At 44.0% G+C, this 72,089-nt stretch overlaps 2 protein-coding genes across 2 annotated transcripts in view; both read left to right on the forward strand.

The window, feature by feature from the left end:
* Positions 1-17,576: 17,576 nt before the first annotated feature.
* On the forward strand, positions 17,577-49,105 carry LOC129855908 (uncharacterized). Its single transcript, XM_055924017.1, has 9 exons — positions 17,577-17,804; positions 17,995-18,114; positions 18,216-18,269; positions 18,458-18,537; positions 18,701-18,794; positions 19,271-19,342; positions 30,043-30,246; positions 31,306-31,397; positions 47,598-49,105. The coding sequence occupies exons 2-8, from the start codon at positions 18,030-18,032 to the stop codon at positions 31,356-31,358; spliced, it is 642 nt and encodes a 213-aa protein (XP_055779992.1). The 5' UTR covers positions 17,577-17,804; positions 17,995-18,029; the 3' UTR covers positions 31,359-31,397; positions 47,598-49,105.
* Positions 49,106-67,465: 18,360 nt separating this feature from the next.
* The window catches only part of LOC129855910 (FRAS1-related extracellular matrix protein 2-like), a 48,652-nt gene continuing 44,028 nt past the window's right edge, over positions 67,466-72,089 (forward strand). The window contains exon 1 of the mRNA XM_055924021.1: positions 67,466-72,089. This exon is cut by the window's right edge and continues 414 nt beyond it. Within this exon, the coding sequence (XP_055779996.1) occupies positions 67,466-72,089 (4,624 nt within the window).

Consider the following 72,089-nt stretch of genomic DNA (forward strand, 5'->3'; position numbering starts at 1 on the left):
TCCATAGATGGGGTCATAGATAGCAGTATCACCCTGACTTATCCATAGATGGGGTCATAGATAGCAGTATCACCCTGACTTCTCCATAGATGGGGTCATAGATAGCAGTATCACCCTGACTTATCCATAGATGGGGTCATAGATAGCAGTATCACCCTGACTTCTCCATAGATGGGGTCATAGATAGCAGCGTCACCCTGACTTCTCCATAGATGGGGTCATAGATAGCAGTATCACCCTGACTTCTCCATAGATGGGGTCATAGATAGCAGTATCACCCTGACTTCTCCATAGATGGGGTCATAGATAGCAGTATCACCCTGACTTATCCATAGAAGGGATCATAGATAGCAGTATCAACCTGACTTCTCCATAGATGGGGTCATAGATAGCAGTATCACCCTGACTTCTCCATAGATGGGGTCATAGATAGCAGTATCACCCTGACTTCTCCATAGATGGGGTCATAGATAGCAGTATCACCATGACTTCTCCATGGATGGGGTCATAGATATCAGTATCACCCTGACTTCTCCATAGATGGGGTCATAGATAGCAGTATCACCCTGACTTCTCCATAGATGGGGTCATAGATAGCAGTATCACCCTGACTTCTCCATAGATGGGGTCATAGATACCAGTATCACCCTGACTTCTCCATAGATGGGGTCATAGATATCAGTATCACCCTGACTTCTCCATAGATGGGGTCATAGATAGCAGTATCACCCTGACTTCTCCATAGATGGGGTCATAGATAGCAGTATCACCATGACTTCTCCATGGATGGGGTCATAGATATCAGTATCACCCTGACTTCTCCATAGATGGGGTCATAGATAGCAGTATCACCCTGACTTCTCCATAGATGGGGTCATAGATAGCAGTATCACCCTGACTTCTCCATAGATGGGGTCATAGATAGCAGTATCACCCTGACTTCTCCATAGATGGGGTCATAGATATCAGTATCACCCTGACTTCTCCATAGATGGGGTCATAGATAGCAGTATCACCCTGACTTCTCCATAGATGGGGTCATAGATAGCAGTATCACCCTGACTTCTCCATAGATGGGGTCATAGATAGCAGTATCACCCTGACTTCTCCATAGATGGGATCATAGATAGCAGTATCACCCTGACTTATCCATAGATGGGATCATAGATAGCAGCGTCAACCTGACTTCTCTATAGATGGGGTCATAGATAGCAGTATCACCCTGACTTCTCCATAGATGGGGTCATAGATAGCAGTATCACCCTGACTTCTCCATAGATGGGATCATAGATAGCAGTATCACCCTGACTTATCCATAGATGGGATCATAGATAGCAGCGTCAACCTGACTTCTCTATAGATGGGGTCATAGATAGCAGTATCACCCTGACTTCTCCATAGATGGGGTCATAGATAGCAGTATCACCCTGACTTCTCCATAGATGGGGTCATAGATAGCAGTATCACCCTGACTTCTCCATAGATGGGGTCATAGATATCAGTATCACCCTGACTTCTCCATAGATGGGGTCATAGATATCAGTATCACCCTGACTTCTCCATAGATGGGATCATAGATAGCAGTATCAACCTGACTTCTCCATAGATGGGGTCATAGATAGCAGTATCACCCTGACTTCTCCATAGATGGGGTCATAGATAGCAGCATCTCCCTGACTTCTCCATAGATGGGGTCATAGATAGCAGCATCACCCTGACTTATCCATAGATGGGGTCATAGATAGCAGCATCTCCCTGACTTATCCATAGATGGGATCATAGATAGCAGCATCTCCCTGACTTATCCATAGATGGGATCATAGATAGCAGCATCTCCCTGACTTATCCATAGATGGGATCATAGATAGCAGCGTCAACCTGACTTCTCCATAGATGGGGTCATAGATAGCAGTATCACCCTGACTTCTCCATAGATGGGGTCATAGATAGCAGTATCACCCTGACTTCTCCATAGATGGGGTCATAGATAGCAGTATCACCCTGACTTCTCCATAGATGGGGTCATAGATAGCAGTATCACCCTGACTTCTCCATAGATGGGGTCATAGATAGCAGTATCACCCTGACTTCTCCATAGATGGGATCATAGATAGCAGCGTCAACCTGACTTCTCTATAGATGGGGTCATAGATAGCAGTATCACCCTGACTTCTCCATAGATGGGGTCATAGATATCAGTATCACCCTGACTTCTCCATAGATGGGGTCATAGATAGCAGTATCACCCTGACTTCTCCATAGATGGGGTCATAGATAGCAGTATCACCCTGACTTCTCCATAGATGGGATCATAGATAGCAGCGTCACCCTGACTTCTCCATAGATGGGATCATAGATAGCAGCGTCACCCTGACTTCTCCATAGATGGGGTCATAGATATCAGTATCACCCTGACTTCTCCATAGATGGGGTCATAGATAGCAGTATCACCCTGACTTCTCCATGGATGGGGTCATAGATAGCAGTATCACCCTGACTTCTCCATAGATGGGGTCATAGATAGCAGTATCAACCTGACTTCTCCATAGATGGGGTCATAGATATCAGTATCACCCTGACTTCTCCATAGATGGGATCATAGATAGCAGTATCACCCTGACTTCTCCATAGATGGGGTCATAGATAGCAGTATCACCCTGACTTCTCCATAGATGGGGTCATAGATAGCAGTATCACCCTGACTTCTCCATAGATGGGGTCATAGATAGCAGTATCACCCTGACTTCTCCATAGATGGGATCATAGATAGCAGCGTCACCCTGACTTCTCCATAGATGGGATCATAGATAGCAGCGTCACCCTGACTTCTCCATAGATGGGGTCATAGATATCAGTATCACCCTGACTTCTCCATAGATGGGGTCATAGATAGCAGTATCACCCTGACTTCTCCATGGATGGGGTCATAGATAGCAGTATCACCCTGACTTCTCCATAGATGGGATCATAGATAGCAGTATCACCCTGACTTATCCATAGATGGGATCATAGATAGCAGCACCTCCATGACTTCTCCATAGAAGGGATCATAGATAGCAGCATCTCCCTGACTTCTCCATAGATGGGATCATAGATAGCAGCATCTCCCTGACTTCTCCATAGATGGGATCATAGATAGCAGCATCTCCCTGACTTCTCCCTAGAAGGGATCATAGATAGGCTAAATAACCGAAAGCTGTTGAAATGCATGTATTTGTTGAGTCGTGTTAATTAATTAAGGCACTTTGAGAGATTGTCTGTTTGATGATGTAAAATGTCTGGAATAATGGTATAATTGTTGAATGGGGACCAACCAATCAAGTTTGTTGTTATTATTATTGTTGTGTGGGCTCTGTAATGTATTGTGGCTTCACTTGCCCTTCACATGGGAATGGAAGTCAATCGGGATTGTAGACGTTTCATGATTTTGGATTGCGGAGAGAAAATTGCCTTTAAATCCATATTGGACCACAATAATGCTTCTGACTTACAGTACTAACATGGTCATGCCCATTTCATGACCTGTTATGGCAGGAAATCAGGGTAAAACAAGCTGCCACACACTCTACATCAGAGGTGTAAAGTACTTAAGAAAAAATACTTTAAAGTACTACTTATCTAGTTTTTTGTGGTATCTATACTTTACTTTAATATTTATATTTTTGACTACTTTTACTTCACTACATTCTTAATAAAAATTATGTACTTTTTACTCCATACATTTTCTCTGACACCCAAAAGTACTTGTTATATTTTGAATGCTTTTTACTCCATACATTTCCTTCATTTTCCTTCACTTTGAATGCTTAGCAGGACAGAAAATGGTCCAATTCGCACACTTATCAAGAGAACATCCCTGGTCATCCCTACTGCCTCTGATCTGGCGGACTCATTAAACACAAATGCTTTGTTTGTAGATGATGTCTGAGTGTGACCGTGGCTATACGTAAATTAAAAAACAAGAAAATTGTGCTGTCTGGTTTGCTTAATAAGTAATTAAGTAATTTTAAATGATTTGTACTTTTACTTGAGATATTTAAGTATTTTTTAGCATCTACATTTACTCTTGATACTTAAGTACTTTTAAAACCAAATATTTTAAGACTTTTACTCAAGTAGTATTTTACTGGGTGACTTTCACTTTTACTTGAGTCATTTTCTATAAAGGTATCTTTACTTTTACTCAAGTATGACAACTGAGTACTTTTTCCACCACTGCTCTACACACACACACACACACACACACACACACACACACACACACACACACACACACACACACACACACACACACACACACACACACACACACACACACACACACACACACACACACACACAGCAAGTGAGAACAGACAGGTCAGACCCTTTCTGTAGTGACAGCATAATGATATGTCCCATTCCTGCACTGTCTGCTCTCCCTGAGGTTGCAGTGACAGTGGGTGGTGGTAGGGGGCGCTGTGTTGTGCACTATATGGGCCCCAGTCCCAGTGGTTCTGGTTGTGGCTGTACTAGCAGGGCTCTATCTGGCACTGTGAGTGTCTGTGGCTGCAGTGGGAAGAGGCAGCTGCTGGATGGGCCCTGCCGCTGACCCCATTCATCCCAACAGCAGGTGTCATGTCGCATTTCCCTCACATGCACACAGATGCACACACAGATGAGGGTATGTGTGTGTGGGGGGGACCTGGAACTACTTACAGCATAGCTGAGAACAAAGGGGGGAAATCAGGAAGAAATGCAGCCTCTTGGAATAACTCTCACCACAATGCCCAGACAGAATCCCAAACTCACCCCCAGAAGCGCGAGAAAATCTGATTTCTCTCTTTCTAAGCAGCACAAAGAGAAAACCTTTTAGATGAAAGGTTCCAGACCCCCTTTATGAAAAGGACCTCACACTAAGTTGTGTGTAATTCCTACTAGAAACAGGTTTATTTACCAAAAAATAATAAGATTTAATGCCAAGTGTTAGACTACAAATAAAGGACAACAAGGAGTGGGAGGAGAGGAAGGAGAGAGAGAGAGAGAGAGAGAGAGAGAGAGAGAGAGAGAGAGAGAGAGAGAGAGACACACACAGAGAGAGACAGAGACAGAGACAGAGACAGAGAGAGAGAGAGAGAGAGAGAGAGAGAGAGAGAGAGAGAGAGAGAGAGAGAGAGACAGAGACAGAGAGCGAGAGAGAGAGAGAGAGAGAGACAGAGAGAGAGAGAGAGAGAGAGAGACACACACAGAGAGAGACAGAGACAGAGACAGAGAGAGACAGAGACAGAGACAGAGACAGAGACAGAGACAGAGACAGAGACAGAGACAGAGAGAGAGAGAGAGAGGGGAGGATCAGGAAGGAGTGGAAAGTTTCTCTTTGCTTGTGCTTGTTGTTCTCCGTCCTGTGTTTACGTGACACACTGTGTTTTCACATGGAGGAGTAGCTACGGGAACACAGCACTGGGACCGTCTGCGTAGAGAGAATGCCCTCCTCGGAAAAAAATAGGAAAACAATAAATATGCTAATTGAATTTGGACATCTGCGATGACAACAAGCTCTCCGGTCCTGCGGGCTGTGCTGTGTGTGTGGGGGAATTCAACAACGTCCCTCTCGGCTTTCATTATAAAACAATATTAACATTTTCCGAGCAAGTGAGCAATGGCTCTGACAAGTGCAAAGAGCCAACTACAATACTGGGGAGAGGTGGTAGTAAGAAGAAACCTTGCCACCCACGTTGCTGAAAGAGCATGCTTTCAAACACAGGCAGTGAACTGCAAAACCACTAAAACCCCTGTCTTACCCATACTGTCCTATTCACTTTAGGTGAAATAAGCCCGTCTTTTCACCCCTCGGCCTGGCCCATCGGGAAGGGATTTTCCATGTCTAATGCTGTATTATGTACCCGGTGTGGGACTTGGTTCGCGTCTCAAATGGCACCCTATTCTTTATATAGTGCACTACTTTTGACCAAAGCCCTATCAAAAGTAGTGCACTAGATACGCAACGTGGTGCCATTTGCGGACTCAGCCTGGGACTGCCACTGCTTCGACACCCAGACAGTCACTCTGAGTAATACAACACAGTCACAGTGTGCTTCCATGAATGAATAATTCAGATGATACATGCTGACCTGGCCCACTCCAGGGAGCTCCGGCACAGCTTCAGATCATGTCATAAAATGAGAAATCTTGTTCGAGAACCATTTGCTCCTGATTTTAGCTCGCCACACACACACACACACACACACACACACACACACACACACACACACACACACACACACACACACACACACACACACACGCGCGTGCGCGATCTACCGTGCTATTACCCAGCCTAGTGTGATGACACTCTTTCACAGGTTCGGAAAATATTCAGACCCCTTGACTTTGTCAACATTTTGTTACGTTAGTTAACAAACAGATTACCGACCATTTAGAATCTCACCGTACCTTCTCCGCTATGCAATCTGGTTTCAGAGCTGGTCATGGGTGCACCTCAGCCACGCTCAAGGTCCTAAACGATATCATAACCGCCATTGATAAGAGACATTACTGTGCAGCCGTATTCATTGACCTGGCCAAGGCTTTCGATTCTGTCAATCACCACATTCTTATCGGCAGACTCAACAGCCTTGGTTTCTCAAATGACTGCCTCGCCTGGTTGTACGGACCGCTGGCAGTCTCTATGGGGGTGCCCCAGGGTTCAATTCTCGGGCCGACTCTCTTCTCTGTATACATCAATGATGTCGCTCTCGCTGCCATTCTGTATACCTCTGGCCCTTCGTTGGACACTGTGTTATCTAACCTCCAGATGAGCTTCAATGCCATACAACTCTCCTTCCGTGGAGAGTTTAGTTTTACTTGCTTTTAAATGCAAGTAAAACTAAATGCATGCTCTTCAACCGATCGCTGCCCGCACCTGCCCGCCCGTCCAGTATCACTACTCTGGACGGTTCTGACTTAGAATATGTGGACAACTACAACTACTAGGTGTCTGGTAAGACTGTAAAATCTCCTTCCAGACTCACATTAAACATCTCCAATCCAAAATGAAATCTAGAATCGGCTTCCTATTTTGCAACAAAGCACCCTTCACTCATGCTGCCAAACATACCCTTGTAAAACTGACCATCCTACCGATCCTCGATTTCGGCGATGTCATTTACAAAATAACCTCCAACACTCTACTCAACAAATTGGATGCAGTCTATCACAGCGCCATCCATTTTGTCACCAAAGCCCCATATACTACCCACCACTGCAACCTGTACGCTCTCGTTGGCTGGCCCTCGCTTCATACTCGTCGCCAAACCCACTGGCTCCAAGTCATCTACAAGTCTCTGCTAGGTAAAGCCCCGTCTTATCTCAGCTCACTGGTCACCATAGCAGCACCCACCCGTAGCACGCGCTCCAGCAGGTATATTTCACTGGTCACCCCCAAAGCCAATTCTTCCTTTGGCCGCCTCTCCTTCCATTTCCCTACTGCCAATGACTGGAACGAATTGCAAAAATCTCTGAAGCTGGAGACTCTTAACTCCCTCACTAGCTTTAAGCACCAGCTGTCAGAGCAGCTCACAGATCACTGCACCTGTACATAGCTCATCTGTAAATAGCCCATCCAATGTACCTCATCCCCATACTGTATTTATTTTATTTATTTATCTTGCTCCTTTGCACCCCAGTATCTCAACTTGCACATTCATCTTCTGCACATCCTACCATTCCAGTGTTTAATTGCTTTATTGTAATTACTTTGCCACCATGGCCTATATTGCCTTACCTCTCTTATCCTACCTCATTTGCACATGCTGTATATAGATTTTCCTACTGTATTATTGACTGTATGTTTGTTAATTCCATGTGTAACTCTGTGTTGTTGTATGTGTCGAACTGCTTTGCTTTATCTTGGCCAGGTCGCAGTTGCAAATGAGAACTAGTTCTAAACTAGCCTACCTGGTTAAATAAGGGTGAAATAAAAAACAACGTTACAGCCTTATTCTAAAATGTATTAACAAAAAAAAACTGAAATATAACATTTACATAAGTATTCAGACCCCAGTATTCAGTACTTTGTTGAAGCACTTTTGGCAGCGATTACGGCCTCGAGTCTTGAGTATGACGCTACAAGCTAGGCACACCTGTATTTGGGGAGTTTCTCCCATTCTTCTCTGCAGATCCTCTCAAGCTCTGTCAGGTTGGATGGGGAGCGTCGCTGCACATCTATTTTGACTTTGATGTTCGATCGGGTTCATGTCCGGGCTCTGGCTGGGCCACTCAAGGACATTCAGAGACTTGTCCCAAAGCCACTCCTGCGTTGTCTTGGCTGTGAGCTTAGGGTCGTTGTCCTGTTGAACGGTGAACCTTCGCCCCAGTCTGAGGTTCAGGCAAAAGATAATCTTGTTTCTCATCGTCTGAGAGTCCTTTAGGTGCCTTTTGGCAAACTCCAAGCGGGCTGTCATGTGCCTTACTGAGGAGTGGCTTCCTTCTTGCCACTACCATAAAGGCCCGATTGGTGGTGCTGCAGAGATGGTTGTTCTTCTGGAAGGTTCTCCCATCTCCACAGAGGAACTCTAGAGCTCTGTCAGAGTGACCATCGGGTTCTTGGTCATCTCCCTGACCAAGGCCCTTCTCCCCCGATTGCTCAGTTTGGCTGGGATGCCAGCTCTAGGAAGAGTCTTGGTGGTTCCAAACTTCTTCCATTTAAGAATGATGGATGCCACTGTGTTCTTGGGGACCTTCAATACTGCAGAAATGTTTTGGTACCCTTCCCCAGATCTGTGCCTCAACAAAATCCTGTCTCGGAGCTCAACGGACAATTCCTTCAACCTCATGGCTTGGTTTTTGCTCTGACATGCAATGTCAACTGTGGGACCTTATATAGACAGGTGTGTGCCTTTCCAAATCATGTCCAATCAATTGAATTTACCGCAGGTGTACTCCAATCAGGTGGTAGGAACATCTCAAGAATGATCAATGGAAACAATTTCGAGTCTCATAGCAAAGGGTCTGTTTTCGTTTTGTCATTATGTGGTATTGTTTGTAGATTGATGAGGATTTTTATTTATTTAATGCATTTTAAAATATGTCTAATTTAACAAAATGTGTAAAAAGTCAAGGGGTCAGAATACTTTCCGAATGCACTGTAGAGTCTCAGATCAGTATATAGAACCTGACGGAGGGCTGTCAGAAACGACTGTGGACATCATGCCTATATCCTCTAGCTCACATCTATATTGGATTTTCCATGTTATGTATCACTGTCTATACACACTGTCTATACACCTAAAAGGGTTTTCGGCCGTCCCCATTGGAGAACCTTTTGAAGAACCCCTTTTGGTTCCAGGTAGAAGAAAACTTTTGGTTCTAGGTAGAACCGTTTTGGTTCCAAGTAGAACCCCTTTTGCGTTCTATATAGAACTCTTTCCCCAGAGGGTTCTACCTGGAATCCAAAAGGGTATTTCTACCTGGCACCAAAAGGGCTTCTCTTATGGGACAGCTGAAGAACCCTTTTGGAACGTTACTGTCTAAGAGTGTATGTAACACTGTCTCCAATAGATCACGTCCATGTACAGGGCTTTCATCTCCCACACTAAGGTGTGCAGTGCTCTTTTGTTGAAATCCTCATTCATATTACTAACAATCCTGACTGATGAAGGTAACCCAGCTTTGTGGTGGGTAACGTCGGTCGGTGTGGCTGAAAAATGTGGAAATACCCCTCAGACTTCAAACCTCTTAATAACTTCACTCCCAGGACCCCCTGGTTTCAAACCACACACACACGAACACACTCTCCTCCAAGGGCTCCGACTCTGCCCTTTAACAGTGACTCTAAATCATCTACTCACGTCCACATGATGACTCTGAACTCTGTTTCCGCAGTATAAGTAGTATACATTGCCCACTTTCTTGCCCCCCTCTTCAACGACAAAAGACCCCCCTCCCTTAACAATGTAAAACAATCGGAACACCCAAATCATGGGGGGTGCAATGAAAACTAAGGTCCAGCCATGTCCTGCTCTGGCCGGAATACAGTGTGCCTAAATCATTCCTAATACACGGTCAAGGGATTATCCTGGCAGAGCAGGAAACATTTCCAGCTAATCTATATCGGAATGCTTGGTGAGGACAAGGTAAAGGAAGTGGCCGAGACTTGGAGGGTTGCTGCTCTTGGAAGCCAACACTCTTCATTATTTTTTTGCATGGCAATTACGGGTTGGATGAATGCGAGAGAGAGAAGCTAGAACCTATTTCTGGTCCTCTGGAACAACAAATTTGCCTTGAAATTACAGAAGGAAGCTATCAATATTGTGTAATTTTGTGGTAAGAGGAAGGTTTCCGAGCACCAAACCTGGAGGTTGGCAACGTGGGAAAACAATAAACAACAGGGATGTGTAATGAACACCTGATAATACCGTGTCAGTTGGTGGCCTGACCTTATATGGTATTTCCTGACTTCTGAGATTATAACTGAGATGTTTTAATTAGGCCAAGATCACCTACTATTATGGCACAATTGGTATTTATATGCCTTGCTGGCAGCAGAGTGCACCGCTGCCCTGCGCTTAATTTCTCAAGCAGCTCTGTAAAGGCATACGGGGAACATGAGGTAGGGAGGGGGAGCAAAAGCAGAGAGAAGCCCACAGAGAAGGAATCAATTACATGATGATTTAATCAATGGAGGAAAGCGCGAAAGCAGTAAATTTAGTTTACAAAAAGGCTGGTCAATAACTCAATTCAACTGTGCAGTGGAGGCAGCTGTTGGGGTGGGTTTAGGAGGGGGGAGGAGTGTGTGTGTGTGTGTGTGTGTGTGTGTGTGTGTGTATGTGTGTGTGTGTGTGTGTGTGTGTGTGTGTGTGTGTGTGTGTGTGTGTGTGTGTGTGTGTGTGTGTGTGTGTGTGTGTGTGTGTGTGTGTGTGTGTGTGTGTGTGTGTGTGTGTGTGTGGAGGGGGGGGGGGGGGGGGGGGGTTCTGGCAGGGACGGAGATGGGCGCAGTTTTAATTAGTTCTGTATTGGAAGTGGAACAGTGGGAGCGTTGTGGAGCGGGACGGAACAGCTGCAGCGGGGTGCAGGGATCGCTTGCTGGCCGACTGGCTAGAAGTCTGGCTGGGCTCTCCCTCCCTCCATCCCTCCATCATCCCTCCTCTCCTTCTCTGCTGTGCCAGCTCAGGTGTCTGTGTCTGCCTGGGGAGCGCTGGGTGGCACACACGGTTGTGTGGCTCTGCGTTGGTTGGCAGCGGGTGGGTAAAGGCCTGGGGCTGGGGGCGGTGTGGGGGAATGTATGAAAGGGCTGGTGGCTCGCTGGGCAGGCTGCCCCGAGGGGATCACTGTATGAGAGAGGCTGGGAGCCAAGGGCCTGTCACCGGCCAGCCAGCCCGGCACTCTGCCCTGCTCTTACAGGGCCAGGGCCCAGGGGTCGACACAGACAGGGAGACTACAGTGCATTCGGAAAGTATTCAGACCCCTTCCCTTTTTCCACATTTTGTTACGTTACAGCCTGATTCTAAAATTGACTAAATAAAACATTTTCCTCATCAATCTACACACAATACCCTATAATGACAAAGCATACAATTTTTCCAAATGTATTACAAGTAAAAAAACAGAAATACCTTATTTACATAAGTATTCAGACCCTTTGCTATGAGACTCGAAATTGAGCTCAGGTGCATCCTGTTTCCATTGATCATCCTTGAGAAGTTTCTACAACTTTATTCGGAGTCCACCTGCGGTAAATTCAATTGATTGGACATGATTTGGAAAGGCGCACACCTGTTCATATAAGATCCCACAGTTGACAGTACATGTCAGATCAAAAACCAAACCATGAGGTCGAAGGAATTGTCCATAGAGCTCCAAGACAGGATTGTAGAGTGGCCAGAAGGATTTTTACTCCTCAGTAAAATGCACATGACATTCTCTTTGAGTTTGCCAAAAGGCACCTAAAGGACTCTCAGACCATGAGAAACAAGATTCTCTGGTCTGATGAAATCAAGATTGAACTCTTTTGCCTGAATGCCAAGCGTCACGTCTGAAGGAAACCTGGCACCATCCCTACGCTAAAGCATGGTTGTGGCAGCATCAAGCTGTGGGGATGTTTTTCAGCGGCAGGGAATGGGAGACTAGTCAGGATCGAGGGAAAGATGAACGGAGGAAAGTACAGAGAGATCCTTGAAGAAAACCTGCTCCAGAACGCTCAGGACCTCAGACTGGGTAAAGGTTCACCTTCCAACAGGACAACGACCCTAAGCACACAGCCAAGACAACACAAGGGTGGCTTCGGGACAAGTCTCTGATTGTCTTTGAGTGGCCCAGCCAGAGCCCGGACTTGAACTGGATGGAACATCTCTGGAGAGACCTGAAAATATCTGTGCAGTGACGCTCCCCATCCAACCTGGCAGAGCTTGAGAGGATCTGCAGAAAAGAATGAGAGAAACTCCCCAAATACAGGTGTGCCGAGCTTGTAACATCATACTCAAAAAGATTTGAGGCTGTAATCGCTGCCAAAGGCTCTTCAACAAAGTACTGAATAAAGGGTCTGAATACTTATGTAAATGCGATATTTCCGTTTTTAATTTTTAATACATTTGCTAACATTTATAAAAACCTGTTTTTGCTTTGTCATTGTGGGGTATTGTGTGTAGATTGATGAGGGGAAAAATCAATTTAATCCATTTTAGAATAAGGCTGTAAGGTGGAAAAAGTCAAGTGGTCTGAATACTCATGAATCTTGTTCTGGAGGCAGCTCTGCAGAGTGGTCAATAGCTGGCGCAGCCACAAAGTCATAACATCTGATTTTAAACCTAACCCCAACCTTAACCACACTGCTAACCTTAATGCCTAACCTTAACCTTAAATTAAGACCAAAAGGCATATTTGTTTTCATAAATGTTTACAATATAGCCAATTTTGACTTTGCAGCTGGCCTATCTAGCGGATATCGCTAAATTCTGTGTTCATCCCAATAAACGTCAATCTGCCACACACACACACACACACACACACACACACACACACACACACACACACACACACACACACACACACACACACACACACACACACACACACACACACACACACACACACACACACACACACACACACACACAAACACTCCTTCCCACTACACACTGTATTCCTCCGCCCATCGAAGCGTTTCTATACACAGGCATTGCAACCTATTACATCCAGACACGTTTCGCTATTTTTTTATTCTGCCCTGTGTCGCTGTAGTTATCCTATCAAAATATCATAGCCTATCAAAACATAATTAAAAAATATATATTTGTGCATGACCAAAGAACATGAAAACTAAGCTTAATGAGCCCTAAAAGGTTAACTAGTATTGCTCCATGTTATAGCAACCAGGCCAAACAGAACCTCAACTTCCACTCAAGTCTAAACCCCAGGAACAACCCACAACCCAAGACCTCACCTCGACCTAACCACATAGCACCACACTCGCACTCTGGTCCAATGTTGAGATCTTATGAACCAACTGGTTTAGATATTATTTTACTTTAGGCCTCAACTCTGTCTACTTTGGCTCTGTAGACATCAACACTGGCCTGTACTGACTGTACGTTTAGCTACATGAATTACTAGCACATTATTTGAGATTAAAAGGGTTTCTCAGAACTTTGGCTTGTTTTAATGGGGAAAGTGTAAATCATTTGACATGGAATGTTTCTTGAGGACTGAGTCAGAGTCCAACTTTCCGCCCAAAGGTACCAGCAGCGTCTGTCTCACTGTTGGGTCAGATGTTGCCAAGACACTCTCAAAAGCTCCATTGACAAAGCGTTTTGGATTTAGAGGAGAGAGCTGTGGTGATGGTTTTATTTGCCTATGATACAATGCTGACCTCTTGTGGATAAAAATACAACCGTCATTCTGATCTCCAATCAAATCAAATCACATACACGTGTTTAGCAGATGTTATTGCAGGTGTAGCGAAATGCTTGTATTTCTAGCTCCAACAGTGCAGTAATATCTAACAAGTAATATCTAACCATTTCACAACAATACACACAAATCTAAAGTAAAGGAATGGAATTAAGAATATATAAATATTTGGACGAGCAATGTCAGAGCGGCATAGACTAAGATACAGTAGAATAGAATACAGTATATACATATGATGGCCAGTCTGATGGCCTTGAGATAGAAGCTGTTTTTCAGTCTCTCGGCCCCAGCTTTGATGCACCTGTACTGACCTCGCCTTCTGGATGATAGCGGGGTAAACAGGCAGTGGCTCGGGTGGTTGTTGTCCTTGATTATCTTTTTGGCCTTCCCATGACATCGGGTAGTGTACGTGTCCTGGAGGGCAGGTAGTGTGCCCCCGGTGATGCGTTGGGTAGACCGCACCCTCTGTGGTTGTGGGGGGTGCAAATCAAAATATTATTTGTGCGTCAGCGCATGTGACAAATAATATTTAATTTGATTGTATCTGACATTCACGCCCTGCATGCGGTTTTGCGCATTTGCTAGGTGATAGAAATGTCAGTACTGGTGCTTTAAAAAGTCGGGTTAACGATTATGTCCTGTGGATATTTTGCCTCAAATTTCGAGCAGTTGGAGGACCAACCGCAAAGGTAGACAACTTATTGTGTAAGTTAAAATTGTATTCAACATTCTGGCTTGTAAGGAACATGTCCACGATTTTGCAGTGTTTTGTTTGGCTGCATAGCAATAATTGGTATCAAAGTATGATTTATTAGGCAACTGGAGAGGATGAGGAGTGTGCGAGAGGCCTTTATATCTACTATCACCACACTCTTAGAAAAAAGGGTTAATCTACTGTCCCCATAGGATAACCCTTTTTGGTTCCAGGTAGAACCCTCCGTGGAAAGGGTTCTACCTGGAACCAAATGGGTTCTACCTGGAACAAAAAAGGGTTAATTCATGGGTTATCCTATGGGGACAGCTAAAGAACCCTTTTAGGTTCCAGACAGCACCTTTTCTTCTGTGAGTGTACTGACTACTGATATTGTAAGTAGATATTTAGTTATTTGTCCTTAAAAAGATTGCATGAGCTCCATCATCGCTGTACGTGCCTGCTGTCTGTTGCCTTCAAAGGAAAGAACTGAGAGGTTACAAGGAAGACATAAATACTGCATGACGACTCAGATCAACAACAAGTATCTGTGGCAACCTGATAAAGACAGACATGACCCAATGCAGTCATAAGATGAGGTAAGATAAGGGTGTTGTAAGGGTGTTGTAAGGGTACTGTATTACACACATACACCACAACACACACAAGCATCAGGAATCAAATTCAGCGTCCACTTTTAATGATGGAATCAAACAATAAATGTCTAGGGTTGGGTATGGGCAGAATCCTAGATGATAGAAAAGCATTACTCCTCTGCTTTTGAGAGAATGTCTGAATTCTGAACCCGAAGGGGGGGGAGTAGTTTTGTATAAAAGTTTGTAATTTCCCCCAGTACTTTTTTGAGCAACACTATTTCTCTATTATACATCCTGTGGCGGTGCATGTTCTCTGTGGCTTCATGGCCCTGCATCCTGAGAGGGATGCACTAGACTGCACTGCATTTCCTCACTCTGTTAGTGACACAGTCTACAGCAGGCTACTAGAGTAACAGGGAAAGATAACTATACACAAGGGTTACTCAAAATGGACAAAATACAGTTTACTTTTCCCTGTCTGATTGTCCTTTTGGGTAAGCTGCCTCTCTGCCTTTCTCTGTTTTTGCGACATTTACAGTATGTTTACATTTGAGTCATTTAGCAGACGCTCTTATCCAGGGCGACTTACAGGAGACATGTTGATGTGCCCTTGTGCAAGAGCACGTCAACCTAGTCGGCTCGGTGATTCGAACCAGCGACCTTTCGTTTACTGTCCGAAAGCTCTTTTTTATCTTTAAAATAATAACAAAAATAGATGTTATTTTTGGGGGCTGGCCAAACACTCTTAAGCACTAGGTTTCTTGTTGAATTTGATCTAGTATAACATTACTTTGATGTACTTTGCTTGTTTTTGTATAGTTAAGATCAAGTCTTTGATTATTTTGCACAGGTTATTATACAAATACGAGATTGTTTTCTCAACTGGTTTTGTCAATTCAGTTTATCTGCTCAAAAAAGCTGCTGATGTAATCAATGCTCTATCTATGCAATGGTTTCTTCTCTCTATATTCTACACAGTGTTGGGGAAGCTACTCTGAAATCAAACTCCTAATTACTTTACATTGGAAGAAGATGAGCTGCACTAAAGCTGCCCTTACAGGGCTCTACGAGGAGCATGTGTGCACCTAAGTTGAAAAAATGCAGGCGCACACAAATACATTTAGGAGCACAATGAAAGATATTTGAGATATTACATCCTTCATTTTTCTATTCCACGTCTCACAGCAAAATAATGAGGCGCATGTGCGAGTAAAAAGGTTGTGCTGTAGAGCCCGACCTTAAGGGAACTATAGTTTACTTCAACTTCTTGTGGATCGGTGCCCCGTCTACGGGACAGTTGCTGCTCAATATTCATAATGTGACTACAATGTAGTTTTAACAACAACAAAAAAGTAGTTCACTACATTGAAGCTACTTTGTGAAAATGATCATTTCTAAATCTGAAATATCATAGATCGGGGATTCCCAAACTCTGATACATAAAAAAAGAAAGGACATGATTTCCTACGTCACCCATACTTTATTTTCTTATTGCAAAAAACAAGTAGTGTGTAGTTCCAGTAGTTAGCTACACCACAACATGGCAACAAAGTAATGAACTACAGAAAACAAGCAGTGTGTAGTTCCAGTAGTTAGTTACACCACAACATGGCAACAAAGTAATGAACTACAGAAAACAAGTAGTGTGTAGTTCCAGTAGTTAGCTACACCACAACATGGCAACAAAGTAATGAACTACTGAAAACAAGTAGTGTGTAGTTCCAGTAGTTAGTTACACCACAACATGGCAACAAAGTAATGAACTACTGAAAACAAGTAGTGTGTAGTTCCAGTAGTTAGCTACACCACAACATGGCAACAAAGTAATGAACTACTGAAAACAAGTAGTGTGTAGTTCCAGTAGTTAGCTACACCACAACATGGCAACAAAGTAATGAACTACTGAAAACAAGTAGTGTGTAGTTCCAGTAGTTAGTTACACCACAACATGGCAACAAAGTAATGAACTACAGAAAACAAGCAGTGTGTAGTTCCAGTAGTTAGCTACACCACAACATGGCAACAAAGTAATGAACTACAGAAAACAAGTAGTGTGTAGTTCCAGTAGTTAGTTACACCACAACATGGCAACAAAGTAATGAACTACAGAAAACAAGTAGTGTGTAGTTCCAGTAGTTAGTTACACCACAACATGGCAACAAAGTAATGAACTACAGAAAACAAGTAGTGTGTAGTTCCAGTAGTTAGTTACACCACAACATGGCAACAAAGTAATGAACTACAGAAAACACTACCAAGCTGTGAATTGAGTTCAACTACAGTACCACCAAGCTACAGCAAAATGTCATGAATATGACTAGTTGAACGACATGTAGTTCACTACTCCCCAACACTGACTCTAAACCCACGTTTTTTTCCAGGTCTCGTCCTGGCTTCTACCACCACAGCCCAGACACAGCCAGTCAATCCCACTGTAACCCAGCCCACCTCAGCCTCCAACCCAGCCAACGACACAGACACTCCAGGACATACCACGGCTGTAGACAACAATGATTTAACATTATCCGCCATAACCCCAAGCCTTCCTGATCTCATTTTTGATAACGTCCCTATAACCAATTCCACCGGGAGGCCTAACCACACGGTAACCACACCCCTGAAGACCAGTTCAGGTAGGTTGGAGTTGCTGCTTTCACTGTATGGTCAGTTTATGGTCAGTGGTCGATACTGGAGATGGAGTCTTGACCTCGTTGTCTTGGGTCTTGAGACCACTCAAGACCAGTCGATACAGTCTCGGTCTCTGATCGATGCTAATTTCCTACCTGCTTTGGTGGAGGTAAAGTAACAGTCATTTCTCTCAAGATGCATCTCCAGGACCTACATCCTGGCCCTCAACAATGGACGTCTCTACATCAAAGCCCCCAGCAGAGGCCAGCAGCACAACTGCTAGCACAACTGCTACTAGCACCACCAAGAATACAGGTGAGTTGATCTCACCAGAATGAAGTGAATCCACTGTGAAGTGAATCCACTGTGAAGTGAATCCATCAGTACACAACTTTTATCTTCTCTTTATTGAAAAGGTTTGGCGGGAACTGCTCAACCAAAACCCTCTGCGGGAAAATCGCCCCACATTGGTAACATGATTGCATTAAAAAAATGTCTCAATCTTGCCCAACGGTGTGTGTTCTGACACCAAATCTGAATTGGTTATCATTTGTCAGACTAACCCACGTTATAAATAACATGAACATTTAAGTCCAGAATGACTTGCATGGCCTTTATCTTGTTGCTCAACAATTGATTGTTTTCCGTTTCTTGATAGGATTGATCATCTTTATTGTGATCATCATCACTGCCTGTGTGCTTGGAGCAGCATGCTTCTTTACAAAGAAGACATCAAGGGTGAGTTAGGTATATGGCAAATTCAATTCTGGGATTTAATCAATTCTAACATTCTATAACAAACTTGACTCTGTACAAACACCAAACACTAGCATTCAACGAAGTCTGTAGATGCCTGTATGTTTTCTAACCCGTTGAAGTGTGTGTTGTGTTGTGTTTCCAGAGGTACTCCGTAGATCTCCGAGACAGGCATGAGGATCTGCCTCTGAGTATTGCGGATCCTGACGCCGTGTTTGACAACTCCTCAACACAGAAGGGTGACAACATAGAATTACATAGAATATGTATAGAATAAAACATGTATTATTATGCATCTGTACGGATGAGAATACACTCTACATTAATTTACACTATCATTAATGATAATTTACTACACATTAATAGGGAGACTTAGACTTTGTACACAAGACATCACCGAAACAATTCTGTAAATCTTGATTTAGATTTCATTCATCCCATGCTTCATCCCATGCTAACAGTGAAATGCTTACTTACGGGCCATTCCTAACAATGCAGAGAGAAAGAAAAACTGAACTACCCCAAAAAATAATAATGAACATTTAGCGAATGTACATTAACTCGTGGTCAAACTGATAATACGTGTTAGACTAGTAGTAACCATTTTTTATTTAACCTTTATTTAACTAGGCAAGTCAGTTAAGAGCAAATTCTTGTTTACAATGCCGGCCTATAAACCATGACTAATGCATGTTGTCTTTGATCACTTCTCCAGGGATGGACACCTTTACCGCCGTGGAGCTCAACAGCACCGAGGTCCTGGTTAAGGGAAGTGAGGGAGAAAGAGGTGAGCTTGGTGAAGTACTGTACTGCATGTACTGTCCTCTCATAGGGTCACTTTGCTGGGACTATGACAATGTGCCCCCAAAAGAGGAACAATTCTCTATTGAGAATTCTATGAGTGATTGAGTTATTGCACAGTGATCTGTCAAGTGTGATGTATTGTTTGGTTACTGGAATGGGTTTTGTGTTCAGAGTGGATTTCCTCTTTTGCAACAGCCGTTTAAGAGAAGAGAGAAGGAAGTCAATGTGCGTGTAAGGGCTGTTGTCCTCCTCCTCCTCAGATGAGGAGAGGAGAGAAGGATCAGTGGACCAATACGCAGCATTAGGGAAATATGCCATCTCTTTATTTGACACGACGGCACACGAAAACAAAACACTTACAAAATTACAAAACAAGAAAACGACGTAGACGAAAACCTGAACATGAACTTACATAACTAAAACGTAAAACTCACGGACAGGAACAGACTACATCAAAACGAACGAACGAACAACCAAACAGTCCCGTATGGTACATACATCGACGACACAGGAGACAATCACCCACAACGAACACTGTGACAACGCCTACCTAAATATGACTCTTAATTAGAGGAACGCCAAACACCTGCCTCTAATTAAGAGCCATACCAGGCAACCCAAAACCAACATAGAAACAGATAACATAGACTGCCCACCCAAAACACATGCCCTGACCTAAACACATACAAAAACAACATAAAACAGGTCAGGACCGTTACAGAACCCCCCCCTCAAGGTGCGAACGCCGGGCGCACCAGCACAAAGTCCAGGGGAGGGTCCGGGTGGGCAGTTGACCACGGTGGTGGCTCCGGCTCTGGACGCTGTCCCCACACCACCATAGTCACTCCCCGCTTCTGTCTTCCCCTCCCAATGACCACCCTAAAACTAACATCCCCTAAATGAACGGCCAGCACCGGGACAAGGGGCAGCACCGGGACAAGGGGCAGCACCGGGACAAGGGGCAGCACCGGGACAAGGGGCAGCACCGGGACAAGGGGCAGCACCGGGACAAGGGGCAGCACCGGGACAAGGGGCAGCACCGGGACAAGGGGCAGCACCGGGACAAGGGGCAGCACCGGGACAAGGGGCAGCACCGGGACAAGGGGCAGGTCCCGGCTGATATACTCAGGCAGATCCTGACTGAACGGCTCTTGACGCTCATGGCTGGCTGACGGCTCTCGACGCTCATGGCTGGCTGACGGCTCTCGACGCTCATGGCTGGCTGACGGCTCTCGACGCTCATGGCTGGCTGACGGCTCTCGACGCTCATGGCTGGCTGACGGCTCTCGACGCTCATGGCAGGCTGACTGCTCTCGACGCTCATGGCAGGCTGACGGCTCTCGACGCTCATGGCAGGCTGACGGCTCTCGACGCTCATGGCAGGCTGACGGCTCTCGACGCTCATGGCAGGCTGACGGCTCTCGACGCTCATGGCAGGCTGACGGCTCTCGACGCTCATGGCAGGCTGACGGCTCTCGACGCTCATGGCTCTTTGGCGGCTCTGGCAGATCCTGTCTGGTTGGCGGCTCTGGCAGATCCTGTCTGGTTGGCGGCTCTGGCAGATCCTGTCTGGTTGGCGGCTCTGGCAGATCCTGTCTGGTTGGCGGCTCTGGCAGATCCTGTCTGGTTGGCGGCTCTGGCAGATCCTGTCTGGTTGGCGGCTCTGGCAGATCCTGTCTGGCGGGCGGCTCTAGCGGCTCCTGTCTGGCGTGCGGCTCTAGCGGCTCCTGTCTGGCAGACGGCTCTGTAGGCTCATGGCAGACGGGCGGCTTAGCAGGCTCATGGCAGACGGGCGGCTTTGCAGGCTCATGGCAGACGGGCGGCTCAGACGGCGCTGGGGAGACGGATGGCTCAGATGGCGCTGGGGAGACGGATGGCTCAGATGGCGCTGGGGAGACGGATGGCTCAGATGGCGCTGGGGAGACGGATGGCTCAGATGGCGCTGGGGAGACGGATGGCTCTGGCCGGATACGGCTCACTGTAGACCTGGTGCGTGGTGCCGGAACTGGAGGCACCGGGCTAAGGATAAGCACCTTCCTACTAGTGCGGGGAGCAGGAACAGGGCACACTGCATTCTCAAAGCCTACTCTATCCCTGATGCGAGGTACCGGCACTGGTGACACCGGGCTGAGGACAAGCACATCAGGATTAGTAGGGGGAGAAGATACAGTGTGTTCAGGGCTCTGGAGACGCACAGGTGGCTTAGTGCGTGGTGCCGGAACTGGAGGCACCGGGCTAGATACACGCACTACAGGGAGAGTGCGTGGAGGAGGAACAGGGCTCAGGATACGCACTGGTAGCCTAGTGCGTAGTGTAGACACTGTAGGTACTAGGCTGGGGCGGGGAGGTGGCGCTGGAAATACCGGACCGTGCAGGCGTACTGGCTCTCTTGAGCATTGAGCCTGCCCAACCTTACCTGGTTGAATGCTCCCGGTTGCCCGACCAGTGCGGGGAGGTGGAATAACCCGCACCGGGCTATGTAGGCGAACCGGGGAAACCATGCGTAAGGCAGGTGCCATGTATGCCGGCCCGAGGAGACGCACTGGAGACCAGACGCGTTGAGCCGGCCTCATGACACCTGGCTCAATACCCAATCTAGCCCTACCAGTGCGGGGAGGTGGAATAACCCGCACTGGGCTATGCACTCGTACAGGAGACACCGTGCGCTCTACTGCGTAACACGGCGCCTGCCCGTACTCCCGCTCTCCACGGTAAGCCTGGGAAGTGGGCGCAGGTCTCCTACCTGCCCTTGGCCCACTACCTTTTAGCCCCCCCCCCAAGAAATTTTTGGGTGTTACTCACAGGCTTTTTGGGCTTCCGTGCCAGACGCGTTCCCTCATAACTCCGGTTCCTCTCTCCGGTAGCCTCTGCTCTCCTCAGTGCCTCCAGCTGTTCCCATGGACGGTGATTTACTTTAGCCCATGGTCCTTCTCCGTTAAATACTTGCTCCCAACTCCATAAGTCCTGTATACTTCCCCGTTGCTCCAAATTACGCTGCTTGGTTCTGGATTCTTGGTGGGTGATTCTGTAAGGGCTGTCGCTCTCCTCATCCTCGGACGAGGAGAGGAGAGAAGGATCAGTGGACCAATACGCAGCATTAGGGAAATATGCCATCTCTTTATTTGACACGACGGCACACGAAAACAAAACACTTACAAAATTACAAAACAAGAAAACGACGTAGACGAAAACCTGAACATGAACTTACATAACTAAAACGTAAAACTCACGGACAGGAACAGACTACATCAAAACGAACGAACGAACAACCAAACAGTCCCGTATGGTACATACATCGACGACACAGGAGACAATCACCCACAACGAACACTGTGACAACGCCTACCTAAATATGACTCTTAATTAGAGGAACGCCAAACACCTGCCTCTAATTAAGAGCCATACCAGGCAACCCAAAACCAACATAGAAACAGATAACATAGACTGCCCACCCAAAACACATGCCCTGACCTAAACACATACAAAAACAACATAAAACAGGTCAGGACCGTTACAGTGCGTTAATAACTATACTGTATTCATAGTTATCTACGTTTTAAAGTGGCCAGAGTCACAGCTGAAATAATACATTTTTCAACCTAATTTTAAAACCTCATGATGTCTTGTGTGGCAGGTGTGTGGGAATAATGACAACTTCAAAGAAAAGAGAACCAACACACTGCTCTTGCTCATATCACTGTTAATATTCCAGTTTTATTCAAAACAGTGACACGAGCACTGTGTAAGGTTTAGAGTCCCTAAGAGCTTACATTTACAGTCACGACCGAAATGATTGGCACCCTTGATAAGGATGATATAAAAAGACTGTGTAAAATAAATAATGCAAATACTTTTTAATTTTTTTATTTAACCAGGTTGACCAGTTGAGAACAAGTTCTCATTTACAACTGCGACCTGGCCAATGTATGGGAACATTATATTACTAATACAACTGCTCAGAGAAAAATATGTTGTTTAACAAGTAATAAAACAAATCTAAAAAAGGTATCAAAATGATTAGCACCCCTAACGAATCTTATAAATAAAATCAAACACAATTGAATCAGCATTAACATAGTATACTTTTCTTTGTATTAATCTCAGCTTAAAGGGGAACTCTACTCAAACTATATTTGAGTGTTTTTTTTCATTAGTCCACTGTTGATACAGTCCCAAACTGTTCTGCATGTCAGCAGTCAGGTTTTGAAGATATTTGTCCTGTTACATACGTGTGTAATGGAAATGTGTTTTTTTGCACACCTCCCCCTGAAGCAAAGTCTCCCTGGCCACTTAGTCATGGCGACACAAAATACATAATTTAAAGAACTGTATTGTGGCCTTTCATGACTTCCTGTTTCACTGAGGTAAAAATGAGTTAACACGCATGTAAAACCCAACTGTCGTTAATCACAATGGGGAAAAGGAATCTACTGGGCAACATTTACAAAGTTTAAAACCACTGGAACAGTGGTTAGCAGGTCTGGTAGAGGACCCAAGTGTAACTTGTCCCCAATCACAGTGAGGAAGATGGTTAGGCAAAGAAAGGACCAAGGGTCATCGTTGGAGAATTACCCAACTTGGTCGCATCCTGGCATCACCAAGACTCCAAATCTACAAATAGACGCCGCCTCCATGCCAATAGAAGCCTTTATTGAGCAACAAATGTAAACACCCGGTGTTTGCTAAACAGCATTGGCACTTGATTTGGAACCGGGTGCTATGATCAGATTAGACAAAAATAGAGCTCTTTGGTCACACACACCGTGGTTTGGTGTTTTATAGAAACAACCTCATACAGTATGTAAGATATGGGGGTGGATCTTTGATGTTGTGGGGCTGGTGGTCCTGGGGCTCTTGCTCTCAGTGCCCACTCCTTTGCGACACCATGGTCACCATCCATAACACATTTGATTTGTAAAATGTTTTCTCCCGCCCCAGGCTAACTCTGCCTGGTGTCAGATCATACTTTGAATAACCAGAGCCGCATGACTCATGGATGTTGAACTGCGAGAATAGACTGTATGACACGTGTACGTCTGTGTGTGACTTCAGTCTGATCTCAGGGTGATAACCTCCAGATGAGGACTAGGCTGACCTCTGTGCAGCAAACCTGGGTTCAAACAGTATTAGTTTTCTTGCCAAAACGTTAAGCGTTAAGCATTTGACTGAGCTTGCCTACTCCAAATAGGAAGGGTTCACGGGACTTCTACAAAACGCCAAATGATTAGCATTTCAGTGCTCTCAATCTGTTGAATGTAATACAAGAGACACTAGAAAGTGGAATGTCCAGTCTTGCTCCACTGAATGACAGCACCCAACCTACTCTGTGTAATGTCATCTTTGTGGTGAGGTGCCGTACCAACGTCCGCCACTGGATGGAAACAAAACGCTAGAGAATGAACAGGAGAGTAAAAGCACAGAGAGAGTTGTTCATTGGTCTCTGATGGATATGTGACTACAGATTCTATGGTATAGGCTACCTTTAATATGTTCTTGTGTTATAAGACATTACCTTTTATACTGTGGTCTGTTGTTCTCAGTGCTTTAAACAGAGGACATTTCAAAATAGTGACAGGTTTTGTGTCAGAACATCACAGAGCTCTAATATGCTGCTCAGCTGGTTGTGGATGACCATATCCTCTTTCACCAGAGTGCTATCTTGTCAAACAAGTGTATCATCCTCAACCCCATCTTATCTGCAAACTAAACATCTTTATGTACTAAATAGGGCTGGCTCTACGCTGACCTTTTTTTAGAAGGAGCACGTGTGCACCTATGTTGAAAAACCTAGGCGCGCGCACGCAAGAACATTTAGGAGCACAATGAGAAATATTCAAGCTTGAATCATTCATTTTTTTACATGTGCACTGGTGTTCCTAAATGACAATTCCAGGTCGCACAGAAAAATATTTTGCCACATGTGCGAGAAGAATGGTCGCACTGTCGAACCCTGCTAAAGAATCCTGGATGTCAGGCATCAGACACCTGTGTAATAAAACACACACGGTGAAATAATGGAAAAATCAACCGCTATAGTAAGAGAAGAGAACACCATGCAGCATTAGCTGTTTGTATTTATTCTCAATCTGTGATGGTCCTTCCTTTTGACGTAACTTTTCATTTAGGTTGAAAGTGGTTGAATTCTTATTTCTCTCAGAGGTCTTCCCAGGCTTTGTGACTGTTGTGGGCATGTCTGAGCCTGTCTTTCTCTCTTTGCCCCGGGTCACACTTTGTGGAACGGGTCAGTTTTGATTGGCGCTTTTCAAAAGTAACTTCCTCTCAAGCAGTTTTTTCATCTCCTTTTTTTAAATCATCAACTCAAGACGTTGCACTGGCATCATGTGTTACTACTGTTTTGATACAGCTCAGTAGCGACAGACGTCTGCTTCTTTTGCAGTTCTCCCGGCCGTAACCTTTCACCTTTACTTTTTTCTGTGCTCTTTCTAAAAGAGATACAAGTCAAACAAATGAAACCCTGGTCTGGAGAGGTGTGAATTCCACTGTTGTAAAAGCATACTGCTGCCCCATGACTGTAAAGTCAGTCTGTTAAAAATGATAAACAACTGTCACTAGGACTGGGTTTGAGATGGACACAATGGAAAGGATCTTATGTGTATGAAGCAGAGTAATGAGAACAGTTTAACTCCTTTTAGAATGAATTACGCACGCACACAAACACAAAGGCCCACAGATACACAATTAGACATGGTCTCTATTTCTTAACCTCTCTGTGGTCTTTACGGGCCAGTGTCAAGATCCTTGCAGTGCAGTCCGTCTCCTTTACTAGAAGTGGAGAGAAAGCCCTTTTGAAATATTTTGGTTGTTGTCGGTACTTTATGTATTTCTGTTCCTTTTTATGGTTTGGCTTGACCAACATGTCCTACATGTCCGTCAGCTGATCGATTTGGTCGACTTCGACTTTGTAGGATTGTTTTTCAGTACCATGATGTAAGGGTTCGATTGTGTTACTAAGTACTTGGTATGATGTTGTAAGAACCTCTTGTTTAGGGAGATATGTTCTCTGCAGAAAAAGGGGAAACTTTGCTATTCTCGTTTTCAAGAGTTCTCTGCTTGCGGAAGTACACACGCACACACACACACACACACACACACACACACACACACACACACACACACACACACACACACACACACACACACACACACACACACACACACACACACACACACACACACACACACACACACACACACACACACACACGTGAATCGTGTAGTAACCAAAAAAGTGTTAAACAAATCCAAATATATTTTAGATTCTTCAAAGTAGCCACCCTTTGCCCTGATGACAGCTTTGCACACTCTTGGCATTCTCTCAACCAGCTTTACCTGGAATGCTTTTCCAACAGTCTTGAAGGAGTTCCCACATATGCTTAGTACTTGTTGGCTGCTTTTCCTTCACTCTGCGGTCCAACTCATCCCAAACCATCTCAATTGTGTTGAGGTCGGGTGATTGTGGAGGCCAGGTCATCTGATGCAGCACTCCATCACTCCCCTTCTTGGTCAAATAACCCTTACACAGCCTGGAGGTGTGTTGGGTCATTGTCCTGTTGAAAAACAAATGATAGTCCCACTAAGCGCAAACCAGATGGAATTGGAGTATTGCTGCAGAATGCTGTGGTAGCCTTGTTGGTTAAGTGTGCCTTGAATTCTACATAAATTACCAACAGTGTCATCAGCAAAGCACCCCCACACCATCACACCTCCTCTTCCATGCTTCATGGTGGGAACCACACATGCAGAGATCATCCGTTCACCTACTCTGCGTCTCACAAAGACACAGCGGTTAGAACCAAAAATTGCACGTGGACTCATCAGACCAAAGGACAGATTTCCACCAGTCTAATACCCATTGCTTGTGTTTCTTGGTGTCCTTTTAGTAGTGTTTTTTTGTTTTCTTTGTTGAGCAATTCGACCATGAAGGCCTGATTCACTCAGTCTCCTCTGAACAGTTGATGTTGAGATGTGTCTGTTACTTGAACTCTGAGGCATTTATTTGGGATGACATTTCTGAGGCTGGTAACTCTAAAGAACTTATCCTAACTCTGGGTCTTCCTTTCCTGTGGCGGTCCTCATGAGAGCCAGTTTCATCGTAGCGCTTGATGGTTTTTGCGACTGCACTTGAAGAAACTTTCAACGTTTTTGACATTTTCCGCATTGACTGACCTTCATGTCTTAAAGTAATGATGGACTGTTGTTTCTCTTTGCTTGTTTGAGCTGTTCTTGTCATAACATGGACTTGGTCTTTAACCAAATAGGGCTATCTTCTGTATACCACCTCTACCTTGTCACAACACAATTGATTGGCTCAAATGCATTAAGAAGGAAAGAAATTCCACAAATAAACTTTTAAGAAGGTACACCTGTTAATTGAAATGCATTCCAGGTGACTACCTCATGAAGCTGGTTGAGAGAATGCCAAGAGTGTGCAAAGCTGTCATCAAGGCAAAGGGCTACTTTGAAGAATCTCAAATATATAAATAATAAACCAATCAATATATATATAACACTTTTTTTTGGATACTACATGATTCCATATGTGTTATTTCATAGTTTCGATGTCTTCACTATTTTTCTACAAAAAAAATAGTAAAAATAAAGAAAAATACTGATTGAGTAGGTTTGTCCAAACTTTTGACTGGTACTGTATATATTTGTAACCATATTTTACAAACTATGAAAAACCCTAACATTATCATTAATCCTAGCTAGCATGCAGAGCAATGCCTTGGCCTCTAATTAGTCAGCCACTCTCAACTTGTACCTCTGCCTGTCACTCTCTCATTCTTAGCTTTGGCTCCAGCTGTGAGGGAGGACTTGAAACAACCTTAATTTCTACCAACTGCTCCGGCGACCGACCTTGACACTTTATTTTCTCAATCATCGAGTCTGGTCCCAGAGACTAATTTAGCTCTCATCAAGGCTAATTACAGATCTCACTCTCCATTCCCACATTCCCTTGGACAGTAAATTAGCGTGTTGGTTTTGAGTGAGTCGGGGCCCTGGAAGAAACTGAACTAATGACGGAGATTAGCTTTAGCAACCAGCCACTGAATGCGGCGGTGGGGGGCTGAGCATCAGAGACATACACACAGCTTTGTTTTCATGCATTTTCAGGACATTTTGGGGGGTAAAAATGTATTCCCGTTCAAAATCCTATTTTCCTAAACCTAACCTTAACCCCAATCCCGAAACCTAACCCTTAAGACAAAAATAGGATTTTAACAAATTCAGGACATGGAAATGACATTGTGGTCCTGATAAGGTAGGAAAACATGTACACACACAGTAGCTAGAGGTGTCACGCCTGCTCCCGCTCCCCCTCCCCCTCTCTGGTGCTCGAGGGCACCAAGCTGCCCATCATTACGCACACCTCTCACCATTGTTATGGGCATCAGTGCTTCATTGGACTCACCTGGACTCCATCACTTTATTGATTGCCTCCTCTATATCTATCTATTCAATCAAATTTCAATCAAATGACATCAGCTGATGTCACAAAGTGCTGTACAGAAACCCAGCCTAAAACCCCAAACAGAAAGCATTGCAGGTGTAGAAGCACGGTGGCTAGGAAAAACTCCCTAGAAAGGCCAGAACCTAGGAAGGAACCTAGAGAGGAACCAGGCCATGAGGGCTGGCCAGTCCTCTTCTGGCTGTGCCGGGTGGAGATTATAACAGAACATGGCCAAGATGTTCAAATGTTCATAAATGACCAGCGTGGTCAAATAATAATAATCACAGTAGTTGTCGAGGGTGCAACAGGTCAGCACCTCAGGAGTAAATGTCAGTTGGCTTTTCATAGCCGATCATTCAGAGTATCTCTACCACTCCTGCTGTCTCTAGAGAGTTGAAAACAGCAGGTCTGGGACAGGTAGCACGTCCGGTGAAACAGGTCAGGGTTCCATAGCCGCAGTTTGATCCCTGTGTCAGAAATAATGTTATGTTGTCCAGACACTGTCCGTGTTTTGTTTCATGTCTGTTATTTATTAAATATTCACTCCCTGTACTTGCTTCTGCTCTCCCAGCGTCTGTCCTCACAAGAGGTAGCAATGGTGCTTAACAGATAACGGTTTACAGATCTGAATAATGCTACAGATATGTCCAGAACAGCAGTGGTGTTACCATCCCCCCTCCCCCCTCCCCAGCCTCCTAGCACCCATGTCCCCACCAGCCCCCTCAGTCCCCCCCATCACCTTGGGTAAGATAATAACGAGGCGGCCATACTTTCCCACAGCTCTTAACCAGCTGTGTGGTGCTGCTCTCCCAGCAAGGCCTGGTCAGTAATCAGGACCTCATTAGGCGACCAACCAGAGGCCTGGCCTGGATCAGCTGGTTCAGTAGAGGAGAAATCCCCCAACAGTCAAAGTGGGCAGAAACATTCTTGTAGGAACAGAAAGAGAACCACTGCAGGCCAGGAGACTCAGATAGGAAATGCTATCATTATAGTAATGCTTAGAGGTAATGACAAAGCACAGTCTAGCAGAGCAAGGTAAATATGCCTTTCTTAGCCGGAATTTGGGTGAACATGTGTTAAATACAGGTATATGTATTACTGGGTGTGTTGAAATGTGCTGTGGCAAGATATTCAGAGATATTGTGTGTATAATTTGAATATAATATGTTAAGACACTGACATGATTAAACTCTGTACTCCCTCTGCAGCAGATAGTGAGAAAATCTCTGACTACCCACCGCCTGCCAGCCCTGTGGACAAACCTGATGATGGGGCCCCTGGAGATGTGGCCCCTGAGGCCCCAGTGGGGGAGACTGATGACGAGAACACTGTTTCCAATAAGACCTCAGTGGAGTCAGTGGAGGCCAACGAGAACAGCAACAACAACACCATCACCACCGCCAGGATCGTTGGTATAGTTCAATATCTGCTACAACCTCTGTGTGTATGTGTGTCTTTCTGACGGGTTGGGGTAAAGAAGACACATTTCCGTTGAACATTTGTATACATCGTCTTCTAACGTCATGGTATCTATGGCTATTGATGCCGTTAATTGAATATTGTTCCTCGCCGTTTAAAAAAACTGGCCGAAACAAATCACACCTCTCTTTTCGCTTCTTTGTGTCATTTGAAAACACAACGAGACAGATTGGTTTATCCACTTCCTCTTTCTCTGTAATTGACTCAGGGATACAATGTTGAGCAGAAGTGTTCTACTATGCCTTGAACATTCCTCTCCTGGGGAGAATGTAATTAACACAGCATGGTGATAGCACCACAACTCCCAGACTATGTCCATATCTCAGCGTGACGGATTCTTCTGTAATTGGGTGGTGAAGACTGAACCAACAACTCAACAAGACAGTTAGTTCAAGCTGTCGTTTTCTAAAGCAACATTCAGTTAGGCTCTAATAGCAGTGGCGTTCCTCGTAGCAGTGGAGCATAGATGAACGCACGATGGGGACACTTGAGTCAGTTTTACATGTCTGGTCAAAACCGATGGAAAGCATCACTCTATGGTCAAGCCATGGCAAGTGAAAGGCAGTGGTTAGCAGCAGGTGTGTGTGTTTGACCCTTCCCCTTTACTAAGACATGTCACAGAGCTCAAACCAAGAGAGAACGCCAGTTGCATGGAATATTTGTAAACTGTGGCTATGGGGTCACTCGTAAGGATGGCTGTAGGAATCCATTGTTTAGTCCCACTACTATCAGATGGTTCTACAGTATATGATTCAGAACACATGTTCTACCATCACATCAGTATTGAATGTTCTACTTTGGCAGGGATCCTGACTTTAGGTCTGCTGCCATTACTCAAGCATCCTTCAGTAACCATTAGCAGGTGAAATGTAGCCATAGATCTAGGGTTAAAATCACTTCATCTATGCCCTCATCACTTCATCTATGCCCTCATCACTTCATCTATGCCCCGTCTCCACATTATTTTGTTTCTCTCTCACACACTTTCTCAGGACGGGCCATGACCAGCAGCTTCTCTGAGGTTCCTCTGGACAACCCGGCCTAAAAGAGATCCTCCTTTATCTGCAGCCCCTTCACAACCACGGTAAGCCCCCATCGGACACCCAACCTCCCCCCTGCAGCTGCTGAACTACTTCCCCAGCTCAGGTGTTAGTAAACGGATCAGCCCCCCCCCCCCTACCAGCCAGGTCAGCAGGCCGCAAACGACTTCTGCTGGAAGTGCCAGATATGTTACTGAAGCGGTCTCCCTGAATTAACATTGCAGTATAAATAGGACGTCATAACCACCAATCTACCGGTACTGCTGGTCATTATCTATCAGTCTGCATTAGATTATGGGTTCCCATCTTCGTAAATCTTCTTGACGAGGCTAATCCACATTGATTTATATATATATATAATCCATGATGGGATGTTTGTGGTTGTCGATGCATCTGGACTCAACTCTCCATTGACGGTCATAAGATATTGCAGCATATATCAAAGTTGAATTACTTGTGTAGGGAGGATTTATATAGGCTCCAGGTTGAGTGAGAGGGACACATTTGTTATACCTCTGCAATTTTAGAACTTATTTATTGGACAGACGTCGTTTAGCCTCTACAAGAACAAGTCGTACAGTTAGAAGGAAACAACCACAACTTGCACATCAGATATCTTTCACAATCTACCAAACAGCTCCCAACCATCTTCAAGATGCCGCTAAACAATGCATTTCCAATTTCCACTCATACTCTATCATACAATTGTTCTGCTCATAACTCTGCCTCTTATCTCATTCCGATCAGGCACTCCAGCTAGATTCCTCAGACAGACCCCAGCAGCTTGGGTCCTCTCAGCCAGTCAGTCAGTCAGTCAGTCAGCTAGCCAGTCAGTCAGTCAGTCAGTCAGTCAGTCAGTCAGTCAGTCAGTCAGTCCGCTAGCCAGTCAGTCAGTCAGTCAGACAGGAAGTTCTAACTATAGCCCCCTGCACCTGTGTTTCTCTTCTCTCTGAAGCCTGCCGCCACTACAGTGTTGCAGCCCAGGGCCTGGACCCTGAAGACCTGAGGAATCCACCCCGCTCTTAACAGCCGATGATAGGCCCAGATCTTAGGCCCGCCACTGAGACGCAACGTGTTAACAGTCCCATTTCACAAAAAAGCAGACCCCCAGAAATCCCTGTTATCTCACGTCCATCAGGGGTTGTCAGTCCCTCACTTTTTCTCCCCCCTCTCTTCCTCCCCCCTTTCTCTATCACTCAGTCAGTAGTTTTGCTTGATCTGCTTTTTTGTGTGACCCTTAAGATGACGTGTAGTGTTGACCTTTCCTCATACAGTGGAATAGAATCACATAATGTAGAACGATGTCTCGTGAACATCCCTCATAAAACTACATTTACAGCAGAATGAATTAGGTCTCATAAAACTACATTTACAGCAGAATGAATTAGGTCTCATAAAACTACATTTACAGCAGAATGAATTAGGTCTCATAAAACTACATTTGCAGCAGAATGAATTAGGTCTCATAAAACTACATTTACAGCAGAATGAATTAGGTCTCATAAAACTACATTTACAGCAGAATAAATTAGGTCTCATAAAACTACATTTACAGCAGAATGAATTAGGTCTCATAAAACTACATTTACAGCAGAATGAATTAGGTCTCATAAAACTACATTTACAGCAGAATGAATTAGGTCTCATAAAACTACATTTACAGCAGAATGAATTAGGTCTCATAAAACTACATTTACAGCTGAATGAATTAGGTCTCATAAAACTACATTTACAGCAGAATGAATTAGGTCTCATAAAACTACATTTACAGCCGAATTAATTTGGTCATGTAGGAGAGTGCAATTAGAAGAGAAGGCTAATGCCTAGCACCACTGACAAACCTGTCCTTTATGGGTATTTAGGAAAGGCTGGATAAGAAGGGTGGGGATTTGTAAGGCAGCCCGTTACTCCATCCCGGTGGGAAGAATAGTCAGGTTTCCCCTTTTTCTCCCTCTCTCTTCCTTTATTTGTTCTTTCTCTCGCTCTCCCCCCTCCAGGATGGTTTGAGCAGGAGATTTAGAATGAGGGTCAGTAGGGGGAGAATAGAGGCAGTGGACTAATGGATACATTTTTATGAACACAGTTTTTATAATGCAGGAATGCATGTGTACACTATGCATGTACACAAATATGCACAGTGTAATCATAGTCATTCTTAAAGATGACTGACATGTCTCCAATCTCCGTCTTTAAGGTAGGGGAAAACGTGAGAGAAAGTCTTGCTAGCTTCAAGTAAGGTGGCTATGCTGTGGCTGTGTATGTAATTACAATCATTGCCTTCAGACTGCCATAATTAGTTCATTAGAGGACTGGATAATTGGTCCAGACAGAGCCACTCTCTGAAGAAAGTACTGCCTTGGTCCAGAGTATTTTACAGTACACAAGGCCCCATACACCTCATTGTCCCAGGATCCATTTCATGTGATTTATTTACAGATGTATTTCACAGAATCGTTGGAGACAGAGTTGACCATGTAGATGGAGAATAACTAACCGTAGATAATATATGACGACGTTAATAATCCGACATGTGTAATGTAGCAAAATAAAGCTGTTAAAATAACATGTTTTATGCTAGTTTCTATTTACCTATGTCACAGTCATACATTATCACATATACACACCGTTTAACATTTTAGTGGAGATTCTGGTACCTAATTGCTCCTATACCATTGCCTTTCAGAACAGTGAGAGCTGAGTCTACCAGGGCTACCTTCTAGCAGCAGGTTATTGATATGGTTTAGAGTTTCACACTGGGGGAGTGATATTGGATCACGGTAACTACAGTGACATTATTTATATTTCGGCAATGGAAAGCAAGTATGCCCACTGATAGGCTTGGTAGGTACACTCTTAGAATAAAGGGTTCCAAATGTGTTATTTGGCTGTCCCCATAGGATAACCTTTTTTTTGTTCCAGGTAGAACACTTTTTGGTTTCAGGTAGAACCCTTTTGAGTTCCATGTAAAACCCTTTGTGGAAACGTTCTACATGGAACACAAAAGGGTCCTTCAAAGGGTTCTCCTATGGCAGGTTCTTCGGCTGTCCCCATAGGACAGGGGTGTCAAACTCATTCCATGGAGGGCCTAGTGTCTGCTGGTTTTAGTTTTTTCCTTTCAGTGAAGACCTAGACAACCAGGTGAGGGGAGTTCCTTACTAATCAGTGACCTTAATTCCTCAAGTACAAAGGAGGAGTGAAAACCCTCAGCCCTCCGTGGAATGAGTTTGACACCCTTTTAGGTTCGAGATAGCACCTTTTTTTCTAAGAGTGTAGCCTATTATTCTCACTGTTGAATTGTAGTTATTAACTCTATATTCTGAATACAGTGGAAAAGACGATGGATGATACAGCAGCTTCAGTTGTGGATTTCACATTTAGCATGAGGAGAAAATGCCCTCCTTGGAAGGCAAGCTGGGCCTTGCTCATAAACAATAAGAAAAGCTGTATATTTTTTGCTTTACATACATAGAGAAACAGACTGAATCGACCTTGAAGGAGACATAAAAAGGAAAGAGAGAGAAAAGCAAGATACAACCAGTCCTTTCTTCCTTCCACCTGGTTTAGGTAGTGATGAGCAAGCTGGAAAGCCTGAACTTGAAAGGTCTCTTGTCTCCTCCATCCAGGGGAGATAATGGACATGACCTGACAGCTCATGAAACAGCATAATTAGCTGGTTAGGCCGGCTGTGTCATTTTCCAATCGGGTTTGCTTTCATGCCATCAGCTCACGGGGGTTATCATACATTTGACTGGAATAGACCGTCAGTCCAGAAAGAGAGAGAGGAGAAAATGTGGACAAGCCTAGCTAGTAATTAGTGTGGGCTATTTTATTGTTCGAGAGGGGCTTTCGTTCGATGTGATTGGACACACAGGTTCAAAGACAGGGCAAGGCTGTGTAGAGACTCAGAGGTCAAGGGTCAGATTATATCTCATGTGCTTATGAACAGATCTACTAACTTTGCTTAGATATATTTGTCATTCATCGGCTCCAAAATAAATATTTTTCTTGTTTATGTAGTGGCAATGCTGTCCCCAGTAATAAAAAATAAACCAGACCTCCATTTTGGGGTTTGAGACCACCATTTTGGACGTCCCAATGGCTCTATGGCAGTGTGAGAGGGGGCCTGGGCTCAGTAATAACAGTGGCTGGGTGCTGCTGGGTGGTGTTCCCTGCATGTGTGGGTTTTGATGTGGTGATGGAGATGACAGGACTCTGTCATGTCACCTGACTGGCTTGATGTTTTATCACAGGGAGGGACTAGTGGAAAGGCAGGCTGGAAAGGCCCCTTACACACACACACATACACACACACACACAAAGGACAGAAACAGCTGGTGTCAGCTGATCCCAAATCTGCCTCTTGTGTCCTGCGCAACACAACAATGTTAGCCCACTAAGCTAAAAGCCTAAGCATTCGCTTGGGGAGCTAACACAAGTCTTCAGGCCTCAGGCAGCTACTCATCAGACAAGCTTGATTCCCCAAACCATTACATAAGCAGTGTACTCTCTGCCCTGGCTCACCAACTGAGTTAGACATTGTGCAGGGCTCCACACTGAGAATCATTCAACAATAGACCAGCTCAGGTTGTGTAATATGACAACAGCTGCATGTATCTACAGACTGATATTTATAATGTTATATTAGATTTGTATTGTGTGGCTCACATAGCATGAGTAGTCCTCTACCCTGACAATTACCTAGTTATTACAGTATATAGCCATGAGATTAAACACTTATTGTGTTTGAATGAGATTAAAACACACACGTTGGTGACTGACTGCTGCCTGTGACTGAAGTTTGAAGGTGGAGAGCGTGGAGTCAGGTTTCAGTGTTGATGGTACTTAACTGTCTGAGGGTCCCAAATGCCCTATGACAAAATGGCGTCTCTGGCATCTAGCTTTTTAATGTGATACTGTTATATACAGGCTCTGGATGTTACTGTTAGCCACTCTTGTTCTGTCAAAAGACATTTCTTTGATCATGAAATGTATGCATCTTGTTTGACATGAATTCCTGACCTGATGTCAACTTGTAATCCCTAAATTCCATTACTGACTGAAAGACCACATAATGAGCATCTTCATAGTCATTGTTTATCACACAACACTGTCAAACGACACCCCACATCTCATTTTGTAAAGCCATTACCCTCAACATTTTGTACACCCCTTCTTTAATCCCTTGTGCTCTACTTATTTAAACCAGCGCTACACAGAAGGTCTTGAATTGCCTCCCTGTCTCCGTGTTTCTACTCAGCCAGTGTGTTGAGAGATGCAGAGTAAAGGTTCCCTTTGATGCTCAGATAAAGAGTTAAAGGCCTTCAGACACGCTCTATGCTGGCTGGGCTCCGCACACACTCTCTCTCACACACACACACACACACACACACACACACACACACACACACACACACACACACACACACACACACACACACACACACACACTGGCCTAGGTCCCCTCCTACGTTGAAGTCACTGGAGGCTGCTGATGGGAGGACGGCTCATAGTAATGGCTGGAATGGAGTCATTGGAATAGTATAAACCACATGGAAACCACGTGTTCGGTACCATTCCATTGACTCCATTCCAGCCGTTCTTTTTGAGCCGTCCTGCCCTCAGCAGCCTCCACTGTTTGACGTTGCTCTGCTACATCCATCACAGATGGTTGATTTCTCTGTAAATCCTCACACCTTGTTTGTTTGCCTCTATTTGTAGTGCTGATCCAGGCCGGATTGTAACAGGATAGGTCTAGCAGTGGATCTATTGACATCTACAGGACCAGACACACCTACTCATTCAAGGGTTTTTCTTAATTTTTACTATTTTCTACATTGTAGAATAATAGTGAAGATATCAAAACTATGAAATAACACACATGGAATCATGTAGTAACCAAAAAAGTGTTAAACAAATCAAAATGTATTTTATATTTGAGATTCTTCAAAGTAGCCACCCTTTGCCTTGATGACAGCTTTGCACACTCTTGGCATTCTCTCAACCAGCTTCATGAGGTAGTCACCTGGAATGCATTTCAATTAACAGGTGTGCTTTGTTAATTTGAGGAATTTCTTCTTAACTTGCGGATCAGTGGAACGCTACCGTCCCACCTGGCCAACATCCGGTGAAATTGTAGAGCGCAAAATTCAAATTAAATTACTATAAATATTAAACTTTCATGAAATCACGAGTGCAATACATGAAAATAAAGCTTAACTTGTTGTTAATAATCCAGCTGCCGTGTCAGATTTCAAAAAGGCTTTACGGCGAAAGCAAACCATGCGATTATCTGAGGACAGCGCCCAGCAGACAAATGCATAACAAATCATTTTCAACCAGGGAGTTGCGACACGAAAGTCAGAAATAGCGATATAATATATGCCTTACCTTTGAAGATCTTCTTCTGTTGGCACTCCAAAAGGTCCCAGTTACATTACAAATGGTCCTTTTGTTTGATAAACTCCTTCTTTATAGCCATAAAAACTCAGTTTAGCTGGCGTGCTTCAGTCAATAATCCACTCGTTTTCCCTCCTTCAAAATGCACACAAAATGAATGTCACGCCCTGGCCATAGAGAGGTTTTTATTCTCTATTTTGGTTATGCCAGGGTGTGACTAGGGTGGGCATTCTAGTTTCGTTATTTTTATGTTGGTGTGGTTCCCAATCAGAGGCAGCTGTCTATCGTTGTCTCTGATTGGGGATCATATATAAGTTGTCCTTTTTCGTTCTTTCATTTGTGGGTTCTTAATTTTGCACTGGTTGTTATTTTGCCCTGCAGAACGTCACGTTCGTATTTTTGTTTTGTTGTTGTCGGTGTTCATTTAATAAATAAATAGAATGAACACGTACCACGCTGCGCTTTGGTCCACTTCTTCCCATGACGACCGTGACAATGAATCCCAAACGTTACCAATAAACTTATCCAAACAAGTCAACCAACGTTTATAAGAGTGTTTTCTATCCAAAAACTGTTAAAATAATGTCTGTGAGTATAACAGAACTGAAATGGGACAAACCATCCCCCCAAAAATAAATTCATCCTACCACTGATTTCAATGGCTGGCACTTTTATAATAGGGCAAAATCATGCCCAATTGCAGTTCCTAGGGCTTCCACTAGATGTCAACAGTCTTTAGAAAGAGTTTCAGGCTGGTTTTTTGAAAAATGAGCCAGAAATTGTAGTTTTTCTAGGTGGCTCCCATTTTGGCTGTAGTGTTTCCAAGCGTGTGAATGAGAGCGAGTTCTTTGGTATTTTTCTCCGGTAAAGACAATAACGATTCTCCATCTTAAATTGTATTGTTTATTTGCGTATTAGGGTACCTAAGGTTGGATTATAAACGTTGATTAACTTGTTTGACTTGACTCTTTGGTATACAGATATAGTGTTGTGACAAGGTAGGAGTGGTATACAGGTATAGCCCTATTTGGTAAAAGACCAAGTCCATATTATGGCAAGAGCCGCTCAAATAAGCAAAGAGAAACAACAGTCCATTACTTTAAGACATGAAGGTCAGTCAATCTGGAACATTTCAAGAACTTTGAAAGTTTCTTCATGTGCAGTCACAAAAACTATCAAGTACTATGATGAAACTGGCTCTCATGAGGACCGCCACAGGAAAGGAAGACCCAGAGATACCTCTGCTGCAGAGGATAAGTTCATTCGTTACCAGCCTCAGAAATTTCAGCCCAAATAAATGCTTCACAGAGTTCAAGTAAATTTTACTGACAGTTGTGGCTGCTTTGTGTGATGTATTGTTGTCTCTACCTTCTTAGCCTTTGTGCTGTTGTCTGTGCCAATAATGTTTGCACCATGTTTTGTGCTGCTTCCATGTTGTGTTGCCACCATGTTGTTGTGCTGCTACCATGCTGTGTTGTTGTCTTAGGTCTCTCTTTATGTAGTGCTGTGTTTTCTCTCTTGTCGTGATGTGTGTTTTGTCCTATATTTATTTTTTATTTTTAATTCCAGCCCTTGTCCCCGCAGAAGGACCTTTGCCTTTTGGTAGGACATCATTGTAAATAAGAATTTGTTCTTAACTGACTTTCCTAGTTTAATAAAGGTTAAATAAATATTCCACGTGGGAGTATATTCACTTTTGGTTGGTAGGCAGAAACAGAAACACTTCCCACAACTGCAACCCAGCTGTCTTTTCCTTTGGCTTTAGCGGTCAGGCATGTTTCGGACAATCTAAATGTGTTTAGAATGCAAGAGGGTACATTTACAAGAGGGCCACTTACAGGTGCTAATTAATCTATTATAAACATACACCCAAGGCTTCCTGTTAGCTTTGCATCTGTCATGACCTGGTCGTAGCCCTTTGCCCTTTTCCTGTTTTCTTTTTTTTTTATTAGATTTTTTTTTACCAACACTCAGCGAAACCATTAGTATATTTAACCATTACTATATTTAAACGTTAGGATGCAGCCCTGCCTCACAGTACTTTACACAGCTGCTGGTGTGGCTGGAATGTAGCTAATGTAGCTAGATATCTGCTCGCTATTGAAACACTATCACTTTCTGTGGCAGAGGTCAGAGCAACCTGGGTGTCAAATTCATCTTGTGAAAAATCCCATAACTGAGTGAAAAAGACATTTGCTAGTTCAGCCAGTTGATTTAGTGGCAGTTGTTTGCTATAACAAACCTACGTATACAAGTCAATCAAAGACAAAATTCAGATAATCCCTTAGCTAGTTTAGATACCGTTTGGCTCATTGACTATTATGGATCTCAATGGTAACACCATGTCAACCTTCATTTGTAGCCTGTGCTAGAGGACATGGCTTTCCAAACACTTTAGAGGCAGGTTGTTTTGAAAGCAAGCCCCATTATGTGGTCATGGCTTGCCTTTGTAGAAGAAGCTGAAACCTTGACAAATGGGGTCAAGTCAAACAGATGCTTGAGAGCTATCTATAACCAATAAGGAACTCCAACCTCCTCCAACCACTGTCTCTTTCTCGCTCTCTCGCTCTCTCACTATCTTTCTCTCTTTCTCTCTCTTTCTCTCTCTTTCTCTCTCTCTCTCTCTTTCTCTCTTTCAATTCAATTCAATTCAAGGGGCTTTATTGGCATGGGAAACATGTGTTAACATTGCCAAAGCAAGTGAGGTAGATATTATACAAAAGTGAAATAAACAATACAAATTAACAGTAAACATTACACATACAGAAGTTTCAAAACAATAAAGACATTACAAATGTTATATTATATATATACAGTGTTGTAACAATGTACAAATGGTTAAAGCACACAAGTTAAAATAAATAAGCATAAATATGGGTTGTATTTACAATGGTGTTTGTTCTTCACTGGTTGCCCTTTTCTTGTGGCAACAGGTCACAAATCTTGCTGCTGTGATGGCACACTGTGGAATTTCTCCCAGTAGATATGGGAGTTTATCAAAATTGGATTTGTTTTCAAATTCTTTGTGGATCTGTGTAATCTGAGGGAAATATGTCTCTCTAATATGGTCATACATTGGGCAGGAGGTTAGGAAGTGCAGCTCAGTTTCCACCTCATTTTGTGGGCAGTGTGCACATAGCCTGTCTTCTCTTGAGAGCCATGTCTGCCTACGGCGGCCTTTCTCAATAGCAAGGCTATGCTCACTGAGTCTGTACATAGTCAAAGCTTTCCTTAAGTTTGGGTCAGTCACAGTGGTCAGGTATTCTGCCACTGTGTACTCTCTGTTTAGGGCCAAATAGCATTCTAGTTTGCTCTGTTTTTTTGTTAATTCTTTCCAATGTGTCAAGTAATTATCTTTTTGTTTTCTCATGATTTGGTTGGGTCTAATTGTGCTGTTGTCCTGGGGCTCTGTGGGGTGTGTTTGTGTTTGTGAACAGAGCCCTAGGACCAGCTTGCTTAGGGGACTCTTCTCCAGGTTCATCTCTCTGTAGGTGATGGCTTTGTTATGGAAGGTTTGGGAATCGCTTCCTTTTAGGTGGTTGTAGAATTTAACGGCTCTTTTCTGGATTTTGATAATTAGTGGGTATCGGCCTAATTCTGCTCTGCATGCATTATTTGGTGTTCTACGTTGTACACGGAGGATATTTTTGCAGAATTCTGCATGCAGAGTCTCAATTTGGTGTTTGTCCCATTTTGTGAAATCTTGGTTGGTGAGCGGACCCCAGACCTCACAACCATAAAGGGCAATGGGCTCTATGACTGATTCAAGTATTTTTAGCCAGATCCTAATTGGTATGTTGAAATTTATGTTCCTTTTGATGGCATAGAAGGCCCTTCTTGCCTTGTCTCTCAGATCGTTCACAGCTTTGTGGAAGTTACCTGTGGTGCTGATGTTTAGGCCGATTTAGATCTTTCTCTCTCTCTTTCTCTTTCTCTCTTTCTCTCTTTCTCTCTTTCTCTCTCTCTCTTTCTCTCTCTCTTTCTCTCTTTCTCTCTCTCTTTCTCTCTTTCTCTCTTTCTCTCTTTCTCTCTCTCTCTCGCTCTCTGTGTTTGAATTATAGTTTAGCTGTTTTATCATCATATACTTACACCATACTCATATAGTCGCCTAAAATATAGCCTTCCGTTGCTATCAAACTCTTGTTGCGTAGTAAGCTGATTAACAAGGGAGTATAATTGAGACATTGATTTGAGTATCTATTGCTAGCCCTGGTCCGTGATATTTTTACACACTATACTGTGCCTCTCTTTATGAAAGGAAGTATCTCTCCTTTATGTGACCTGAAACCATGCCCCAACCCATTAGTCATATCGGCAGTGCGTTTACCACTGCTATCAGGTCCAGAGATCAGTCAGATCTTGTTTGTATAATACCACACACACATCTCACGTGTTCACTTCCTGAACTTGTCTCCACATCACAAAACCGCTAGGTGAGGTCGGTCCAACTTCCTGCTTGGGTTCCTTGACCTTCAGTGACCCTTTGCGGTGGGAGCTAAGTGAAAAGGTCAGAGGTCTGCGCAACCTAATTAAAGGGTATACGCTGACCACAAGGAGGAGAGTGATGTACTCCCTGTGTCCTAGGAGACACACCCACATTCTTTAGTGGTCACTGAGACATGTCCATGCAGAGGTTGAGCTAGAGGGAATTGTACTCAAGGAACATCTAGACCTGCACACACTTAAAGCTGCAATATGTAACTGTTTGGGGGACCCGACCAAATTCACATAGAAATGTGTCATTCTCAACTCTAAGAAGTGGTAGATATGTTCTAGGTGCATTATTTCTATGCTTCCCGTTCTTACCTTTCGTTGTTGCAAATTTTACTTTCTGTTTCATACACCAGCTTCAAACAGCAACATATTTTTTGGTATTTTTATAATATATTTCACAGCGGTTTAGATGGTACAATGATTCTCTACACTATACATTGCTTATTTGGTCACATAAACTAAAATTAGGCAAACTATTTGAATTTTAGCAACCAGGAAATGGCAGAGCGATTTCTGCATATTGCACCTATAAACATACAGATGCCACACACACACACACACACACACACACACACACACACACACACACACACACACACACACACACACACACACACACACACACACACACACACACACACACACACACACACACACACACACACTCTGATAGAACTCCCTTGTTCACAGCCAGGTAAAGGAAGAGAATTCTTAAGAGCTCACTTTTACAATTTCACTGTTCACCATACCCTCTACCTAACCCATCTTTGATGGATGTCAGAGGACGGTGACCTCTGACCTTTTTTGAGTGTTTATATTTTAGACTCTTCCCAAGAGTTCCACCGTAGCTGTCACATTTTCCCTTCTCTCTCTTGTATTCCCGCCATGCTAGCAGACCGCTGGTTGCCAAGTGCTGTAAGACACTGTAACGTTCGTCTTGTGGCGAATGAGCGGACCAAGGCGCAGCGGGTGATGAATACATAACGATTTATTTAAATGACAGACGAAACACGGAAAAACACTTGAACAAACTACAAAACAATAAACGAAGTAGACAGACCTGAACAAACGAATTTACATATAGACGAAGAACGCACGAACAGACTACCTAAAACGAACGAACAAACGAAACAGTCCCATGTGGTATACACAGACACAGGAACAATCACCCACCAACAAACAGTGAGAACAACCTACCTTAATATGGTTCTCAATCAGAGGAAACGCCAAACACCTGCCTCTAATTGAGAACCATACCAGGCAACACATTAACCCAACATAGAAAACACATAACATAGACTAACCACCCCAACTCACGCCCTGACCAACTAAACACATACAAAACAACAGAAAACAGGTCAGGAACGTGACAGACACACACCATTATTGACTTCGCTTTAGGAGCTAAATAATAATAATAATAAGACCGGTCTGTCAACAAAGGAAAGCAGACAATAGAAAGGCAATGGCAATAAAATAATATGGCTATAAGTTTGATATGCTACATGGAAATGGTATTTACACCTTGGTAGCTTAGCTTGTCAGCGGTCACCCAGGTTCCATAGCTCTCTAAATAGGGGCCCGTTGTTCGACACAGGGTTTTCTGAATAGCACCTATCTTCATTGAGGCTAGCAGCAGCCCTTGACATCGTGTGTGTGATCTGGTAGTATGCTATGATGTGATGCCCACTTTGCCCAGACACTATTCCTAGAGATATTCTATTCTATTATTGCATCCGGATGTTCCTTTGAGCTTTACAAGGGAGACCAGGCCAAAGGGCAGTCTATTGCAGATGTAGGATCTTAATTTGAGACAGTTTGCAACAGGAAATGTGGATTATAATTCATCTACATTTTTGTAGGGGTAAATTCATATTTCGTAAGGGAAAATCAAGTCTGAAATTTCATCGTGGAATTACTAAACCTTTTTGAACCTCAAATAGTCCACGAGTTTTAAATGTCCTGCATTGCAGGAAAGTTCTCCTTCAACAGGGTGATCAAATTAAGATCCTACATCTGTACCTATACTCTGACGTTGAAATTTGGTATCCTAGACTAACAATGAAGGACAATGATCCAGTCATTGGATAAAACCCTTACAGTTCCTCTGATCAACACCATCTGTCACTTCCAGTTGTTTTACAAACAGTCAGTGCTTTGAGTACCTACTAAGAGTTCAGAAAATCACTTGTGGGGAGTTGGGAGGTGCAGTTAGTTGAACGTCTCTAGTAGTCAGCAGAACTAACGTCAGGCTTTGTTTACTGAACAGAATTCCCCTGGGGCAGGATTATCCAGATAATCTCCGGGGATTGAGTCCGCCCGCCAAATGCCGGATTAGGGAAGTGGCCAATCCTTTCAGCTCCTCTAGAGCCCCTGGGCTCAGTTTTTCAAAAGTTATCTAGCCGGATTTTGGCAATCGGATACGATTTAAATTAATATAACGGGTGTCCTAATTCAAGTCAATAATTACTCTGTTCTATTCATTCTATTTCTATGCATCTAATCCTATCCGATAGGCAAAGTCTAGATAGATAACTGGGCCCTGGTGATGCCTTCTCCACACTCATTCACAAATACTGTCACCTTTCTATGTACAAAGCAATAAGTACTGTGGATGGATTTAGTCTTAGTTCCTGACAAGGTATTTCTATTCTCATGAGCCATAACCAAATCTCTACATCAGTCAAGAGAGAGCATGGTCTTTCCAACTATCTTACTATCTCTGGGTGGACTGATGTCATAGTACCAAACCAGTCATCGTTCTGATCTCATTAACAGTCCCCATGTGATCAGATTCTGTGCTGGAGGCACACTGTTTGGAAGGAGCAGCAGCCATAACAGCTTTATGTCCATCCCCATAATGTGTTACTGTCTGTGACTTTAATAGTATGTGAGGGATAGACCTGTCACCATCCTCTGCTTGGTGTATTTTCTACCGGTGTCACCATCCAACATAATTGGTTGTTTTGGCATTCCTGTCTACTCCTCCTGGGTCTAACCTACTCTCCGACCCTCTGGGCCTACTGTGATCAGAGACTTGGTGAAAGATGGACATTCACCTGCTGGTATCGCCTCAAGCCTCCGCTCCAACCTCCAACATTCCTTCCTCAGGTCCAGACTGACGAGTCACACCACGGCTTAATATGCCTGTGTCTTTCAGTGTGTTAGTTATCGCAGTTGGGGGACTCTTCTCCCCACTCTCTAGGTGTAAGAACAGTTTACTTTAAATTAACGCTTCAGATATGTTACACTGCGGCCACTATTGCTACATTTTAATGTGTGTGTATGGTGGTTTTAAAATGTAATACAAGTTGACGCAGGGCTGTGCATATTCATGACTATGATGAATTTGGCTTTTGTTGTTGTAAATGTAATGCATTATGTTTATATTGCACATAAACCCATTAGAAGAAACACTGTACCTTTAAATGAACTTGTGGTTGTGTTCTTCCTCAACAAGTTTTCACATTGATATTAACAACTGCATACTAAATATGTAGTAAATCGCTGCATTGCTTTGACCTAAAAGCTATTACGATTAGCTATTAAACTTTTCAGCACTTAACCTTTCAGTTGTTAATCTGTCAGATCAAACAGGTTTTTGCTTCCCTAGTTATTTTCTCTCATTGGTTGCTTTGCTGTTTTTACATGCCCATACTAATAGGTAGGTAATTATCTTAGACACATGCATTGCTCTTTCATTCAAAGTGTTTCCAAAAACATCTTTATGGAAACGTCTTCTGACAAAATGGACAATTACAGTTGTATTGTATTGTATTCTATCATGCAATGTAGGAATATTGACTGCATGGAACAGGTAGTTTAGAGAAAACCGTTGTGATGATGAGTGGACGTTTCCAAAAGGCCAGATCTGCTTTACTGCACGCTGTAAAAGCCCAGGGGCGAGGGAAAGAGCGGTGATAAATTGTAACGTTTGAAACTTTCCCTCTGTGATGTCATAACGCAATGATAAAACGGGTATATAGTCAGTTTAAGACAAAGGATTTCGGATTTCACTTAGTTTCCACCTGTCGTTTTTAGAGGGGGGTAAAGGTGAAGGTAGTAAACAGGTTTATGCAGGTTGTAGGTAATGAGACTGAAAACCGGTTGAGGTTTTGCTCTATTACTATCCATTAACAAAATGATAGGTGGAAACTTACCTCCTCTACAGTTCAAACACTTGACTCCTAGGCCTTACTACAATGTGAGCAATCTAATCAATTGTAATCACTACTTTTGTAAGCCAGCATTTGAGCTCTTGTTCAGAGACCAGATTGAGGAGGTGGTGGTCTCTCGCTGGACTCAGGTTAGCCTTAGTAGCATTTTCCCCAGAGTCACTAAATCCCCAGTGGAATGTCAAGCCTTTCAGTGACTAGGTTTCTCCTTCACTATAGTAACTGCCTAACTGGGGGTTCTCTCCACACAGATCCCTGTCTGTTCCTATATGGCTCAACTTTAGCTCAGTTTAGCCCAGCCACTTTACAGAGCTGTGCGAGAGCTCACCTGTCATGCAATATGCAATCAGACCCTAAGTAATCACATAAGCTGTTCTCTGTTACCTGGTCTCCTTTTTATTGCATGCATTTGAGATTACCGAGGGTCACATTTGAAAGTGCAGTGGCAGGATATAAGAGCTGTGAGGATGAGACACTTACACAGCATGGTCGGTTTTCATTGATTCGGTCATGTACTATAGACTGCACTCCATCCATATCCAATGAACACCTGTTATCTGCCTTCAATTCTTATTTGGGTATGTAGGAGTTGTATGTATGAAATCTGTACTACCCAGCTTTTTGTCGATCTAAAAGAAGTTAATCTAGTCTAAGTCATCAATTGCTTTTTAAGGAGTTGAACCACCTCAACTCCCCGGTCTTCACACCTAGGGGGCACACACCGGTTTGAAGAATCCATAAAAGGGTTGTCATAAATCAATTCAATAGAGGTTTTTTTTTTTTTTCATGTCCGGTATCCTGTCCCGCAAACAGATGTTTCAGCACAGGTGTCAAAGGTCAGAGGCCACGTAAACATGGTCAAAGCAGAAGGTATGGCAGGGGGTTACAGGTGACGAGAGCCAGGACAGTGGTGTCACAGGATGACTAAGGACACAACTTTCCAGGAAAATCCAGCCAGGTAGAAATATAGATGGAGAAAACTGAGGAGAAAGTTAAAAGGCCCTGAAAGGTAGCCCAGTTTGATCTCCCCATCGTGACGCTCCATCGATTACAAAGCAGGATTAGCAAAGGTTGAAGCTAAGTGCTTTTCAGATGAATAACTGTTCTGCACAACAAAATGAATAATTTGAATCATGAGTGACCCACTGACTTCATGCTGTTGTTTTCTTTGTGTTTTAGACTGAAGAAAAAACGTGAAGTAAAAGGTAAATTCATCGGAAACGCCTGAAAACAAAGTATTTCTTTCAATTCATATTATATAGGCTAGTTGATTAAGTTGATGTTTTCTCTGTCTATAAACAATTTAACTATTGTTGTCTTTTATATCTCAGGATAACCTATAGAAATGCTAAGTTAAATTTCACAAATGCTATGTTTATATTCTGGTACTTTTATTATACTGTATTTTTGTTATCAAGGCCTTCGGAGTTAATAAGCCTAATTTTGATTAATTCATTTAAATTCTAAACATATGCCCTGCGTCACAGGGTCCATGTCTCTTGTGTGTGTATATAGTATAGATAGGAAGTATGTCTTTAGGGAAGAGTAGCAGTGTCATAATGTGTTCATGTTGTTATTCTGATTTACTTAGGATTTATACCATGGCATTGTTGAATACTGATTTCTGATTGGCTTGAAGGGCATTCTAGAAAGCTGCATAATTTATTTACAAAAACTCATATGAAGTCATACGAGACATGAGGTCATGTATGAACTTAAAATTGTTAACATCTCTGTTTCCAAGATACATTTTTGGGGAGATCAGTTTCAAATCTTTATGCAGATTTTTCACATTCTCCCTCGAGCTATATTGTCAATTCATTTGTCTTTTTGAAAAAACGGCAATACTTCCATCGTCATGTTCTGTACATTTTATTTACATGGATTTGATTACATCTTTTTTGTCTGTTCTGATGTCAGTAGCTAGATAAATGTAGTGAATGTGTCACAATGTGTCTGTTATTATGTGTCTGTTATTCTTCTTCGCGTGATACGTGTGTTTTATTCATGTTCTTCAACTTCCCCTCGTGTCAGATGGGCCTCGTTCAGGAGCCAAACGTTGTGGAAACGTTGCAGATAGAAATGTCATGATTAGAGCTGACGTGATTCCTGATTCCGCATCTCACAGAGGCATGTCTGTTCTGCAAAATATATTTCTGAACGCTTCACAATGTTGTGCCCTGCTAAATGCAGCCCTGGTCCCCACATACAGTGAACTGGACCCTGCTATTGCGAGGCCACCTGTTAATACCCTCATGAATTAGAAACCAGGCTATCGAGCCAATCCACTGCATCTCCATCCAAGAAGACATCCTAAAAGGCTTATGGGGGGATTGCTCTGGATGATGCTAATAATAGCAGATATGCTATAATTTACGCGTAGTAAAACACAACAAATAAAAGGAGAGGAAAGGGAGGCCAGGGCTAGATACAGTCCAAGCCAAGAAGATAGCAGTGTTGGTTCATGATCCAGGGGAAATGAAAGTGATACTGTGATATAGCTTTGCTATGACAGAAAGAAACAGCTGGGAGAGGTGGGATACGGGCGAGAACTCCAAACTGTTTCCTTTACAGGATGGTTTATCCTCTTTCTACACACTCATTCACAAACATCCCAATGTAGTGTGTCAAAATATACCTCCTTTTTTTTCATGCATCAAGTCTGAAATCTTGACACAAATAAAATGAAACGTCTAGAAGACGTTTCCATAAATAATGCTCTGTCTAGAACACCTTGTAGATTTTAATAAATCTATCAAAAACATCTGCAGCATCTAGTTGTGGTTTTTCTTAAAGTGTGGAGACGGCACTTCCTTCTCTCAGATTTTTCAAGGGGAAAAAAACATTTCAAGAAACCTTTTTAAAATGGCTGTCATTGTAACAAGGTGCCCTTAGTCTCAAACATGTAACTTCTTCTTGCTGACCGGCCAACTGTCCAGCATCCCGCCTCCGGTCCAGCCGGTCATGTTATGGTAAGCGTAAACACGGGCTACAGGTGCAAATGCGTTCGCTTCAAAGTGACAGCGTTAAAAGACAGGAATTCCCTGACACTGTGCCACACATTCCTGGGACTGCAGTGCAGCACTCCCTCAAGTCTCTAGCAGGGCTCTTTTAGCTGGACTGGCGTTCAATAGCTAGCTCATTATCACCGCGAATTAGACCTTGAATATAGCCGTGGAACATGGATCGACCATGACATTGTGTTTGTAGACTATCTAGCACTCCATCTAAACTCCTTTGGCCCGTGTGCCTTCTCACGCCACTGGAGGTGTACAGTTATTTCCTGACAATGCACAGTCTTGTGCATTAATGCTTTCTTATGACCACAAATGACTATCGTGATCATACATACTTTTTAAAGTCTTATGTAAGGTAGTTATAGTACCACCCATCTAGTGCCTAGTTTTTGGGCCTGTTCCAGGTGCTATATGAAGCTTGTCTCCAGGGCTTCTGTCCTGTTCTGCCTAGTGATAACGCCAGGTGATAACACCAGTCCCAACAGCCAGCGGACCAATCGGGTGGTTTTTACATCTTAATCCACCATTAAGAGCTGAAATGCTGCGTTGGGCCTTGTGGCGTGTTCGTGACGGCAGGAGAGGCACTGGAATGCAGGCTCATACCCTTCAAACCTGACCACAGTCATTGGGGCCTCGCGCCAACCAGCTAAAGAAGGCAGAATACTACCCTCCTCCCATCCTCTCCCTGAACTGAACCGGATCCAAATGTATTAGGATCCTTCTTGGTATCCCCTATTTATAAGCTGTGTATTTTTACAGGCGGGCTGGGTGATTCGGATGCTAGCGTCAAAGGGTGAAAGCAAAGAGAAAGGGGTTATGGTGGACCCTCTTTCTGGGTGCTATTCAGAGGATGTGGAGGGGGGCTTATCAGAGGTGATCAGGGAAAGAAGGTGGCCACTAGAACTTCTCCATGTTCAGAATCTGGTAAATGGGACCTTCTAAACATACACTACATGACCAAAGGTATGTGGACACCTGCTCGTTCAAACATCTCATTCCAAAATCATGGGCATTAATATGGAGTTGGTCCCTCCTTTGCTGCTATAACATCCTCCACTCTTCTAGGAAGGCTTTCCACTAGATGTTGGAACATTGCTGCAGGGACTTGCTTTCATTCAGCCACAAGAGCATTAGTGAGGTCAGCCATTGATGTTGGGCGATTAAACCTGGCTCACAGTCGGTGTTCCAAAGGTGGTTGATGGGATTGAGGTCAGGGCTCTGTGCAGGCCAGTCAAGTTCTTTCACACCGATCTCGACAAACCATTTCTGTATGGACCTCTTTTTGCGAAAGGGGCCATTGTCATGCTGAAACAGGAAAGGGATTTCCCCAAACTGTTGCCACAAAGTTGGAAGCACAAAATGGTCTATAATGTCATTGTATTCTGTAGCGTTAAGATTTCCCTTCACTGGAACTTAGGGGCCTAGCCCAAACCATGACAAACAGCCCAAGACCATTATTCCTCATCCACCAAACCTTACAGTTGGCACTATGCATTGGGGTAGGTAGCATTCTCCTGGCATCCGCCAAACCCCGGTTCGTCCGTCGGACTGCCAGATGGTGAAGCGTGATTCATCACTCCAGAGAACGCGTTTCCACTGCTCCAGAGTCCAATGGCAGCTAACTTTACACCACTCCAGCCAACGTTTGGCATTGCGCATGGTGATCTTAGGGTTGTGTGCAGATGCTCTCCTATGGAAACCCATTTCATGAAGCTCCAGACAAACAGTTTTTGTGCTGACGATGCTTCCAGAGTCAGTTTGGAACTCGGTAGTGAGTGTTGTAACCGAGGACAGATGATTTTTACGCGCTTCTGCACTCGGCAGTCCCGTTCTGTGAGCTTGTGTGGCCTACCACCTCGCGGTTGAGCCGTTGTTGCTCCTAGAAGTTTCCACTTCACAATAACAGCACTTACAGTTGACAGGGGAATCTCTAGCAGGGCTGAAATTTGACGAACTGACTGGAAAGGTGGTGTCCTATGATGGTGTCACATTGAAAGTCATTGAGCTATTCACTGCCAATGTTTGTTTATGAATATTGCATGACTGTGTGCTCGATTTTATACACCTGTCTGCAACGGGTGTCTGAAATAGTGTACCCATTACGGGTTCAAAAATAGCAAATTTAGACACTGATAAAAGTTTAAATTGGACGCAGTGGCTGTACAGTAACATGCTATACATGACATCTGAGTTCAAGGTCTCCACTTCACAGTTCAGTATTGGTTTTGACTGACATAGGTTCTGAATTTGAACACCGCACGCAACAACAAAAATTGTGCAACATCTTTTGTTGTCTGAGTGAGGGAAATGCTGTAAATAAAGAGGACTCTATGTATTTTGAAAGACGAGGTGATTAGGATTATAATAAATATACCGCTTTGATGTCATACAAGCCAAACACCAGTTAGTCCAAATGCACACGTCACATTTCCATCTCATAAAACTCATATTCAGTGTCAACGTTTATGATCACTATGTTTGATGTACAGTTACAAGATGACATGGAGTCATACCCTGGGTTGTTCTGAACAGAATGAACCTGTTAGCTGTACAGTTACAAGATGACATGGTGTCATACCCTGGGTTGTTCTGAACACAATGAACCTGTTAGCTGTACAGTTACAAGATGACATGGGGTCATACCCTGGGTTGTTCTGAACACAATGAACCTGTTAGCTGTACAGTTACAAGATGACATGGAGTCATACCCTGGGTTGTTCTGAACACAATGAACCTGTTAGCTGTACAGTTACAAGATGACATGGAGTCATACCCTGGGTTGTTCTCAACAGAATGAACCTGTTAGCTGTACAGTTACAAGATGACATGGGGTCATACCCTGGGTTGTTCTGAACACAATGAACCTGTTAGCTGTACAGTTACAAGATGACATGGAGTCATACCCTGGGTTGTTCTGAACACAATGAACCTGTTAGCTGTACAGTTACAAGATGACATGGAGTCATACCCTGGGTTGTTCTGAACAGAATGACCCTGTTAGCTGTACAGTTACAAGATGACATGGAGTCATACCCTGGGTTGTTCTGAACAGAATGAACCTGTTAGCTGTACAGTTACAAGATGACATGGTGTCATACCCTGGGTTGTTCTGAACACAATGAACCTGTTAGCTGTACAGTTACAAGATGACATGGAGTCATACCCTGGGTTGTTCTGAACAGAATGAACCTGTTAGCTGTACAGTTACAAGATGACATGGAGTCATACCCTGGGTTGTTCTGAACAGAATTAACCTGTTAGCTGGACAGTTACAAGATGACATGGAGTCATACCCTGGGTTGTTCTGAACACAATGAACCTGTTAGCTGTACAGTTACAAGATGACATGGAGTCATACCCTGGGTTGTTCTGAACAGAATGAACCTGTTAGCTGTACAGTTACAAGATGACATGGAGTCATACCCTGGGTTGTTCTCAACAGAATGAGCCTGTTAGCTGTACAGTTACAAGATGACATGGAGTCATACCCTGGGTTGTTCTGAACACAATGAACCTGTTAGCTGTACAGTTACAAGATGACATGGAGTCATACCCTGGGTTGTTCTCAACACAATGAACCTGTTAGCTGTACAGTTACAAGATGACATGGAGTCATACCCTGGGTTGTTCTGAACAGAATGCACCTGTTAGCTGTACAGTTACAAGATGACATGGAATCATACCCTGGGTTGTTCTGAACACAATGAACCTGTTAGCTGTACAGTTACAAGATGACATGGAGTCATACCCTGGGTTGTTCTGAACAGAATGAGCCCGTTTCTACATCTACTGATGATATCTGCGTTTTCTGCGAAAAAGGTGAAAATCTTACTCACTTGTTCAACGAATGTAAATCTGTGATAGATTTTTGGGGAAATCTTGCTGAATACTTATTTACCGTTTTGAACACTACCCATGTTTTTGACATGAAGGATATAATATGTTATTATTGCAATGATAACAAGACCATTGAAATGATAGTGATTTTTTTTTAAATTCTTGTTGCCAAATACTTTATACACAAACAAAAATTACAAATATTTTTGATTGAATTTAATCATCTTGTTAAGATATTATCCATAGTGAATAACAAAAAGAATAACATCCTACTGAATCATTATAATGCCATTTTTTTCAGGGAATACAATTGCACTTTAATATTATAATTTTTTGTATGTGTTTAGTATTTTCTTGTTTATACCTGTGTTTTGTTTTTGTTAGACATGTTTGATGTAAGTTGTTGATAATTTTGTTTAATAATGAAAAAATATATATGAGCCTGTTTGTCATATTGTGAAGAAGTTTGGCGTGGAACACGCATCCGAATGCACTCGTGACTATTCTATGCGCACCAAAATTACGATCTGCTTTTCTGAATTTCCTTGTGAAAGCCTAACACTGTAAGATCGTAAGAATGGCTTCCCAAGAAAAACTTCCTTAAGGACCCATTCAAGATAAAAATGAGTTGGAGCACTCAACAACAGAAAAGACAGCTACTGCATTTTGTAACTTAGCCATGTTGGCAATAGTACACACTTTCAAATGATGCCCACCTGACCAGATTTTGATTCATAATGGACCTTTTTTGGAACGTGTAAACAACAGTAATTGTGTGATGCTGGGAATACAGGGCAGTGTTCAACAAGTCTGCTTGCTCTAGTTCCTCAACAACAGCTAGGAGAGCTGGAAAAAAGAGCTGGAAAAAACACCTTATGGTTAAAGACTCTTTGAGTCATAAAAGTGCATTGACATTACTTTGGAGAGGTGTGTGGCCACTTGGGGAAAGAAACCAGTTAGTCCTCTCACTCAAACACTTGTCATTGTTTTGTCTTATGTTGTACCTACCCCAAATGTCCCATTTTCAGATTTCGTTATCAACAAATGTGGCGGAAGTACATTAAATGTAAAATGCACATAAAATCAACACTAATGTTTGGATTCAGTCTTGTGTCAGATTGACTGTTTTGACTTTAGTCTAATAATTTTCTCAATCTCCAAACTGTTCGTTTTTAATTGCTACTATGGTCATGCATACGCTTTCCATATTTCTTCTGTAAGAAACATTTTAATTTCGCCCTATCCATAAAGGCCAATTCCCACAAGTGTAAGCGGTTAAAGTAACTTTATACCTGACAGAATGGGGACAGCATGGACAAGTGGGCTAGTCTGGTCATTCAACGATACAGTACAGTGCAATGTAACATTCCTATGTAATATACTGTAACTGTGGCAGACAGCGTCCCAGCAGGGTGCATGGCTTTTGCCTGGACAGCAGCTGCAGACCCAGCTCTGCTATATAGGGCACTCCATCCACAACTAAGAAAACATTCCACCCCACTGCAACTGTACTGTCCCCTCCCCTCTTCCCCCAAGATGCAGGGTTTGACCCTCATATAGCCTACAGTTCCAGGTTTTCCACTAGAAGTGCTAGGGCCCATAGGTTCACTGAAGTACGATTTTCCATGACAAGATCCAAGTATGAAGTGACTGGATTTAGTGTGAAGTATGAAGGTGCTGAATATTTGCCATTGCCTTATTGTCTGTGACTTCTAGACAATGACACTGAAACAAATTATTGGTTTGAGAAAGACTCTTTATTAATTGTCACTGCAATGTATCGCCAAGAAGTAGTAAAGCTTAAATTCAATATTTTTATCAAATAATGTTTGTTTTTCATAGCTCCAAGGGGCCTACAATTCTAAATCAAATATCTAAATGATCCTTGGTATGACCAACTTAAAACAATTCCATTTGTTAGCTTAGTAGAACCCCCAATGTGTCCATGTGAAATTATGTAAAACCGTTGTTTATGATATGTTGGGATGTCCATGTGAAATTATGCATTTGTGATAGAAAGGTATTGTGGGCTATCATGTTGGAACATTCCTAGCGGAACGGAGTTCCTGGAAAGAGTACTTAGGTGCTCAATTTGCCTTTGCCTGGGAGAGTGCAGGCTGGGCAGGTAGCAGGTTGGCTAGAGTAGAGTTATACCTGGGAGAGAGCAGGCTGGGCAGGTAGCAGGTTGGCTAGAGTAGAGTTATACCTGGGGGAGAGCAGGCTGGGCAGGTAGCAGGTTGGCTAGAGTAGAGTTATACCTGGGAGAGAGCAGGCTGGGCAGGTAGCAGGTTGGCTAGAGTAGAGTTATACCTGGGAGAGTGCAGGCTGGGTAGGTAGCAGGTTGGCTAGAGTAGAGTTATACCTGGGGAGAGCAGGCTGGGCAGGTAACAGGTTGGCTAGAGTAGAGTTATACCTGGGAGAGTGCAGGCTGGGCAGGTAGCAGGTTGGCTAGAGTAGAGTTATACCTGGGAGAGTGCAGGCTGGGCAGGTAGCAGGTTGGCTAGAGTAGCGCCATACCTGAGTTTTGTTATCGGCAAATAGTTGTTGCCTGAATAGTTTTTACTGAGAATATCTTTGATTTTTTCAAGTCTTTGTCAACGTCCTGTTTGTTATTTTCTGTACAACTTATATTGGCCAATTTGTCCTGCACCTGTTAATATTGTAAATAAAAGCCTCTGAGTGGTGAGCAGCAGAACATCCTGTCTGTCTCCTCACTGTCCGATCCTCCACCTCAGCATCTGCTTCACACTTATTAACAGTCCTGACAAAGCTTGCTCACTTCAGTACCAAACTGTGGGTGATTAGGGCTGCGTTTACACAGGCAGACAAATCCTGATCATTTTCCACTAATTGGTCATTGACAAATCACATCAGATCTTTTCACATCAGATCTTTTTCAGAACTAATCTGATTGGTCAAAAGACCAAGCAGTGAAACAAAAATCAGAAATGGGCTGCCTGTGTAAAGGCAGCCTCTGTCACGAACAGCCAGAATACATTGACACTATAATTTGTCGTCTGTTACAGCAGCTTTGATGGCGCAAAGGTTAGCACTGTGCAGCCTAGTAAAATAACGGTGTCCTCTACCAGTAACGTTACTCCCCTTCACTACTGACATTGGCCTACAGGGATGCATGTCCACAACTGTCCCGTGCAGCTGTAACTAGCCATTCATCAACACCATGATGTAGAGGTTATGAGATGTGCAAGAGCTATAAACTTTACAGACTTGTTGAGAATGCATAGAATGTTTTTAAATACAGTGTGAACACAGTGTGACAGATATGACCGGACAACCTGCATGACGAGGTGGTGGTGCTACAGTACACAGCGGGACGCAGAAGTAAGTGGTGTCATGGACATGGTTAGGAATTTACAGACACGAACTTGTTGAGAATTACGCTAAAGTAAAACAAATGTTTATGTCCTTATATGGTAGTTACACTCTTAGAAAAAAGGGTTCCAAAAGGGGTTTTCGGCTGTCCCATAGGAGAAGCCTTTTTGGATCCAGGTAGAAACCTTTTGGGTGTCATGTAGAACCCTCTGTGGAAAGGGTTCTACATGGAACCTAAAAGGGTTCTACCTGGAACCAAAAGGGTTCTTGAAAGGGTTATCCTATGGCATGGGTGTCAAACTCTGGCCCGCGGGCCAAATTTGGCCCGCGGGGTAATTATATTTGGCCCGCGAGACAATACCAAATTACTACTAGAGCTGGCCCGCCGGTATTATACAGCGCATTCACCGCTAATACTACGAATCCCGTAATGCTCTGCTGTTGTTTTCGCGCGCCAATCAGGACAGGACCCAGAAACGCCCTCTCCTCTGTGACAGTAGTCATAGCAACATAGACGCTACAACTGTCAGCGCGCTATCCCTTCCCAAAAATGGCGAAAAGAAAGGCAGAAAACAGGAGCTTTCTGAACAAGTGGGAGGCAGAATATCTGTTTACATATGTAAAAGACAAACCTGTTTGTCTTGTTTGTGGAGTCAACGTGGCTGTAAGTAAGGAGTACAACATTAGACGACACTATGAAACGAAACACCATTGACAAATACAAGGACCTGGACATGACTCAAAGGAGCCAGAAAGTAGAGGAGATGAAAATAAGTTTGGTTTCACAACAGAATATGTTCAAAAAAGCCACATCACAAAGTGCTGGCTTGGGCACATCAGATTAGATCAGTGTGCAATAATTAACGTTTTCTTTGTGCACTTTTTCTTGCTACAAGGCATGGGCTTGAATGGTTGATTGATTTATTATCATTTTATTTGTAAAATTATTAGCCAGTGGAAAAAGTTTATTTTGGTATTTAAATCAGAAGGCTGCAAATAGAAAAGAGGCATACGATTTTTATTTACATTTTATTTATTTAAAATGAATGCCATTGATGTGTTTTTTCATTTGAAATTCGATTTTGCATGTCTCCACTATTAAATTATATATTGTATGGTAATAAGCGATGCTTGTTCCATATTCAATGTTAAAGCAAAACTTGTTTGGGTCCATATTAAAAGGTTAATTTGTTCAATGTTGGCCCGCGACTTTGTTCAGGTTTTACATTTTGGCCCACTGGGTATTTGAGTTTGACACCCCTGTCCTATGGGGATAGCCGGAGAACCCTTTTAGGTTCCAGATAGCACCTTTTTTCCCACAAGAATGTAGATTATATAATTCAATATTTTTTCTTTATATTCTTTTGCCAGGTTACTCTTAATGTCAATTTTTAATAATAACTTTGTCAATGCATTAATTTGATTACAAAGTGGAGAAAGTCATACTTGGGTCATTCAGATTTGTGGTTACTTGCTGCCCTGGGCACACATGTGAGTATTCATATACTGAGTATACAAAACATTGAGAACACCTGCTCTTTCCATGACCAGGTGAAAGCTATGATCCTTTATTGATGTCACTTGTTAAATCAAGATGAGGGGGAGGAGACAGGTTAAAGAAGGATTTTTAAGCCTTGAGACATGGATTGTGTATGTGTGCCATTCAGAGGTTGAATGAGCAAGACCAAAAATGTAACTGCCTTTGAACGGAGTATGGTAGTAGCTGGCAGGCAAACCGATTTGTGTCAAGAACTGCAACGCTGCTTTTCACACTCAACAGTTTCCCATGTGTATTAAGAATGGTCCACCACCCAAAGGACATCCAGCCAACTTGACACAAATGTGGGATACATTGGAGTCAACATGGGCCAGCATCCCTGTGGAACGCTTTCGACACCTTGTAGAGTCCATGCCCTGACGAATTGAGTCTGTTCTGAGGGCAAAGGGGGGTCCCAACTCAATATTAGGGAGGTGTTCCTAATGTTTGGTATACTCAGTGTACATGATAGATGTTTGACAATGAATATGCATGACTAGTCATCTGTTAGGGACTTCTGTAAATCAAATTCATGGAAGCTAAAGACAAACTTATGTGAGCGCTTGGGATTATCAATCAATCAAATGTATTTATAAAGCCCTTTTTATATCAGCCGATGTCACAAAGTGCTGTACAGAAACCCAGCCTAAAACCCTGAACAGCAAGCAATGCAGATGTAGAAGCACGGTGGCTAGGAAAAAGAGAGCATACTTAAATTCACATAGGACACCGTATAAGACAGGAGAAATACTCTAGATATAACAGACTGACCCTAGCCCCCCGACACAAAGTATTGCAGCATAAATACTGGAGGCTGACACAGGAGGGGTCGGGAGACACTGTGGCCCCATCCAACGATACCCCCGGACAGGGCCAACCAGGCAGGATATAACCCCACCCACGTTGCCAAAGCACAGCCCCCATACCAATAGAGGGATATCTTCAACCACCAACTTACTACCCTGAGACAAGGCCGAGTATAGCCCACGAAGATCTCGCCCACGGCACGAACGCGAGGGGGGCGCCAACCCGGACAGGAAGATCACGTCAGTGACTCAACTCACTCAAGTGACCCACACCTCCTAGGGACGGCATGGAAGAGCACCAGTAAGCCAGTGACTCAGCCCCCGTAATAGGGTTAGAGGCTGAGAATCCCAGTGGAGAGAGGGTAACCGACCAGGCAGAGACAGCAAGGGCGGTTCGTTGCTCCAGTGCCTTTCCATTCACCTTCACACTCCTGAGCCAGACTACACTCAATCATAGGATTGAGATGAGTCTTCAATAAAGACTTAAAGGTCGAGACCGAGTCTGCATCTTTCACATGGATAGGCAGACCATTCCATAAAAATTGAGCTCTATAAAGCCCTGCCTCCAGCTGTTTTCTTAGAAATTCAAGGGACAGTAAGGAGGCCTGCGTCTTGTGACCATAGCATACATGTAGGTATGTATGGCAGGACCAAATTGGAAAAATAGGTAGGAGCAGGCACATGTAATGCTTTGTAGGTTAGCAGTAAAACCTTGAAATCAGCCCTAGCCTTAACAGGAAGCCAGAGTAGAGAGGCTAGCAGTGGAGTAATTTGTTCAAATTATTTGGTTCTTGTCAAGATTCTAGCAGCCGTGTTCAGCACTAACTGAAGTTTATTTAGTGCTTTATCCGGGTAGCTGGAAAGTAGAGCATTGCCGTAGTCTAATCTAGAAGTGATAAAAGCATGGATACATGTTTCTGCATAATCTTTGGACAGAAAGTTTCAGATTTTTGCCATGTTACGAAGATAAAAAAAAAGCTGTCCTTGAAATATTCTTGATATGTTCGTCAAAACAGAGATCAGGGTTCAATAGTAACGCCGGGGTCCTTCACAGTTTTATTTGAGATGACTGTACAACCGCCAAGATGAATTGTCAGATCCAACAGAAGATCTCTTTGTTTCTTGGGACTTAGAACTAGCATCTCTGTTTTGTCCGAGTTTAAAGTAAAAAATCCACTTTAAGTTTTACATCTGCAAAAAGATGATTCTGAGATAATTGGCTTTAAAGTTCCGAACCCTCATTGGTTTGAATGGTGTCAGTGATGGGTATCTTGTATTCTTTGGAACTTAACAACATGAATTGGGGTATTTAGAGTACTATATAGGTAGAGAACATTGAACCGAACAAGGCTATGTCAATAATTCAATTTTGACAAAAATGAACCTTATAGTCCTAAACTCTCGATGGTTGTAATGGGAACATTTGTAAGATGGGGAAAATATACATTACCGGAAAGCATGAGTCATGTAAGCTTCTGCCTGGACCTCAATTTGACTTCACCTTTGTGGAACGAACAACTGCTGCAAAAGTCAAGCATGACATAGACAGTAGGAATTCCCAATCTCTTCTCGGGAGGAAAGAGAGGGATTTTGAGAATACACTTCGGCTTTGTTCTCCATCCATCATGGGTCATTAAGGGTCTGTCATCGTGTGCCTGTCCCCAGGATGGTGAGGTGAGACCTGGCAGCAGCAGGAGCGGAATGCCCTGGCCCCTGCCCAACCTCTCTCTGTTTACCAACGGCCATCATTAAGAGCATGGCCCCAAGGGAACAGAGAAGGTAAACCTCACACAACTAGGCCATTGATACAGTACAGTCAAGCTAATGAGTCAGTTAGCACTATGCCATGTGTTATATACTGTTACTGTACTGTGACTCAACAGCTATGGCTAATGCTAACACTAGGCTAATGCTAGGCTTGTGCTAATGCTAGGCTAATCCTAGGGTAATGACCCTTATTAGCAGCATCCACAGGCAGCACATACACTCAGCGCAACTCTTTTGGCAGTCACTGCTAGCATTTTCTATTTAGCATTTAACCCCTGGAACAATCTAATGGTCCATAATGAAGTACAGTACTGCCTGGGTTGGATGACAACTAGAGAGGAAACCCTATCCTGCTTGGAGCGAAACAGAAATAGTTTCTTAAACCATAGAAATTAAGTCAATAACCATTGGGGTTATACAGTTATATAAAAAGCTTGGTTTGTTTGTTTCTATAGTTACACCATTCGGACACACCCACCTTTCCATTCCTATAACTGTCCAGACGAGCGGGGGTAATGCAGGACTTATTTAGGAGATGTAATGAAAGGACCTAGATGCAGAATGCATGCCATGCTGGGTATTCGGCACACGTTAAGGGGCGTTTGTCACGGGAGGAGGTTGCTAAGTGCCATGCAGTGTTGTCCGAAACGCGTCAGCATCTCCAGAAACAGTACAGCCTTTTATTTTTATCAGCGTTATTTAAGGTATAAGTTCAGCAGCTCACCCAGAGGTCACCCACCCATGCATTGTTCAATGGGCCCCCTTATAAAAATCTCTTCCCGGGGCGACCGAGTGGTGCAGAGTTCTAAGGCACTGTATCGCAGTGCTACAGGCGTCACTACAGACCCGGGTTTGATCCCGGGCTGTATCACAACCGGCCATGATCGGGAGTCCCATAGGGCGGAAAACAGTTGGCCCAGCGTCTTCTGGGTTAGGGGAGAGTTCGGCCAGGGTAGGCCGTCATTGTAAATAAGAATTTGTTCTTAACTGACTTGCCTAGTTAAATAAAGGTAAAAAAATACATTTTAAAAAATGTACAAAAGATTTATGTCCAGTGCTTCCTATCCGTATTAAAGAGATTTATAGATTGAGCCCATTTCACCAGAAAGTGATTCAGTGACAGAACAGCCATATTAATCACTTGAAACTGTATTTCATTTGTACCAGCTGTGGTAGATTGAATGAATGAGAAATTATTGCTACACTTACATTTCTAGAACAGTAAGTTTGGGTTTCTGCAATAATAATTCCTTATTCTCCTTGACTATACTTGGTAATCATGATAAAAGAGAAAGAAGTATAGAAGACTTGCGCTTTTTAAAATTGAAACTGTGGACCAACGTCATCATGATTATAGCTTAATAGCTATCATACACGTTACTCTATAAAAGGTCACTAAGTATATTTATCTTAACGTGACCTTGCGCCGCGCCATACCGAGGGTGCATTCTCACATTCTCCCTGGATCCCCAATCTGACCGCAACACGTCTCTCTGTGTCATGCTGTGTCATCGTGACCCACCATCATGAGAACCCAGCGAACCCTCATGCTTACTGTCGTCCAATCGTAGTTTAGATGAAAAATATAATAATCATAAAAAGACATTGACGTGAGAATGCTGAAGACCTGGCTGCTGGCGTAGATGCCTAGATTATGTGTCGCGTCATGAGATGAGATAAACTCCTCTCCATCTCTCCATATCCAGGGAGGACGGGCCTCGGAGGGGCTTTCCATCATTGCATGGCTTTAAATCTGATGCCAGTGACAGCCCACCGCAAAGGATATATTTGGACTTTCTACTAATAATTTATAGGAAAGGTCATCCAGTGCCTTTTTAACTACAGTAGAGACATGGTCTATCGAATTCTGCAGGTCACTTCCAATCATCAGTAATATAGCCTAGCTATAAACTATTATGACAAGAATCATAAATATGATATTTACTCATACACATATGGAAAGCCTGCTTCCTCTCTAGGTTTCTTCATACTTGGGAGTTTTTCCTGGACACTTTGGTTCTGCTTCTGCTTGGACTTTGGGGTCTAGGACTGGTTATTGTAATTTATAGATTGATTGACTGATTGATTGAAATGGCTTTTTGGTTACTGTATCTGTCTGATTGTAACATAAGCTGTTTCTAGTCTTGTGTCATTAAGGGAAGGGGTTTGTTAGGGGATGAGGCCAGTGTCACTGTCACCCCACCTGTCCTGCTAGGCCAGCTGATGCCAGGTGCTGGGTGGTTCTCAGTGTGTGACAGAGAGGAGTTTGGTGCCGGGGTGTCCCAGAGACCTGACCCTAAAGGGCACCAACCCCGTGAACAGATCAAACACCGCCACATGACCAGGTCACACATGTCACATTGTTTAACTTATTGAGGCGTTCAATATTTGCCCTGTAGGCCTGTATACCTGGTGCCATTTTGTTTTGCTGTTGACAGTTGCAGTTGAAAATGTATTTTGTTCAAGCGAGTGTTGATGTTGAGTTAGGTCAATGTGTACTGTTTGAGTGGACTAAGAGGCTGAACATCCATTTTGTAAACTGATCCTCCAATCTCTACTGTTGTCCATGTCTATTTCCCAGGGATGAATGATAATGTTAAAACATGGCTCATGTTACCAATAAAATCCTCTCCCTTAGTTAATTTTATATTACACAGGCGTCATATGGAGGACTACATTCAGGGCATTCAGAAAGTATTCAGACTCCTTCCTTTATTCAACATTTTGTTACATTACAAACTTATTCTTAAATGGATTAAATACATGTTTTTCCTCATCAATCTACACACAATACCCCAGAATGACAAAGTGAAAACAGGTATTTGGAAATTTTAGCAAATCTATAAAAAAACAAAAACAATTCAGACCCTTTGCTATGAGACTCGAAATTGAGCTCAGGTGCATCCTGTTTTCATTGATGTTTCTAAAACTTGATTGGAGTTCACCTGGGGTAAATTCAATTGATTGGACATGATTTGGAAAGGCACACACCTGTTTATATAAGGTACCACAGTTGACAGTGCATGTCAGAGCAAAAACCAAGCCATGAGGTCAAAGGAATTGTCTGTAGAGCTCCGAGACAGGATTGTGTCAAGGCACATATCTTGGGGAAGGGTACCAAAACATGTCTGCAGCGGGGCCTCCCGGGTGGTGCAGTGGTCTAGGGCACTGCATCGCAGTGCTAGCTGCACCACCAGAGTCTCTGGGTTCGCGCCCAGGCTCTGTCGCAGCCGGCCGCGACCGGGAGGTCCGTGGGGCGACGCACAATTGGCATAGCGTCGTCCGGGTTAGGGAGGGTTTGGCCGGTAGGGATATCCTTGTCTCATCGCGCTCCAGCGACTCCTGTGGCGGGCCGGGCGCAGTGCGCGCTAACCAAGGGGGCCAGGTACACGGTGTTTCCTCCGAACACATTGGTGCGGCTGGCTTCCGGGTTGGAGGCGCGCTGTGTTAAGAAGCAGTGCGGCTTGGTTGGGTTGTGCTTCGGAGGACGCATGGCTTTCGACCTTCGTCTCTCCCGAGCCCGTACGGGAGTTGTAGCGATGAGACAAGATAGTAATTACTAGCGATTGGATACCACGAAAATTGGGGAGAAAATGGGTTAAAAAAATAAAAATAAAAATAAATAACATGTCTGCAGCATTGAAGGTTCCCAAGAACACAGTGGTCATCATTCTTATACGGAAGAAGTTTGGAACCACCAATACTCTTCCTAGAGCTGGCCACCGGGCCAAACTGAGCAATCGGCGGAGAAGGCCTTGGTCAGGCAGGTGACCAAGAACCCGATGGTTGCTCCAGAGTTCCTCTGTGGAGATGGGAAAACCTTCCAGAAGGACAACCATCTCTGCAGCACTCTACCAATCAGGCCTTTATGGTAGAGTGGCCAGACTGAAGCCACTCCTCAGTAAAAGGCACATGACAGCCCCTTGGAGTTTGCCAAAAGGCACCTAAAAAATGATTCTCTGGTCTGATGAAACCAAGATTGAACTCTTTGGCCTGAATGCCGACTGTCAAGTCTGGAGGAAACCTGGCACCATCCCTACGGTGACGCATGGTGATGGCAGCATCATGCTGTAGGGATGTTTATCAGTGGGAGCTACTGGGAGACTAGTCCGGATTGAGGGAAAGATGAACGAAGCAAAGTACAGAGAGGTCCTTGATTAAAAAAAAACTGTTCCAGAGTGCTCAAGAACTCAGACTGGGGCGAAGGTTCACCTTCCAACAGGAACACGACCCTAAGCACATAGCCAAGACAACGCAGGAGTGGCTTTGGGACAAGTCTCTGAATGTCCTTGAATGGCCCAGCCAGAGCTCGAACTTGAACCCAATCGAACATCTCTGGGGAGACCTGAAAATAGCTGTGCAGCGACGCTCCCCATCCAACTTGACAGAGCTTGAGAGGATCTGCAGAGTAGAATGGAGAAACTCCCCAAATACAGGTGTGCCTAGGCCCCCCTTTTCCCCCTCTTTTACACCGCTGCTACTCTCTTTTATCATCTATGCATAGTCACTTTAATAACTCTACCTACATGTACATACTACCTCAACTAACCGGTGCCCCCGCACATTGACTCTGTATCGGTACACCCCTGTATATATTCACACTATTGTTATTTTACTGCTGCTCTTTAATTACTTGTTACTTTTATTTCTTATTCTTATCTGTATTTTTTAAAACTGCATTGTTGGTTAGGGGCTCATAAGTAAGCATTTCACTGTTGTATTCGGCGCATGTGACTAATAACATTTTATTTGAGTGATTTGATTTGTAGCGTCATACCCAAGAAGACTCGAGGCTGTAATCGCTGCCAAAGGTGCTTCAACAAAGTACTGAATAAAGGGTCTGAATACTTTTGTAAATGTGATATTTCTGGGGTTTTCTATATATACATTTGCAAAAAATATATATAAAGGAAAAAAAAACTGTTTTTGCTTTGTCATTATGGGGTGTTGTGTGTAGATTGATGAGGGATAAAACAATTTAATGTGGAAAGTCTTTCCGAATGCACTGTATAGGATGTCTTGGGAACAACACTTAAAGGTTTTCCTTGTGCATATGTTGTCGAGTGTTTTCTGCTGCATTAAACATGAATGCTTTGTATGATGATATTCTAAACCTTTTCAAATATCATCCCATGCAGCGAAAAATAGAATAGAAGCTTGTTAACCCCAAGGTGTGAGGGGTTGTGGTATGGTGATATACCAGGGCCCCTGAACACAGGAATAGAGTGGAGGGGAGGAAGAGGACATTACGTTACTGACCTTGGCTGTGGGTATTCTCTGGTAGCCTGTCTGTCAGGCCACAGTATGATAAGAGAGATGTATGTCATGGTTCATTAGCATTGGACCTGGCCCTTCTGAAAGACCCCACTGTTCACATGAAGCACAATGTGAAATTACCATGGCGATCGCAGACAGTATAGCCTATCAGAGCACCAAGTTGACTTCAAAGTGTCTCCGAAACTAATGGGGCAGGTTACCTGCCTACTTATACCTCATAATATCTGACCATGAAAATACCCTGAGGAAAACTTTATGTATGTGATATTTTAAAACTCTTGTTACTTTGTTTTTTGCATTTCATATTTAACTGATCATGTTAACTGACTAAATGGGATTTTTGGGGGTTTTCTATTTTGGTTGGAATGTAGTTCAATAACCGTAGTTCATGTAACCTGACCCTGGTTACCCAATAGAGGGCACTATCATCAGTGTTCCATAGTGTCATTGCCTTGCTCTTGAAACGCTCCTGTTCAGTGTTTGATCATGTTTAATGCACAATGAAAGTCAACCTCTGAATCAGCACTGGTGTTTGAATCTGAAATATTTAAGGTAAAACTCCACAAAATCATCACATCCTCCTTAATCTAAGACCCATTCAAAATAAATACGCATTAATCAAACTGTGCCTTTATGTAAGGAGGTCTATTATCAATGTGTTTAGACCAGGGGTTCTTAAACTTTTTCAGCTCGAGACCCAAATGAGAAATTGATGTTGCTCCCGTGACCAAAATCGTCCTCCATCAACCCAAATTAAGAAGAAATAGTGTGTGATTATTTTCATAACCCTTCTCTCACATACATGCCCAGGGCCCACTTTGGGTCCCGACCCACATTAAAGCCAATTCTGCATGTGTTGTCTTGAAAACCTGGACACAGCATTTTTGGAGGTCTTCAACTGATGATTTAGGTTTCTTTTGGAGAGGGGGAGTTGTTTAGGTAGTTTGTTGTGGGGCAGAGGAGGATGGGGGTCTGAGACAGGGAAGGCTGGCGGGGTATAGAGGAGGAGGGAAGGCTGGGAGGGGATAGGCAGGGGGGTAAGAGAGAGGGGAGGGAGGGGATAGGCAGTGGGAAGAGAGCGGGGAGGGAGGGGATAGGCAAGGGGGAGAGGGGGGGGGGTAGGCAAGGGTACTGGAGGGGCTGTCCAATGTGCTTTCTTAAATTAGCTGTTGGGGGCAGGAGGCATTCTCTCCGTGTTGTCAGAGGGAGGAGTCTGGGGGCGCTGTCACTGTCTACTGCTTCAGTATTACCTGCACCATAAGATCAACTACACTTTCCTGTGTGAGTGTGTGTGTGGACAGAGAGAGAGAAAGAGGGAGCAGAGAGAGAGAACAAGAGACCCAAGCTTCAACTTTTCAACTGCCAGAGTGGAGTTGACTTTTTCTCATCTTTTTTCTTCTCTGGAGAGATTTGATTTGAAGGACATTTATTTCTGCTGAGTTATACAAAGTTGCAGGGCAACTGGCAGTGGACATGGCTGGTTGTCTGCAAAGGACAGGACTTTGTAAAGGGCAGGCACGTTTGTTGAGATGCCTCTTTGTGCTTTTCACTCTTGTCTTTTGCTTTTCTTCTGTGGACGCGGAGCCCCACCAATTCGATTCGTCTTTCCTTTACCGACAACGACAAGGACATAATGCTGACAGCATCATTGTGGCCAACAATGGCCTCCGTGTTCCCTTCGGGAAGTCTGTGTACCTGGACCCTGTCAATGACCTGCTGACTGAGGTGCAGCCCGGAGACCGCTGCTCCATCACGGTCCTGGAGAATGACCCACTGGCCCAAAAACCCGGAATGCTTAGCCCTAAGAAGTTCCCCTGTGCGTTTGGCGGTGATGAGGTGAAATACACTCATTTTGGCTCCCGGAGCCCCAGTAAAGACAGGGTGAAGCTGCAGCTACGCTACGACTCCCAGACGGACACGGTGGTCATCCCCTTCATGCTGGAGGTGGAGGTGGTCTTCCAGCAGCTGGAGGTCCTCACCAGGAACATGCCCCTGGCTGTGGACAAGCTCAACAGCAACAGCAACCCCATCGACAAAAAGGGCCTGGACTTTTCCTTTGAGGATGGTGTCACTCAGTGCAAGGTCGCCACGCTGGTCGGCGCCGGCGGTCTCCCCAGGTATGGCACCCTTTTAAATAATTCCACTAATGGCCAGATGATGGACTGTGATGAGTTTCTTAAGCAAGGCATTCGCTACAAGCACACATCCACCACCAACTCTCCTAACAGAGACTATATCCCCATGTTGGTAGAGCTGCAGGATAATGAGGGAAACACCATTATGCAGGAGCATTTCCAGATCATGGTTAGAATCAGAGAGGGTACAGAGAACACCCCTCCTAAGCCTAGTTTTGTTGCTATGATGATGATGGAGATTGATCAGTTTGTGATGACAGCTATCACCAGTGATATGTTGGCTGCCGAGGATGTTGAATCTGATCCAGACGACTTAATCTTTAACATTACTTCCCCCCTGGGCCATCAGCAAGGCTACATCATCAGTACAGATGATCAGAACCTCCCCATCACCTCGTTCTACCAGAGAGACATTAAAGATTTGAAGATAGCCTATAAGCCTCCGTCCGAGGATTCAGAAGTAGAGAGGATTTTCCAGCTCGAGTTTGAAATTGTAGATACAGAGGGCGCCGTCTCTGATACGTTTGCCTTTATGATTGTGGTGAAGCCTATGAATACTCTTGCTCCCGTAGCAACCAAGAACACAGGGCAGCTTTTGTTTGAGGGCCAGTCCAGAACTCTCTCCAGCTCTCACAACTTAGAGATCAGTGATGAAGATAACCTGGACAATGTGAAAATCACAGTGGTGGACGGCTTGAAGCACGGCGAGCTGACGGTGCTCGGCGCGCGCAGGAAATTCTTCACACCTGCCGATTTAGATGCCGGCATCGTGGTTTACCAGCACGACGGCAGCGACACCTACAGCGACAACATCATTTTTAGAATGACTGATGGCAGCAATGAGGTCGAGTTTTTGTTCCCTATCACTATAGCCCCCACTGACGATGAACCCCCTATTATCAATGCAAACACCGGCCTGGTGCTTTTCAAGAATGAAATCATGCAGATTTCCCCCTTCATTCTGAGCGCCACGGACATAGACTCAGAGGATTCTACCATTAAATTCATCCTTGAGGCCCCGTACTCCACTGTAGGGGAGCTTATCCTCAGACAAGTGGAGCCTCCCTCTAACCCCTCTCTCTGGAAGTTCAGTGAGACAGATGAGATGTTTGAACAGGTGGTGACCGAATGTTTCCAGCAGGACATTCTAGATGGGAAGCTCTTCTACCGCCACATTGGGCCTCACAGCACCACCACTGTGATGGATCAGTTTGTGTTCCGCGTCCAAGACGACAATAACCCACCAAACCAGTCCGGTGAGCATACCTTCACCATTAAAATCCACCCGGTGGATGACCTCCCACCAGAGCTCTACCCAGGGACCACGCTTCACATGACAGTGCAAGAGTATGAGCTGACTCACTTCAAGAAGACGTTTTTGCGTTACACAGATTTGGACTCGGATGACAGGGATCTGAAATACACCGTCATCAAGCCCCCCACTGACACAGACGAGAACAACCCGGCCCCCCTGGGTGACATTGTTCTGACTGACAGTCCCGACTCTGTGATCAGTGAGTTCACACAGGCGCAGGTCAACCACCACAAAGTGGCCTACAAGCCTCCAGACCAGGAACTGGGTATCACTCCAAAAGTCCTTCAGTTCACATTCATTGTGGAGGATACTGCTGGGAATACAGTAGATGGACTATTCACTATTTTCTTACAGCCCGTTGACAACAAGCCTCCCTTTATCACCAACACTGGTTTCACTTGCCAGGAGAGAAGCACGTACATCATCACTAAGAAGGAGCTCGATGCCACAGACCAGGACACAGAATATGAAAATATTCTATTCACTGTGACCCAGATTCCTCGCTATGGGCAGTTGCAGTATTTAGGGATCGATATGTCGAACAGTGAGACATTTGTCCTGGATGACATCGAAAATGGCCATATTGCCTACATCCATGGCGGGGAGGAAAGCCTCAGTGACGTTATCAAGTGTGACGTCAGCGACGGCTTCCATGAGGTACCTATCATCATCAAGATCTCCATTAACCCAGTTGATGACAAGACCCCCACCATCATGCTCCCTGCTGGCCTTCTAGGGGCATCCATCGATGTCCTGGAGAACGGGGCAACTGAAATCACCAGCAACGTCATCCAGGGCCATGACGAAGACACTGACGACCTCATGCTGACCTTCATCGTTGAGGAGCCCCCCAGGCTCGGTGAGATCCTGGTGAGCGGTGCCCGCGCCGAGAGGTTCACCCAACAGGACATCATCAACGGCGTGGTGATGTATGCCCACACTAGTGGTGAGATCGGCTCCTTCAAAGAGCATGACTCCTTCAACCTCACCATCTCCGACATGTCCGATGAATGGGTCGTCGGGGGCAACAAGGTACAAGGAGTCCGGGTGCTCGTCACCATCCTGCCCGTCGACAGCATCCCACCCATCGTCAGCGTCGGGGAGCAGTTTGTGGTGATAGAAGGGGAGAAGAACGTCATTACTCTGGATCACGTTATGACTGAGGATATGGACACAGACAACAATGACATCCTGTGCACCGTTATTGTCCAATCAACATCCGGGTACGTGGAGAATATCTCCCCAGCTCCAGGTTCTGAGAAGTCCAGAGCAGGCACCGCCATCACCGCCTTCAGCTTCAAAGATGTCTTCCTCGGTCATATCTACTATGTCCAGAGCATCCACAAAGGTGTGGAGCCTGTGGAAGACAGGTTCACCTTCCGTTGCTCCGACGGCATCAACTTCTCTGATCGCCACTTTTTCCCCATCGTCATCATCCCTGCCAATGATGAGAAACCAGAGATCTTCATCCGTGAGTTTGTCGTGATGGAGGGCATGAGTCTGGTCATCGACACACCCATCCTGAATGCGGCCGATGCAGATATTCCAGGGGACGAACTGGAGTTTGAGATCATAAAGAACCCCAAGCATGGCAAGATAGTTCAGCAGCTTACAACGGGAACAGTCCCTGTTGTCAGGTTCTCATTGGAACAGATCAATGAGGCCTCCAACATCATCTACGAACACGACGACTCAGAGACCAAAGAAGACAGCTTCGAAGTTAGGCTCACAGACGGGAAACACACAGTGGAGAAGAAGATTCTCATCATGGTGATTCCTGTCGATGACGAGACACCGAGAATGGCCATCAATGACGGACTGGAGGTTGAGATTGGAGAAACCAAAATAATCAACAACAGAGTCATGAAGGCTACTGATCTGGACTCGGAAGACAAAGAGCTCATCTACGTTGTGCGCTACGGCCCAAGCCAAGGCTATCTCCAGCGTATCACCAAGTTCGGACACGTTGTGGGCAACATCACCCTCGACATGAACTTCACCCAAGACGAAGTCGACAAAAACCTGATCCAGTATGTGCATACGGGCCAGGAGGGTGTCCGTGACCTGCTTAAGTTCGACGTTACTGACGGCATTAACCCCCTTATCGACCGATACTTCTACATCAACATCGGAAGCATCGACATGGTTTTCCCCGATGTCATCAACAAAGGCGTGACCCTAAAAGAAGGGGGCAAAGTGACTCTCACCACTGACCTGCTCAGCACCACTGACATCAACAGCCCGGATGAGTTCCTCAGCTTTAGCATCACACGTGCCCCTAGCAGAGGCCATCTTGAATGCACTGACCTCCCAGGTGTGCCCATCTCCACCTTCACCCAGCTGCAGCTGGCCGGCAACAAGATCTACTACATCCACACCTCAGACGATGAGATGAAGATGGATAGCTTTGAGTTCGAGGTGACGGACGGCTACAACCCGGTCTTCCGCACCTTCAGAGTGTCCATCACTGACGTGGACAACAAGAAACCTGTCCTGAGCGTCCACAAGCTGCTGTTGGGAGAGGGCGAAAACAAGCTCATCACCCCATTCGAGTTGACCGTGGAGGACCGTGACACCCCAGACAACCTGCTGCGCTTTGTGGTCACCCAGGTGCCAGTTCATGGCCAGTTGCTGTTCAACGGCACCC

The sequence above is a fragment of the Salvelinus fontinalis genome, chromosome 5 (genome assembly GCF_029448725.1).
Source record: "Salvelinus fontinalis isolate EN_2023a chromosome 5, ASM2944872v1, whole genome shotgun sequence".
In the NCBI taxonomy this organism is placed as follows: Eukaryota; Metazoa; Chordata; class Actinopteri; order Salmoniformes; family Salmonidae; genus Salvelinus; species Salvelinus fontinalis.

Bases quoted from the DNA above. Each gene is read 5' to 3' on its own strand.
- LOC129855908 (XM_055924017.1), top strand. From the start codon at position 18,030: ATGGACGTCTCTACATCAAAGCCCCCAGCAGAGGCCAGCAGCACAACT. The intron at 18,115-18,215 runs GTGAGTTGATCT...TTTATTGAAAAG, and splicing joins TAGCACCACCAAGAATACAG to GTTTGGCGGGAACTGCTCAA. The intron at 18,795-19,270 runs GTGACAACATAG...TCACTTCTCCAG, and splicing joins CAACTCCTCAACACAGAAGG to GGATGGACACCTTTACCGCC.